Here is a 72,089-nt window from a genome sequence, read left to right on the forward strand (position 1 = left end):
CTGCAATCCTCTTCCTGACCTCTCCGCCCCCACCCCACTCCGGCCTATCACCCTCACCTTGACCTCCTTCCACCTATCCCACCTCCATCGCCCTTCCCCCTAGTCCCTCCTCCCTACCTTTTATCTTAGCCTGCTTGGCTACTCTCTCTTATTCCTGATGAAGGGCTTATGCTCGAAACGTCGAATTCTCTATTCTTGAGATGCTGCCTGGCCTGCTGTGCTTTAACCAGCAACACATTTGCAGCTGTGATCTCCAGCATCTGCAGACCTCATTTTTTACTCCAACACTTTATGGTTAAGTTTCACCACTGCAAGCTGGTACAACGTGGAACTTTGAGGATTGATGAAAAATAACATTTTATTTGAAGTCTTTACTCATCAGGACACTCTCAAAAGTACAAACATAAACGGAGCAAACATTCAAATTGTATGAGCAATGAGTGCTGATTGGTAAAGGCATAGAAAATGGATCAGAACGGCCAAGCCTTGTGGCTTGTTTTGATCCAACAAAATCGGTGATTGACCTCCTCTGATTCATTTGGCAGGGCGGAGTTTATTAAATAATTAGGCAACCTGCCAATTTAAAATTCAGAAAAGTTGAGCTGTCAGCTGTCCATCATCATGTAACTAGTTCATTTTCCATTGGTAAATATCACTATCAATCATAGTACACTTTCTAACCCATCCGAACTCTTTTCTTGTGAAGTGTAAAGTATTGTTTCCCTTTTTGTCAATATTTTTGCAGCTATCCTGATGAATGTAAGACAAAAAAAACTTGAAAAAAGTCCTATTTTACAGCAATACCCAAGTTCTGTATTTGAATATGGGAACCCTTTGCTGAAGGAGTATCCAACACACAGGTGATATGATTAAATTAGAATCTAGATTTATGATTGAAATGGTTTATCCCCTGACAAGACCATTCTATGCTCACATATCCTTTTTGAATATTGTATCAGTCTGGCTGCTGGATGATAACTTTGTAAAATTGATCATTTCTGTTAACTGCTATTTAATAAATTGCTGAAGCTGTGGAACATGCATTCTATTCCATTCATAAAAGTATGATATTTTGTGAAATCAGGAGATATGCACAGTGCAAATAGAAATCCCATTTAATGTTGCCTGGACAAGATTGATAAATTTAAATAAGGACTGAGATCTTAATTGGCTAACTGTTATCGAATATATATTGAATTTAAACTTATTTCTATCTTCAAATTCTTCATGGGCTTGATCCATGTTCCCTTTTGTGCCCTGTATCCATGCATTCTGTTCTTTGCTTCTCTGATTGCTGACTTTTGTCCATGTTTATGATCGAAACCTCTTAATTGGCTGTACTTTATTAATAAGCTTCTTCAGATGCCTTCTGGCACTCATTCTCTCTATTTGAAACCTTGCTTTAAAGCCCTGTTTCATGTTTCTGGCCATCATTCTTAACTCTTCTGATACATGCCAACAACTGTTTCCTGTTTGGCGTTCGTTACATCCTTTCCAGTTAAAGTGCCTCATTAGTATGAGCATTTCATCTCCACTTTGGCAGATTCAATTGATGCGAATTGGAATGATTCTGCCAAACCTCCAGCTAAACGGAATCAGGAAACAGTTTCAAACTGTGCTCACGTCTGACACAAAACCTTGCTGCTTCTCATCAACTTCTCAAACACACTGATCCAATCCAAATAGTGGACCATTCATAGAAATTTGTTTCTGATGGATGAAAGTGGTTGTTTCTGTACTTTTGCTATTTTTATTGAACTTAGCCCAAGTCACAGTTCTGAATTTCACAGTCAGGTCAAGACTGTTTTTGTTGAACTTGATCAATTTTTATCAGTTTGCCACCCCTTCATGTTCTTGTATTTTGGAACCAGATTTATTTTAATGGGACTGGGTTCTATCAAGGTAATTAAATTGGTAATACAGTGTAAGATGACAAGGGAAGGAAAGCTTGTTTTGTATTTTATTGATCTCACAATAGGGAAAGGATGGTCACTCAGGTGGCCAATGTAGAGTCTAATGCTGGCATTTGATTAGCATTGGGAGACCACCTCCTGAATCCTAGAGACATCCCTGCAGACTTACAATGTTCCTCCTAAACAAGTACCACATGGCTCACAGCAGGACATCCCATCTGCTCACTGGAACAGTTTCCTGTCCGCACGAGTGATCATTACTGGAATTGGAAATCCAAGTGAGTGGAAGAGGCCGTGGGAGGTGAAGTGTGCACAATTTTGCCAGAGTCAGATTGGCAGGTCAGACTGAGGCTGTTATTGAGTAACTTAAGAAACCCCAATTGGTGCATGGATCTTCACCTAGTAGGAATATTACGAATATCACTTTTTCAGTGCTATCAAGTAGAAAACGAAGATTGGCCATGTAATTAAATCATTTAAATTCAGTGTTGAACACGAGACTTTTTTTTAGTGAAAAACTGTATAATTTCTCCAGATGGCTTTAATACTCTATTCGTTCCACACAATGGTGATTTTTAAATTCATTTGTGAGACTTAGGCATTGTTGGCTAGCCGACATTGATAGCTCATCCCTATTTACCATTGAGAGAAGGTGGTCCTGAGCTGTCTTCTTGAATCACTGCAGTCTACTTTCTGTAGGGTGACCCACAATGCCAGGTAATTTCCAGGATTTTGACGTTACAACTGTGAAGGAACGGCAGCCCCATGGGAGACTGATTATCAAGCTTAGATCTCATGGAATACAGGGAGAACTAGCCATTTGGATACAGAACTAGCTCAAAGATAGAAGACAGAGGGTGGTGCTGGAGGGTTGTGTTTCAGACTGGAGGCCTGTGACCAGTGGAGTACCACAAGGATCCATGCTGGGTCCTCTACTTTTTGTCATTTACATAACTGATTTGGATGTGAGCATTAAAGGTACAGTTAGTAAGTTTGCAGATGACACCAAAATTGGAGGTGTAGTGGACATCAAAGAAGATTACCTGAGATTACAACAGGATCTGGACCAGATGGGCCAATGGGCTGAGAAGTGGCAGGTGGAGTTTAATTCAGATAAATGTGAGGTGCTGCATTTTGGGAAAGCAAATCTTAGCAGGACTTATACACTTAATGGTGAGGTCCTAGAGAGTGTTGCTGAACAAAGAGACCTTGGAGTGCAAGTTCATAGCTCCTTGAAAGTGGATAGTGAAGAAGGCGTTGGGTATGCTTTCTTTTATTGGAGTATTAAGTTGGCAGATCATGTTTTAGCTGTATAGGACATTGGTTAGGCCACTTTTGGAATTCTGGTCTCCTTCCTATCGGAAAGATTTTGTGAAACCTGAAAGGGTTCAGAAAAGATTTCAAGGCTTTTGCCAGGGTTGGCGGATTTGAGCTACAGGGAGAGGCTGAATAGGTTGGGGCCATTTTCCCTGCAGCGTTGGAGGTTGGGGGGTGACCTTATAGAGGTTTACAAAATCATGAGGGGCATGGATAGGGTAAATAGACAAAGTCTTTTCCCTGAGGTGGGGGAGTCCAGAATGAGAGGGCATAGGTTTAGGTTGAGAGGGGAAAGATATAAAAGAGACCGAAGAGGTAACTTTTTCAAACAGTGGGTGGTACGTGTTTGGAATGAGCTGCCAGGGAAAATGGTGGAGGCTGGTACAATTGCAACATTTAAAAGGCCTCTGAATGGGTATATGAATGGGAAGGGTTTTAAAGGATATGGGCCAAGTGCTGGCAGGTGGGACTAGATTGAGTTGGGATATCTGGTCGGCATGGACGGGTTGGACTGAAGGGTCTGTTTCCATGCTGCACATCTCTATGACTCTAAGTCAGGATGGTGACTGGCTTGGAGATTAAATTGCAGGTGGTGTCATGCCAAAGTATCTGCTGCCCTTATCCTTTGAGATGGAAGTGGCTGTGCGTTTGAAACAGGCTGTCTAAGGATCTTTGGTGATTTTCTGCATTACATCTTATAGATAGTACACCCTGTTGCTACTGAGTGCCAGTGGTGGAGGGATTGAATGTTTGTAGATGTGGTGCCACCAAATGTCTTGCTTTGTTCTGTATGGTGTCAAATTTCTTGAGTGTTGTTGGAGCTGCACCCATCTCGGTAAGTGGGGGACATTCCATCACACTCCTGACTTTTGCCTTTTAGATGGTGGATAGACGTTGGGGTGTCAGGAGGTGAGTTACTAGCTGCAGTATCCCCAGTCTGCTCTTGTAGCCAGTATTTATGCAGTGAGTCCAGCTGAGTTTTTTGTCAATGGTAACCGCAAGGATGTTGACAATGGGTAATTCAGTGATGGTAATACTGTTGAATGTCAAGTGGCAACAGCTTAGAATCTCTTATTGGGGATGGTCGGTGTCTGGCATTTGTGTGGCATGAATGTTACTTATGACTTGTTGGCCCAAGCCTGGATATTGTCCTGTTGCGTTTGAACATGGACTGATTCAGTATATGAGGATTCACGAGTTTCTAGATAGGGTAACAGAGAACATACACAACTGAAACAGACCATTTAGCACAAACAGTTCATGCCAGTGTTTATGTTACACTCAAGCTGGTTCACATCTTCCCTTATCTAAACTGACTATTGTGATTCCCTGCTCCACTCCATTCCATGTGCTTGCCTTGTTTCCTTGAAATATATCAAACTATTCACTTCATCTATTCTGTGTGGTCATATATTCCCTGTTCTTGTCACTCTTTCAGTGAACTGATATCTTGTATATTCCCTTTTGGATTTTTTGTAGGTTGCCCAATATTGACAGCCTCTATGTACACTCTACCCCATAGAGGAAATTCTTCTCTGTACCTGCTCTAACCAACTCTTTCATAATTTTAGAGGGGTCTCAACCTTCTTTTCTTTTCAAAGAGAAATGAACAGCACTACAACGCCTCCCTGATTTACACACCCATAAATTTGTGTTTCATTCTTGAAAATCTCTCTTCAATCTCTCCAGTGCTTCTGTGTCCTTCCCATAACATGGTAAATGGAACTGCAGGAAATACCCTTTATTATAGTCTTACCAATCTTTTTATATCGACTTAGCAAGACAACCAGACTTTCAAATCTATTGATTTCGGGATAAAGCTTAGAGCTTTGTTTGTGTTTTGTTGCCCTACATAACTTGTGGAGAATTTTTTAGTGACTGATGTAACTGTCTGAGATCCCTATGTTTGTCTTCCCCACTTAGATGAGACCTTACAATAAGTAATGTGCATGATATTCCAACCAAGATGTATCACCTTATATCCAGCTGTGTTGAACTTCACTTGCCAATTATTTGGCCAAACTGGAAACTTATTAATGACGTCCTGTAACTTCTTGAAGTCCTCAGATCTGACTAACTTACCACATGCTCCTTACACCTTGATGTCATTAAATTGCTAAATATTTTTATTTTGTAGTAACTAGAGACAACACTTAATTTGCAGTTTCACTTTATTTTGCTTTGAACGTTTGGTTAAGTACCTAGAGAGGTGCAGTAATCCACGTGGTGACTATAACAACCAAATGTAAAATGATGGATGGATGAAAGTTATTACAAATTAAGAACTATTTAATAGTCTTCATTAACTGAAAGATCAAACCAGGAAATTAATCTTTACACGATTCATATGGTGAGATTAATTGTCGTGCAATTACATTGTATCCATTTCTTTTTTGTTGCCGTTTATTTCCCCAGTGTCTGTACAAGTGATATTAAGTTGAAAAGGCACCCATCCTCGATTTCAAACCAACTGATATTAAAATGACGAATGCATTTATATAAAATGCATTCTGATTTATGAAAGCTTCCATCTCAGTTTCTGCATCTTCACAGCCACACTCAGTAATATAAGGAGAGGCTGAATAGGCTGGATCTGTTTTCCCCAGAGCATCGGAAGCTGAGGAGTGACCTTATAGAGTTTTATAAAATCTGGAGGGGGTCCAGAACGAAAGGGTATAGTGTAGTGTGAGAGGAGAAACATTGAAAGGGATCTAACAGGTAACTTTTTACTGCAAAGAATGGGGCCTGGATGGAACGAGTTGCCAAAGAAGTGGTGAAGGCTGGTGCAATTAAAACATTTGAAAGGCACCTGCAGGGGTTTATGAATAGGAAGGGTTCTGAGCGATATGGGCCAAGTGCTGGGAAAAATAGGACTAAATTAGTTTAGAATATCTGATTGGCATGGAGGAGTTGGACCGAAGGGTCTGCTTCTGTGCTGTCTGCTCTATGACGCTATGACTCTCCTTTTTTCTTAATCTTCTAATAGAATTTCTTTGCATTATCCTTAATAATATCTACCAAGGCTATCTCATACCCTTTTTCTCCCTCCTGATTTCTTTCTAAAATAAATTCCCCTCCACCTCTTACACTCTTCAAGAGATTCACTTGATCTCAGTTGTCTATACCTAATATATAACTCCATATTATTAACCAGAGCCTCAATATCTTTATTCCTCCATTGTTCCCTCCTCTTACCAGCCTTACCTTCACTCTAACAGGAACATAATGCTGCTGAACTATCATTATCTCACTTCTGAAAGCTTTCCATGTGTCAGCCGTCCCTTTATGTGCAAACAGTCTATTTCAATCAACTCTTGAAAGTTTTTGTGTCATCCTATCAAAATTTGCCCTACTCCAATTAAGAACTTTAAGTTTTATGTAAAACGTATCCTTTCCATTAGTGTTTTAAAATGAATTGAATTCTGGTCACTGGTCCCAAAGTGCTTCCCAACAAACCCTTCAGTCACTTGCCCTGCCTTCTATCACAAGACAAAGTTAAGTTTAACTCTTTCTGTGGCAGTTACATCTACATATTAATGAAGACAGTTGTCTTGAACATGTGTAACAAATTCCTCACCACTCAGGCCCTTAACATTATGGCTGCCCCAATTAATGTTTAGAAGGTTAAACTTCACTATTATTAAAAGCTTTTTATTCTCTGCCTCTACATTTCAGTAAGATTTGGGAGGGTGGTAAAAAAGGAAGGAGTGCGGCATTGCTAATTAGACTTGATATAATGGCTGCAGAAAGGCAGTTCAAGGGGGATCTGTCTTTGGAAGTAATATGGGTTGAAGTCAGAAATAGGAAAGGAGCAATCACCTTGTTGGGTGTTTACTATAGGTCCTCAATAGCAGCAGAGATATGGAGAAACAGATTGGGAAACAGATTTTGGAAAGGTTCAGAAGCCACAGGGTAGTAGTCATGGGCAATTGCTACTTCCCAAATATTGATTGGAAGCTCTTTAGATCAAGTAGATTGGATGGGGCAGTGTTTGGGCAGTGTGTTCAGGAAGCTTTTCTAACTCAGTATGTAGATTGTCCAACCAGAGGGGAGGCCATATTGGATTTGGTACTTGGTAACGAACCGGGACAAGTGATGGGCTTGTTAGTGGGTGAGCATTTTGGTGATGGTGACCACAATTCTGTGACTTTCACCTAGGTTATGGAGAGAGATAGGTGCGTGCAACAGGGTAGGTTTAACAATTGGGGAAAGGGTAAAAACGATGCTGCAAGACAGGATCTGAGGAGCATAAGTTGGGAGCATAGGCTGTCAGGGAAGGATGTCGTTGAAATGTGGAACTTTTTCAAGGAACAGATACAACATGTCCTTGATATGTATGTACCTGTTAGGCAGGAAAGAGATGGTTGTGTGAGGGAACCTTGGTTGATGAGGGAGGTTGAATGTCTAGTAAAGAGGAAGAAGGAGGCTTAAATAAGGTTGAGGACACAAGGTTCAGACAGAGCGTTGGAGGGATACAGGATAGCCAGGAGGGAGCTGAAGAAAGGTATTAGGGGAGCTATGAGAGGGCATGAAAAGTCTTTGGCTGGTAGGATCAAGGATAACCCCAAGGCCTTTTATGCGTATGTGAGAAACATGAGAATGACGAGAACGAGGGTAGGTCCGATCAAGGACAGTAGTGGGAGACAGTGTGTTGAGTCGGAAGAGATAGGAGAGGTCTTGAATGAGTACTTTTCTTCAGTATTTACAAATGAGAGGGACCATATTGTTGAAGAGGAGAGTATGAAACGGACTGGTAAGCTAGAGGAGATACTTGTTAGGACGGAAGATGTATTGGGCATTTTGAAAAACTTGAGGATAGACAAGTCCCCCGGGCCTAACGGGATATATCCTAGGATTATGTGGGAAGCAAGGGAGGAAATTGCAGAGCCGTTGGCGATGATCTTTTCATCTTCACTGTCAACGGGGGTGGTACCAGGGAACTGGAGAGTGTCGAATGTTGTGTCCCTGTTCAGAAAAGGCAATAGGGATTACCCCGGGAATTACAGACCAGTTAGTCTTAGTGGTATGCAAAGTAAGGGAAAGGGTACTGAGGGATAGGATTTATGAGTATCTGGAAAGACACTGCTTGATTAGGGACAGCCAGCCATTTGTGAGCGGTAAGTCTTGCCTTACAAGTCTTATTGAATTCTTTGAGGAGGTGACCAAGCATGTGGATGAGGGTAGAGCAGTGGATGTAGTGTATATGGATTTTAGAAAGGCATTTGATAAGGTTCCCCATGGTAGGCTTATACGGAAAGTCAGGAGGCATGGGATAGTGGGAAGTTTGGCCAGTTGGATAGAGAACTGGCTAACCGGTCGAAGTCAGAGAGTGGTGGTAGATGGTAAATATTCAGCCTGGAGCCCAGTTACAAGTGGAGTTCCACAGGGATCAGTTCTGGGTCCTCTGTTGTTTGTAATTTTTATTAATGACTTGGAAGAGGAAGTCAAAGGGTGAGTCAGTAAATTTGCAGACGATACGAAGATTGGTGGAGTTGTGGATAGTGAGAAGGGCTGTTGTCGGCTGCAAAGGGACTTAGATATGATGCAGAGCTGGGCTGAGGAATGGCAGATGGAATTCAACCCTGCCAAGTGTAAAGTTGTCCATTTTGGAAGGACAAATAAGAATGCGGAATACGGGGTTAATGGTCGGGTTTTTAGTAAGGTGGAGGAGCAGAGGGATCATGGGGTCTATGTTCATAGATCTTTGAAAGTTGTTACTCAGGTGGATAGAGCTTGTAAGAAGGCCTTTGGTGTATTAGCGTTCATTAGCAGAGGGATTGAATTCAAGAGTCGTGAGGTGATGTTGCAGCTGTACAGGACCTTGGTAAGGCCACATTTGGAGTACTGTGTGCAGTTCTGGTCGCCTCATTTTAGAAATAATGTGGAAGCTTTGGAGAGGGTGCAGAGGAGATTTACCAGGATTTTGCCTGGAATGGAGAGTTGGTCATACGAGGATAGATTGAGAGTGCTAGTCCTTTTCTCATTGGAACGGCGAAGGATGAGGGGTGACTTGATAGAGGTTTATAAGATGATCAGGGGAATAGATAGAGTAGATAGTCAGAGACTTTTTCCCTGGGTACAACAGAGCGTTACAAGGAGACATAAATTTAAGGTGAAGGGTGGAAGGTATGGGGGGATATCAGGGTTAGGTTCTTTACCCAGAGAGTGGTGGGGGCATGGAATGCGCTGCCTGTGGGAGTGGCAGAGTCAGAATCAATGGTGACCTTTAGGTGGCAATTGGATAGGTACATGGATAGGTGTTTAAGCTAGGACAAATGTTCGGCACTACATCGTGGGCCGAAGGGCCTGTTCTGTGCTGCATTGTTCTATGTTCTATGTTCTATCTGTTTCCCAGTTTCACTCTGACTATTATATTACAATTACATCCTCTTCTTATTTCTGAGTTTGATTTACATAGCTTTACTGAAACATCCCTCAGAAATATCCTCTGAGCAGTAGTTATATCTCAAGACAGGAAAAGCTGACTGCAAACACCTTCCTACTTCTGCCTCATCTTTGATGGTGTGAATTGTCCTTAAGGGAGTCTGCGAATAAATTGATCTATTTATCGTTAATAACTTAAAATAAAATACCATGAGTGACTTGGTGATGAGAAATATACATTGTGTGAAAGGCAAGTTCTGGGTATGAGAGATAATAAAAGAAAAACTAGCTCCATTTTCTCTGCTCAGGTCTTGCCTGGGCTGCAGTACTTTCAGCGTATTTTTTTTGATTAATTCAAATTCATCTCACCTGCTGTTTTGCACTAGTCAAACATTTCTTTACAGAAAGTAAGTTGCCTTATCATATACATTCTCGGAGTTTAGTGTTTGGAGTCCTTGTTATAACCGATTCCTCAGTCTATAAGGGATAATTGCAGAAAACATATTAATTAGAAGTTATTAGCATATTGGAAGAACAACGTGGAACCTCTAAATTTTACAGAGGTTGTGGGGAAAGGACATCAAATGGAAAATAGCAGGATTTCCAGTATCGACCTCTGATTTGTAATTTTGTGGGGTTTTATTCATTGATATCCACGTGTCAGATAGACCTCTGTTTCATGGAGGTGTGACGTGCTTCTTTGTTTTGTGATGAGCTCAGAAGAACAAATAATAGAGAGGATCTAAAATCTGGATTTAGGCTTTTGTCTGGAGCAACTATTTAATGCATGCTTTTTGTAACTACAAATTGGCTTCTTAATGTAAGTAACATAAAATAACATAACAACATGGCTTCTAGGAGCAAATTAACAATTTTGTTTATAATGGCATCTAACTCTGCTGAAAACCACATTCCTGAACGACTTGAAAGAGATTAGAAAACAATGCCCTGTTCATTGTATGAATTAACTAAGTAAGATATGACATTATTAAAGTATCCTAAATTGTCCTTGGAAACCAAGTGTCCCGGATATAAAGAAACGCAAAGCCAGTCAGTTCCCAGGAAATATGATGGTTTAATTTGATGTCTATTTGTCATTTTATTACATTTTATTGGATTAATTCCGCAGTTAAGGCTGTTCTGTTTGTTAAGAGACCTATAGAACTTGTCTGAGCTGAAGTGCAGCAGTTTTTCCAGAGTACACAGAGGTGCTTAACCCTTGTGTTGCTGGATATCCTATTCCCAGCGTCGTAATAAATTGTTAAATCTTGCTGAAAACTGACCGAGCTGCTAGCATTTAGTTGACCGATCGTGGAACTGACAGGCCTCACCCACGGTCTAGATCTTCAATAGTAAAGGCGTAAATCCAAAGGGGAGCTGGAGCAGAGGATCATTTATGTATATATGCACAAATCAGGGAATGTACGACTGAAGAGCAAATAAACCCTACTTCATAACCAGCGCTGTGGAGAACAAATACAAAGGAATTATGTTAACCTGAAATAAAATAGTCGCTTGTCTCACCTGGAATATTGCATCCAGTTTCAGGTTTCACATTATTGAAAAAAATTGCAATCATGAAACTTAGACATGGAACAATACAGTGCAGAACAGGCCCTTCAGCCCTCGATGTTGTGCCTACCTGTGAACTAATCTAAGCCCGTCCCCCTGCACCTTGTCCCACCATCATCCATGTGCCTATCCATGGATTGTTTAATCCTCCCTACTGTGGCTGAGTTAACTACATTGGCAGGCATGCCCTTACCACTCTCTGAGTGAAGAACCTGCCTTGGACATCTGTCTTAAATCTATCACCCCTCAACTTGTAGCTATGCTCCCTCGTACAAGCTGACTTCATTATTTGAGGAAAAAGACTTTCACTGTCTACTCTATCTAATCCTATGATCATCTTTTATGTCTCTATCAAATCCCCTCTAAGGCATCTTCTTACCAATGAAAACAGACCCAAGCCTCTTAGCCTTTCCTCCGAAAACCTTCCCTCCAGACCAGGCAACATCCAGGTAAATCTCTTCTGCAACTTTTACAATGCTTCCACATTCTCCCTGTAATGGGGTGAACAGAACTGTACAAAATATTCCAAGTGCAACTGCACTAGTGTTTTGTATAGTTGCAGCATGGCATTATGGCTCTGGAACTCAATCCCTCTGCCATTAAACCTCACACGCTGTATGCCTTTTTAACAGCACTATCAACCTGGGTGGCAACTTTCAGGGATCTATGTACATAGACTCAAAGATCCCATGGCATATCCCTACTATCAAGAATCTTTCCATTGACCTAGTATTCTGCCTTCCTGTCACTCTTCCCGAAGTGAATTATCTCACATTTCTTTGCATTAAACTCCGTTTGCCACCTCTCAGCCAAATTCTGCTGTATATCCAAGTCCCCCTGCAACCCGCAACGTTCTTCCACACTGTACACTACTCCACCGATTTTAGTGTCATCTGCAAACTTACCAACCCATCCACCTATGCCTGCGTCTAAGTCATTCATAAAAATGACAAACAGCAGTGTCCCAAAACAGATCCTTGTGGCACATCACTAGTAAGTGGACGCCAGGCTGAATATCTTCCATCAACCACCACTCGTTGCCTTTTACGTAAAGCCAGTTTCTAATCCAAACTGCTAAATCACCCTCAATCCCATGCCTTTGCATTTTCTCCAACAGCCTACCATGTGGAACTTTATCAAAAGTTTTACTGAAGTCTATGTATACCACGTCAACTGCCCTACCCTCATCCACATGCTTGGTCACCTTCTCAAAAACTCCCTTGATGAAACCATGTTGACTATCTGCAATTAAATTGTTGCTTGCGCAATGACTATAACCCCTATTCCTTATAATCCTTTCCTACAACAGATGTAAGGCTCACTGATCTATAATTCGATTACATTAGATTCACTGCAGTGCAGAAACAAGCCCTTCAGCCCAACCAGTCCACACTGACCCTCTGAAGAGTAATCCTCCAGACCCATTTCCCTCTGATTAATGTACCTAGCAGAGCCAATTCACCTGATCAGCATGTCTTTGGACTATGGGAGGAAACCCACATAGATGCAGAGCGAATATGAAAACTCCACAGAGACAGTCGCCTGAGATTGGAGTCAAACCTGGGATACTAGTGCTGTGAAGCAGCAGTTCTAACCACTGAGCCACCTTGACACCCAGGGCCATGAATACGGCCCTCCTTGTAAAAAGGTCACATTTGTAATCCTCCTGTCCTCTGGTACAAAGCTTGTAGACAATGATGACTCAAAGATCAAAGCCAAAGACCTTCTCCCCAGCTTCCCAGGGAATCCTCGGATAAATCCCAACCGGTCCAGGGGACTTGTCTACTTTCACTCTTTCTAGAATTGACAACATTTTTTTTTACATTACTTACCGTGTGGAAACAAGCCCTTCGGCTCAACAAGTCCACACCGACCCACCACCCACCCCCCTACATTTACCACCTACCTAACACTACAGGCAATTTAGCATTGCCAATTCACCTGACCCGCACATCTTTGGATTGTAGGAGGAAACCGGAGCACCCGGAGGGTGGCTCACACAGACACGGGGAGAATGTGCAAACTCCGCACAGCCAGTCGCCTGAGTCGGGAATTGAACTCGGGTCTCAGGCACTGTGAGGCAGCAGTGCTAACCACTGTGCCACCGTGCCGCCACTCTTCCTTATTAACCTCAATCCTTTATAGCCTAATATCTTGTATCCCATTCTTCTCCTCTACAATACACTCCCTTTCCTATGTGAAAACCAATGAGAAATGTCCGTTTATAACCTCTACAATCTCCACAAGGAGATTGTAGAGGTTATAACTTTCCACTTCTGTCTTTAACTGGCCCTATTCCTACCTTAGTCACCCATTTATTCCTCACATAGCAATAGAAAGCTTTAGGGTCATCCTTTATTCTACCTGCTAAAGACTGCTCATGTCCACTCTTTGCTTTTCTTAACTCTTCTTTAAAACCTTCCCAGCTATACTGTAACTTTCCATGGCCTCATATGAACGATCTCATCTCATCATCACATAAGCGTCCTTCTTCCACTTAATGAGAGATGCAATTTCTATAGTAAACCAAGGTTCCCTTACATTATCACTTCCTTCCTGCCTGACAGGGACATACTTATCAAAGATACACAATATATATTCCTTAAACCAGTTCCACATTTCGATTGTCCCCATCCCCTGCATTTTTTATCCCATTCTATGCCTCCGAAGTCTTGCATAATTGCCCTTTCCCCATCCTGCCCTGTGGCTTGTATCCATCCCTTTCCACCCCTAAACTAAACATAACTGAATTATGGTCACTTCCTCTAAAGTGCTCACCTACCACTAAATTAAACACCTGGCCTGATTTATTACCAAGCACCGGATCCAGTTTCGCCTCCCCTCTTGTCGGCCCTTCCATATGCTGTGTCAGGAAACTCTCCTGTACACATTGGACAAAAAATGATCAATCTGACATACTAGAGTTATAGCATTTCCAGTCAATGTTGGGGAAATTAAAGACCCCATAATGACCATCCTGTTCCTTTCGCTCCTACCCAGAATCGTTTTATCGATCCTCTCCTGCACATCCCTACAAATCTGTGGAAGCCTATAAAAAAAACTCCCAGCAGTGTGACCTCTCCTCTCCTGTTTATAACTTCAGCTCATACTACCTCAGGAGACGAATCCTCGTCAAAAGTTCTTTCAGCCACCGTTGTAAAACCAGACAGGGTATATGACTCCCAACACTGTTCCAGGGATGATGCACCTCACTGTCTTCGAGAAGTTGGAACTGTTCTCCTCTGCTGAACAGTCATTTTCAATTTGATTGAACTCCTTAAATCCATGATGGATTTTAGTACATTCGGTTAGAGAGAAACTGCTTCCACTGAAGATGAATTGAGAGCTTTCAGGCGCTGGCAATCAAAACAACACAAAACTGGATAAAGTGAAACTTACTTTAATGCAGCAAATGTTTCAGATAATTAATGCTCCTGTAAAGTGTGCAGTGGACTCAGGATTCATTGTGGTATTAAAGGCGTATTAGCATTTAGCCTGGCGTGATGCTTTGAAAGAGAAGTTGTGATTGATCAGCAATGATGCCAGTCTAAGTTTTACAGTGACCATAAAAGTCTGTCCAAACATCTCCCAAGTTTACTGGAGCTCCACAATTTCTGTAGTCAGCTTATATTTAATACTTCGCACGCTACCATCAACTTTACCATTTTCACTTCCATTCCTTCAATGCGCCTCTGTGTTTCTTTGAGACATTTTGCATGTTTAACAATGATGTAAATTGTTGTGACTGTAAATATGGGACTGTTGCCCTAATGGTTTTGGGAGAGTCTGTGTGTGTGTGCCTAATTTCATTCATTGGGCAATTTATTGTAATTTTGAGAATGCACACGTGTGTAACTGTTGTCTATATTTCAGTTGATCATTCATCTCTTGTTGAGGTATAACATTCACACTTAAGGATTGAATGGTCAATTAAAATACATGGGAAAGCTTAGTTTTAGCAAGTTTTTATCAGGCATCGAATAATAACTGGACAGTTGGGTGCTCCGGGCTGACCAAGATATCAGATCTGGCCAAGGCAAATCTAAATTGATGGATTATTTGAAGAATCTTCAGTTGTTTTCATAAGGAATTCATTTTACATATGTAGATCTCAGGACAAATAAACTAGGCTTCAGAGTCTCTAGCCTAGATAAGTTCCAGATTCTGTTAACAGTTGTGATGATAGGTGCTGAATTCCGTCTTGCAATGTATAGATCCCAATCGCTGAATATTTCCAGTACATCTGATCTCTGCCTTACCTGATTGACCTCTGATTTATAATTTTTGACTCTTGTTGTTCAGTAATATCCCTGTATCAGATAGATCTCAGTCTCGTTTCCTGGGGTTTGATGGGTTTAGTGTGTCAAATAAATCCCAGAATTTGTGTTCCATGAGACTTATGGTGTAAGAAAAACTCCGGTTCTGAAAATTAGCCATTGGTTTGTCCACGTTTGCCTACATACCTGACTGAACGTTGACATTTTTGGCTGATGAATGTTTAATTGGGCATTTTAGGTGGTGATTCATGCATTATTAATCCAGCCTGTCTCGACATTGGGAGTACTTTTAGTTTAGACAGAGTAGAGTAAACATTCCAACTCCATTGCCTACCTTTTATAGGCTTCCGACGGAGCAAAGTTCTGATTTTTATCATTACATGGCCTGAAGCCTTTGCGCATAAGAGGAAATGTTCTCGAATCATTCTGCCTCTGGAGTATTCCATAGGCTGACCGTGTGAAAGATGCATTTACAATAGTGGGCCGCATGGTGGTGCAACGTTAACGTAAATGACTAGATAAAACACAACCAGGCAGAACAAGTGAAAAGCATTTGATTGGGAAGGAATTGGGACGCGTAAACTTGGGAAAATATATTATTACCGATTGGCCTGGAAGAAAGAATTAAGCAAACTCAAAGTTAGTGCATATTTATTCAAGATTTATTAATCATTTCAGAAGCATTTTTTATCGAAAAGTTTGTTAAAGTTAACAGAGGTGAATATAATGACTGCATGGCACATTCAGATTTGGAGATGCTGGTGTTGGACTGGGGTGTACAAAGTTAAAAATCACACGACACCAGGTTATAGTCCAACAGGTTTAATTGAAAGCATTAGCTTTCGGAGCGCCGCTCCTTCATCAGGTGGTTGTGGAGAGCACAATTGTAAGGCACAGAATTTATAGCAAAAATTTACAGTGTTATGTAACTGAAATTATATATTGAAATATACCTTGATTGTTTGTTGAGTCTTTCATCTGTTCGAATACCATGATAGTTTCACTTCTTTCATATGTAAATCACAAAACTTTTTTAAAAAGTTACATTCTCAGGTTAACTGTAACAATTGGTGTTAGCCAGATAGTATGTTGAAGGTGTTAGCCCCCTGTGTTCTCTGTCTGTGCCCTAATGTTTAGACTGATTCTAATCTAAAAAGTGAGTTAACAGAGTCTTACATGAATTCATGCAGTTTTTGAGTAAAGAACAATGCAACTCTGTAAGTACAAATTGACCCCACACACGTGTATGTATATGTGTGCATGTGGGTTGGACGAATGAGACTCCAGGAACTCTTTCAAGTTGCCAGCAGTGATCCCAACGAGCCCACTGACGGACTGGAACAGTCATCACAGGGATCAATAGAGGAGTGACCCAAGAAGGTGCCAACTTGGACCCCATTGGAGAGCTGCTCTCCTGGGCTTGACATGCATGTTCAAACCATCAGGAAATATATAAATGCCAGATATAAAGGCCAAGGTAAAGCAAAATATCACCCATTCACAATGCAATGCCATCCAGGCTCTCAAAACCAATCACACCATTGTCATCAAACCAGCAGATAAAGGAGGAGCCATTGTCATTCAGAATAGAACAGATTATTGCAAGGAAGTGTACCGACAATTTAACAACCAGGAACCCTACAGACAACTATCAGCTGAACCGACCAAAGAACACACCCATGAATTCAACATATTGATCAGGACTTTGGATCCAGTCCTTTAGCGTTCCCTACACACCCTCACCTCGTGTAGGGGACTTCTACTGCCTTCCAAAGGTACACAAAGCCAATACACCAGGACATCCCATTCTATCAGGCAATGGGACCCTCTGTGAGAATCTCTCCAGCTATGTCGAAGACTTCATGAAACCTATTGTACAGGGGATCTCAAGCTTCTGTCGCGACGCTACGGATTTCTAACAGAAACTCAGCACCCACGGACCGGGAGAATTCCTCGTCACAATGGATGTTTCAGCACTCTGCACCAGCACCCCCCACAATGATGGCATCACAGCAACAGCGTCAGTATTCAACACTAACAACTGCTAATCTCCAAACACTGTCCTACAACTCATCTGCTTTATTCTCGATCACAACATCTTCACCTTTGACAGCCAGTTCTTCATCCAGACACATGGAACAGTCATGGAGACCAAATTTGCACCCACATAGCCAAAATCTTCATGCATAGATTCGACCAAGACGTCTTCTCTATGCAGGACCTCCAACCAACATTATACACCAGATACATTGATGACATTTTCTTCCTCTGGACCCATGACAAGGAGTCACTGATAAAACTACACAATGATATCAACTAACAAGTTTCATTCCACCATCAAACTCACCATGGACTACTCTCGACTATCTGTCTCATTCTTGGACACATACATCTCCATCAAGGACGGACACCTTAGCACCACACTCGACCGCAAACCCACAGACAACCTTACAATGCTACACTTCTCCATCTTTACCCAAAACATACTAAAACAGCCATCCCCTATGGACAAGTACTATGCATACATCAGATCTGCTCAGATGAGGAGGAACGTGACGGGCACCTGGAAGTACTCAGGGATGCCCTCATAAGAATAGGGTATGATGATCAACTCATCGACCACTAGTTCTAACAGGCCATGGCAAGGAACCGTAATGACCTCCTCAGGAGACAGACATGCAGCAACTGACAGAATACCCTTTGTTGTCCAGTACTTCCCAGGAGCTGAAAAATGAAGCCATGTTCTTTGTGACCTGCAACACATTACCAATGAGGATGAGCACCTCGCCAAGACCTTCCCCACACCTCCACTGCTCGCCTTTAAACAACCGGCAAACCTCAAATAGGTAATGGTTTGTAGCAAGCTGCCCAGCTTTCAGGATAACTCCACACAACACTGTCACGGTAGGCGCTGAAAGACGTGTCAGAGTGTGGACATGGATACCACCATTATGCATGGAGACACTTCCCACCATATACGTGGCAGGTGCTCATGTGACTCAGCCAACGTTGTCTATCTTATACATTGCAGGCAAAGATGTCCTGAGGCATGGTACATTGGGGAAATACGGCAACGGATGAATGGGCACCGCACAACAACCAACAGATAGGAATGTTCCGTACTCATAGGGAGGGTCTCAATCGGGATGTTGGGTTCTTGTCACACTGCGGGTGACCACCATTTCACTATACACACACACACACACACACACACACACACACACACACACACACACACACACACACACACACACACACACACACACACACACACACACACACACTCCTACACACCAACACACACACAGACACCCACACACAGCCACTCCTGGACACACACGTATACACAGACACGCACACAGACACTCGCACATATCCCTACAGACACCCACACTCCCACATGCATCCTCCCACAGACAGACCACTCTACACTTACACAATATATACTCTCTCTCACAGACACTCACAACCCACACCCCAGACACACACACACACTCCCACATGCACCGCCTCATGGACGTAGAGACTCTGTTCACATACCCATACATGTATACTCTTTCTCATACTTACAACCCCCCACAGACAGACAGACGCACACCACATACACACAAAACCCCACATGCACACATATACATATACGTTTGTGGAATGAATTTGTTGTTGCAGAGTTACATTGTACTTTACTCAAAAACTGCATGAATTCATGTAAGACTCTTTTAACTCACTTTTTAGATTAGAATCAGTCTAAACATCAGGGCACAGATAGAGAACACAAGGGGCTAACACCTTCAACATACTATCTGCTTACAGTTAACCTGAGAATGTAACCTTTTTAAAAAAAATTGTAATTTACACATGAAAGAAGTGAAACTATCATGATATTCGAACTGATGAAAGACTCAACAAACAATCAAGACATTTTAAAATGTGTCATTTCAGTTACATCACACTGTAAACTTTTGCTGTAAATTCTGTGTTACAATTGTGTCCTCCACAACCACCTGATGAAGGAGCGCTGCTCCGAAAGCTAGTGCTTCCAATTAAACCTGTTGGACTACAATGTGGTGTTGTGTGATTTTTAACATTGAGATGAGAATGCATGCGCTCTGAGCTGTGAATTTTATGTACATCTGTAACAGTCGCCAGAAAGAGAAAACAAGGCCTCATCATAAAGGGTAGGTAACCATTCTGAATAAGGAATTAATAAAAGCAATACAAATGAACTCCAAACAATTGGGGAGCTATAAAGTATTCCAACCATAATCATCTCCAGATATCAAAGCAATAAAGAAAAGCCATCAATCATTTTCTCAGCTACACACTGACAAACTGAAGTGGTCTCCCTGTTAGAGTCAGCAACAGGACAGATTCTAGCTTTGGAATTCTGAGGTCTTGATAAACAGATTAGGAAAATCTATGGAGACCACAACTTATTTGCTTAACCTGGAAAAGAGAGACAAAGTAATAATACAAATGTATATGATCGGGGGCATTCGGGTTTTTTAATATTCAATGACACAATTACAGACTTAATAAAACATATTCGGCTGCTTGACTTGTGAAAGGTTTGATTTTTCTCACCTTCACCAAAGTGACGGCAGCGCTGTCGAAAATACTGAGGAAGAACAGAGTGATGAATGTGGGAGCAGTTGCCCAGATGTTGCCATTATCATTGTCATAACTTTCAATTCAAGTGCGATGTATTGAATCTACAAATATAACGCTGAGAGAACACATTTAGATTGTTTATTGATCCGTCATGGACAACACGCTGCACATGAAGATGGTGGTGTTGTTGCTCTCCACCATCACCTCAGTGTTCTTGTAGTTACTGGGATTCACTGGTTTGTCATTTTTGTCCACATGACAAAGATCTCTTGGGGGAGAAGCCTCTCACTAAACACGTGAGGGAGAGAAACCGCGGAGCGGAGACTTCTGTTGGTGGCATGAGGACAGATTCTGATGGCTCCAGTGGATTTATCACTGCAGAATATTTGATACAAATCAATCAAATATAAATATCCAGAATTAATATTGCGATTTCACTATACATTACAGTGTGTGATTTTTAATTTGGGAATTATTTACTTTCATTTTCTTAAAAGGAACAGAATGGTATCCATTCTATTCATGTAACATAAAACATTACAGCGCAGTACAGGCCCTTCGACCCTCGATGTTGCGCCGCCCTGTTTTACTAATCTGAAGCCCATCCATCTACACTATTCCATTTACATCCATATGCCCGTCCAATGAAGACTTAAATGAACTTAAACGTGGCGAATCTACTAGCATTGCAGGCAATGCATTCCATATCCTTACTGCTCTCTGAGTAAGGAAACTACCTCTGACATCTGTCTTATACCTATCTCCCCTCACTTTAAAGCTGTGTCGCCTCGTGTTTGCCTTCCCCATACTTGGAAAAAGGCTCTCCCTGCCCACCCTATCTAACCCTCTGATTATCTTGTACATCTCTATTAAGTCACCTCTCAACCTTCTTCTCTCTAGTGAGAACAACCTCAAGGCCCTCAGCCTTTCCTCGTAAGACATTCCCTCCATACCAGGCAACATCCTAGTAAATCTCCTCTGCACCCTTTCCAAAGCTTCAACATCCTTCTTGTAATGCAATGACCAGAACTGTCCACAACACTTCAAGTTCAGCCATACCAGAGCTTTGTACAGCTGCAGCATAAGCCCCTGGTTCCGGAACTCAATCCCTCTATTAATAAAGGCCAAAAGATTGTATGCCTTCTTAACAACCTTGTCAATCTGGGTGGCAACTTTCAGGGATCTGTGTACATGGACACCGAGATCCCTCTGCTCATCTTCAGTCCCTAGAATCTGACCATTAGCCCAGTACTCTGCATTCCGATTACTCCATCCAAAGTGTACCACCTCACACTTGTCCACATTAAATTCCATTTTCCACCTCTTAGCCCAGCTCTGCATCCTATCTATGTCTCTTTGCAACCTACCACATCCTTCATTACTATCCACAACTCCACCTACCTTAGTGCCATCCGCAAATTTGCTAACCCACCCTTCTCAGCCCTCATTCAGGTCATTTATAAAAATGATGAACAGCAGTGGACTCAATACTGACCCTTGTGGTATGCTGCTAGTAACTGGACTCCAAGATGAACATATTCCATCAACTACAACCCTCTGTTTTCGTTCAGCAAGCCAATTACTTATCCAAACTGCTATGTCTCCCACAATCCCATAATAGCCTACTGTGGGGAACCTTATAGAAAGCCTTGCTGAAATCCATATACACCACATCAACTGGTTCACTCTCCTCTACCTGTTTGGTCACTTTGTCAAAATATTCAATAAGATTCATTAGGTACGACCTACCCTTCACAAAACCGTGCTGACTGTCCCTGATCAGATTATTCTTTTCTAGATGGTTATAAATCCTATCTCTTATAACCTTTTCCAACACTTTAACAACTGAAGTGAGACTCACTGGTCTGTAATTACCAGCATTGTCTCTACTACCCTTTTTGAACAGGGGAATCACATTTGCTATTCTCCAGTCCTCAGGCACTATTTCTGCAGATAATGATGATTTGAAGATCAATGCCAAAGGTTTGACAATCTCTTCCCTTGCTTCCTAGAGGATGCTGGGAATGATCCCATCTGGCCCAGGGGACTTGTCTATCTTCACATTCGGTAATAATTCCAATACCTCTTCCTTACGAACCTCAATCTCTTGAAATTCTTGAAGAAAGTAGTGAAGAGTTTAATTTGAAAGTGGGCTCCATATTTCCAGCCCACAACTCGAACATTCTGTAGATTTGTCGTTGCTGATGTTTAAGTCACAAACCAGACTTCTTTCCACCTTATCTGACTTCATCAGAATAGAATATCTTTTGCTCTGTTTTTTTTTCTTTTTTTTTAAAGATATTTTTATTAGAAATTTAATATTTTGACAGATTTACAAAAATAAACAGAACTTTCAAGCACAAACATTAATATAAAAATAGATCTTAAATATATAATCATCAAAATTCAAAGGAATGATACTAAAGAAGAAAGAAAAACAATGAAACTCAGTTAACTACTAATCTAATCCACAATTATCCAGAGTGTATAGTTGAGTCACTTACATCCTTCAAACAAGAGAAAATGTTCTCTAATACACTCATAACAGTATAATAAAAAGGAAACTATTTCCAAACAATAAGAACAAAAAAAAACATGTTTGAATGGAGAGCCTCCCCCTTATTCTCAGGGGGCCTTACTTCCTTTCTAAAGGTCCACCATATCCTCTCCCAAACAGTGTCCCACCCTTGACCCTGGCGCTCCTTAATAGGATTTAGATATAATACCGAGCTAGAGTTAACAGTGAGCGCCCCACCCCCACCCCTCCCCACCCATACCTGAGTATATCTGATAGCATCAATGCCACGTACAAACACACATAACTATAAAATTACAACTCCAACAAATTACAGTTAAGTATAATAACATAAAATAGCAAGGGAAGACAACCCTGCTCCCAGAAGCAAAAGTAAAGTAGAGCAAAGTATCCATTTCTCCCCACGGAGTGTGGAAGAGGCAAGCCAACATAAATTGTCTCTTACGATTTATTTAAACGAGTCTAAAAGTTCCTTAGCCTCTTCTGGTGATCTAAAATTATACTCGGATCCTTCGTGGTTAAAGCATAACGTCGCTGGGTAGCGTGAGGTGTATTGAATATTTAAGTTCCTTAGACATTTCTTCACCTCATCAAACGCCTTCCTCCTTCGTGCCAAAGCCGGGGAGAAGTCCTGAAATAACATAATCTTGGATCCTTCATGGATCATAGCTTTAGGATCCTTTCCAAGATTTCTAGAGGCATCCAGGAGTATCTGCCTCTCCCTATAAATCTGCAGCCGGAACAGGACCCGGCGTGGGCGCTGGTTTGGGCCAGATCCGCGTGCTGCGACCCGGTAGGCCCACTCCACCCTTACCCGGTCAGTTTCGGCCCCCAGGTTTAAAAGCTGGGGCAGCCATCGCTCCAGAAATACTACTAACTGTCCCTTCTCTCCTTGTTCAGGGAGGCCCAGAAGACGGATATTCTTTCTCCGATTTCTATTATCCAGGTCATCCATGTAGATTTCAAAGGCCCTGACTCTCTGCTCCAGAGCTCGCACCTGTTCTGCAGCTGTTTGTGCTGCAGCCTCGGAGGTCGTGGCCTTTAGCTCCGCCCCCTTCACTCGGCCCTGTAATTCCTCGAGAGCCTCACTGTACTTTTGTAGCTTTTCTTCGAATGCATTCCATCTCTGTCGGGATTCTGCGATGAAATTGACGAGTGTCGTTTCCAGCCTGGCAATCATCTCTTCAAGGCCTGTTTTTACATCAGCTGCAGCCGGAGGAGGAGAGGAGGGTGGGGGAGGGGTCTTTGTTTTCTGAGAGCTGCGGGATCCCTTTGGTTTACTCGTTATCCACTTAATATTAAACTGCTTAAATATAATAGTAAACAGCTAATTAAGGTTAGAAATTTTTTTTGGGTGGTTTGGTAAGTGTGGTGGGGGTGAGTAACTCACTTTACCCAGGTTTTGGGAAGAGCACTGTAAACTCAGACTTGCTGAGTCGCCGCCATCTTGGATCTCCCTGTTTTTTTTTTCTTAATCAACTACTTAGCTCTCCTGCCATCTGATGCATCATTAATACTCCCAACGCTGTTTGCTCATTACCAATCTAATCATATCATTGATGTACCTGGGTGTAAATTATACATGGCATACTTTGCGTTTTAATCTCACTGCTCACCTTTCTCCTTGTGGATGGAGTCTCTCAAAGGAGTCGATAAATACTGATGGTTTACCACACATTCAAAATTAACACCACTCAGCCAGGCTTCAGTAGAAATGTTTAATTTGCTGATCACGCCATCAGGATTCTCTCCAGACTGGTCAGCAATCTCTAGTTTCAGAGGCTTCTTTTCTTGTATCCCGGTGATATTGACTCCAAAAGGAAGTTTGCACGCAATGCAGGTTAACATCACCACTGCCTCCAGTAAGACCTGTTGTGTTGGCGGTTGGAGGATTTTAACTGTGCAATCATGGCACTTGCTATATCCTATGAAACAGAATTCTTGTTTAGGATCAAAACTCACGGTCTTCAGACTATTTACTCAGAACGTGAAGAAACCACCTTTGAAATGGCAACTTACGGCTATTACTGAAATGGTGTTTATGATTGTTTACATATTTTGATTTGTGAAAACATTCGTGATTACTTATAACATACCCTGTATAATTATATCTAAGATTGGCTTTGTAACAAGTGAAACCTGTGAAAAAAAGTAAAAATGATGAAACCCATGGAGTTACCTTTCTTTCAGAGTTCTTCTCTCACTCAACACCATCTATTGATGCTTGAGATGAGTAATCTGAATATAAAGCCTTCATTTCTAAGTTCATGTTCCTTACATGCAAATGCTGCTGGTCATGCTCGGTGCGAAATCACATCCTGATTTTGGGGGAAACTGACCAATCAGAATTGTTCTTTGTCCTCATGCATTTGAGGTTTTTAAACAAAAAGTGTTACACGAGAGGTGAATGGCCACGGAAATTCTGTCTTATATGTTTAACGTGATCGAAAATAATTTGCATTGTTGATGTGAGATTGTTCTCTAAAATATGTCATGAAATGTTATTCATGTGTCGAATGTGGAGTAGATCTGAAAACAAGACACTGAGTAAACTTTAGAGATAGCGTAGGGCACCCATCATTTGGTTAGTTCATGACTGGTCTCCACTTTCACTTTTTATATTTTTTCATAGAATAAAAAAAGGAATGCCTGAAATTAGTCTACAAACTCGATGGAAATTTCCTTCAGCGTTATTCAGACTACCACTACTCACTGTATGAACATCTCCATCCTGAAACCAGGCTAAAACACTTGGGTTCAGTCTCTAGTTCATTCATCCCTATTGTAGCAACCCCACCAGAATTTATTCTTCTGACTTTGAATGCTCTCTCCATGAGAGACCTAGCAGGTATAGACTGCGTTTTTGGACCATTCACCATAACGGACTGTCAGCCGACTCGTCACCGAGAAGTTGCCGTTCACCTCACACACAGGAGACGTGAAGAAGCCAGAATTCATGGACTGGCCATTTTTTAACCAACTTATTGAGAGTGACTTTTAATGGAAATTGATGATGGAACAAAGGATGTTTGCAAATTTGGTGCTTGCAATTTCTTCACTGATACTCACAGTTAGGCGAAGATTAGGATGGAGAATATCTGATGGACCTTCAGGAAACACATTGTATACATTGTCTATCGAATTTGATAGCAAATGCAACCAGATTTTATATATCAATGTTTATTGTCGTCAATAGATACTAACCTCGATATTAGAAGAATCAGAATTGTTCAGAGTTCTATAAAAGCTGTGATCTGTACAGAAAGATTAGCAGAACCACGTGAAGGGCCATAATTAAAGGGCACAGCAAGGAAGTCAATAAGGTATAGAAATTGTTGGCCATTTAATTCAGCAAGGAGGTAGCAGTGTTGGATGGCATTCGTTTTAATGAAAGAAGTCTGACGAGCAAACCAAAATGAACTAACGGCATAAATGAGGCATTGGTGCAATTGATATCATGGAGGCATGTTGAGAGAGGGACAAGAGTGGCAGTTTAATTTTCCAGGGTATAGTGCCTTCAAGGAAAGACGTAAAAGGATGGGGGAGGGGGGGGGGGGGGCGGTGTAGAGAATATCTGTTCCATCAATTCTGACAACAGTATTTTCAGCTGTAAAGAGAAATGAACTCATGGATACCTCCACAAATGAAGGCAAATGGACAGTATATCAAAACCAAACTAAAGCAAACATAACTTCTGTGAGAGCAGTACAGACCTCACTATAGGTCCAAAAGATGGAGAAGTGCAGATACACAGGCTAATTTCAGAGAATGTAAATTAAATTGGGGGAATGATAAAAGAGCATTTACCTCCCTCAATGTAAGCTTGGGCATTCATCGTGTCAAAAGTTTAGTGGTAGCAGAATTCTGAAAATGCCCCCAGGAGAACATTTTAATCAAGTATGTGTTTAACCCAGACCTTGCAAGAGAGGGGCGAAGCTGGGCTTAACTTTAGGTAATGAAGTCAACCTGGTGGCTAAAACATCAATGGTGGAGCACTTTGCTGACAGCAATCATAAATCTGGTGGATTCCAGATTGTTCTGGAATGAGATAGGAATGGGCCTGAACCAAAGTTATGAAATGGGGGAAGGACAATTTTAATAAGATCAAGTGATGATTTGACCAGAGTGGATTGAAAGCGGACACTTATTGTTAAATTTGAGCCAAAGCAGTAGGACATATTTAAGAAAGAATCAAGAAAAGCACAGGGACGACTGCTCCCATGAAGCCAGTGTGGGACCAAGTGTACAGCAAGCCCTGGATATCAAAGGACATGGAGGGTGAGATAAAGAGGAACAAGGGAGACTTATGGTATATATTGGAGTCTCAAAAGAATAGAAACTCTCATGGAGTACAGAATGTGCAAGAGGGAGTTTCAGAAAACGAGAAAAGGACTATGAAAAATAATGAAAGTCAAGATAAAGGAAATTCTAAAAAAGTTACAAGTTCATTCATAATAAAAGGATAATGCAGGAAACTGTAATTCCCTTTAAGTTCTACATGTTATAATTCGTGTGGAGTCAGAGAATTAGGCTGCATTCGAGAACACAGAGGCTGACGGGTGACATTATAGAGGTTTACAAAATTATGAGAAGCATGGATAGTGTAAATAGGAAAAGTATTTTCCCTGGGGTAGGGGAGTCCAGAACTATAGGGCATAGGTTTAGAGTGAGAGGGGAAGGTATAAAGAGACCTAAGGGGCAATTTTTCACACAGAGGGTGGTACATGTATGGAATGGGCTGCCAGAAGAAATGGTGGAGCATGGTACAATTGCCACATTTAAGAGGTATTTGGATGAGTATATGAATAGGAAGGGTTTGGAGGGAATATGGGCTGGGTGCTGGAGGTGGGACTAGATTGGGTTCGGATAGCTGGTCGGCATGGATGATTTGGACCGAAGGATCTGTTTCCATGCTGCTCATCTCTATGACTCTATGAATGCATTGTATCAGTATTTACAGTTAAGAGGGGCAATATGGGTATAGAAATAATGGAGACGTGTTGTGATATACTTTCAGAAATTAGGGTAGATGATTTGATGTTCTGTGTTGCCTCGCTGAATGAAAAGCAGTTACATTTCCATGTCAAATAAAATGTATACCATGCCGATCAGCGATACAAAGGATGAAATATTTGGATCACTGGCAATAATTTAGAATTCCTGTCTGACCATAAGGGTTGTGCAATGAGTGTGGATCAGCCAATGTGGTAGCAATACAGAGGAAGGGATAAACAATCAAACCACAGGCTTGTCAATCGCGGTTCAATGGTAGGGAAATTATTGGAACTATTGAGAAGTGGAATTAATCTTTATTGAGAAAATCAATCAACAATTCTCAGCATGGTTTTATGGAGGGAACGTCTAAACAATTTAAAAGGTAGTTTTTAAAGAGATAACTTGATATCCAGATGATAGCAAAGATCAGAGCCAATGGGATCAGAGTCAATTTGAAAAATTGGATCCAGAACTGGCTTAGTGGCAGGGAGCAGAGGATAATAGTTTTAGGATGTTGGTGTAACTGGAAATCTGTGTCTAGTGGTGTTCTGCAGCGTTGATTTCCTTGCAATTTCTTTAGCATATAAAATAACTTAGACTGGAATGTAGGAAGGTTGACCAGTAAGTTCGCAGGTGAAACAAAAATTGGTTGGTCATATGAGCTGAGAAGTGGCAAATGGAAATCATTCTTATGCAGAAGAATCTGTGAGGTATTACATTTTGATTGGTGGAACCCTAGAAAGGACTGAGGACCTTTGGTGTACATGCCCACTGATCCATTATAATACTGTAGCAGGTGTGAAGGATATTTGCTTTTATTAGCTGAAACATTGACATTAAGAGTAGGGAGAGGATACTGGAACTTAATAAATGCTGGTAAGGCCATGCTGAAGCATTGCATGCACTGTAGGAATGCATGCTATCAAAGGAATGTGATTACACTGAAGGCAGCATTGATGAGATTTGCCAGGATTTTGCCTAAGTTGGAGGGTTTGAGTTATTAAATCAGCTAGACAGACTGGGGTTTGCCTTGGAGCAGAGGAGAACGAGAGAGAAGATGATTGTGATATCTGGAATTATGGCAGCCATAGACATGGTAAAAAGGATGAAACCTTTCCCCCTGATGGAGGGATAAATACCTCAGGGTTAAGGTGATGCCAGGAGAATGTCAAGAGGAAACAAAATCAAACATAGTGGTGAGAATCTGGAACTCATGTCTGTAAGTCATGTGGAGGCCAAGCCCCTCATAATATGTATGAAGTATTTTAGATGCATATTTGCAATTGCAAATCACACAAGGCAGTGGATAAAATGCTGGCACATTCGCCTGGAATATTTAGGTGGCTGATATTGACTGGACTGAAAGGGCCGAAGGACCTTTTCTGTGCCGTATACATCTATGACTCTGAAATGTGTTATAAATAATACCTTATTCGTATTAATCAAAGATGTTCTGTTTAACTCAGTTCCCACAACACTTACATAGCATTCCTGTGCTCTATTGGGACCCGCTGTGTTGAACCTCACAGTAGAGTTTGTTACAATCTGTCTCTGACTCAGGCAGGGTTTACTGGTTGCTCAGGGTGTAAGTTCCCTTCTGGTTTCTCACTGATGGGTATGTCTTCGATCCAGCCGCGATTGGCTGCCCACGTTTCTTCCAGGTCACCTTGGTGACGTCAGGGGAATAGTCCATCGCTAAACAACCAAAGACTGCCAAACCGTTTGTGTTATGTTTCTGACAGGAGGAGACTAGGCCACAAAGTTTGGGGGTAGAAGGCGTCTCTTAGGTAGAATGATCAATTGAGCAAGTTAGATTCTGTTAATTCAACCTTAACAGTTAGTCATTTGTATCCTCAGCAGTAAATGCATGCCTGTATGTTTCCTGCTAAAATTTACAATGTAACTTGAGTATATTTTTATTTTTTATCAGTTGTTGATCATGATCTATTGGTTCCCTCTTCAGAAACATGCCTTCTACCATGCAATGTAGGAATAAGAATGTCCTGATCCCACCCTCAGTAACTGTTTGAAAATCTTGCCGTTTTACGCTTTCATTGGATTGCAAGCGAAGAGCAGAGAAGTTTCACGAAATGTGGATGTTGGAAATCAAAAACAAAAACAGAAAATGATAGAATCACCCACCAGCTGGCAGCATCTGAGGACAGAGATCGAAGTGAACGCTTCAGGTCTAGTGACCCTTCATCAATTATCAAAGTAAGTCTGATTGTTCCTTTGGAAAGAAGGTCACTGGCAGCAGCACAATCAGGAACTGAGCACTGGGAGTGGAAGGATATCTATCACAACTGATTTCATGCTAGTTGCCTGAAAGTTGAAACTTTAACAATTATCTCAATTCTGGAGACCAAGGAAAATTGACGTTCCTCCATTGAGGTTCAGAAACTTGAGTGTTACAGCTAACTAAACTGAACATTTACATGGATATGATTTGAAAAATTTACAAGTACTCTTTAACTTCAATAACTATCAAATTGGCATTGGCAGTTCACTGCTAAAACTCTAATCTCTTAGACTAACCATCACATTCACTCTCAATCTCAATTTCCACTCGCATTGATAAATCCAACCCAGTACAGCCCATTCACCCTGGAACACACAACCCCCATCACAAGAGAGTAACACATTCCAAGACAATCTGTTTTCTGGATGGACATGTGAACTACATTCCCCTCACTTAATTCCGCTCCTGTCACCATGCACCTGGTCCATTGTAAATTGGGCATAATAATTTTCACAATGTATGACAGGATCCGTCTTCCCAGACATGACCTTAGCACTTGATCACTGATCTCTCAGCTTCCCCAAATCAATCTGTGCACATTGCATCAAAGCTGCCTTCCATCTGTCCTTTACCACCTGCCACTTTGCAAAGACTTCAAGCTTTGCATTTTGACATCATAACCACCGTGACTTCATTACAGTGACTTTCTACCTCGTTACTCCTCCAGCAACCTGCTCTTCTCTCAACTAACCATCTTGGCACAGATAGAACTCCTGCATGACTGCTCAAAACTACCCCATACCAATTAAGCACAACTTAACCATATTTCCTTCTGATCATTATCATTTGCCTTGATGCCACCCTGCCAGACTAGATGCATGGCAGCTTACCCAGCAGCCACCCAACACCTCGCAGCCTGCCAGCTCAAACTCTACCACATTCTCATTCTATCCCACACTAGCTCACCAGCTTCCAACTTCGAGCTGACTCCACTACAGAGTCACAGTGTCAAAGTCATGCAGCACAGAAACAGGGCCTTCAGTGCAGCTTGTCTATGCTTAGCAGGCTTCCCAAATTACACTTATTCCATTTGTCTGCACTTAGCCTATATCCACCCAGATCTATCCAGTTGGTCTACCTGTCCAAGTGTCTACAAAATGTTCTAACTGTATTTGCATTTACCCCTTCCTCTGGCAGTTCATTCCAATATCAGGTACAGCTGCAACATGAAGCCCCAACCCCTATACTCAATGCTCTTAGCAAAGAAGACATACATGTCAAACACCTTCTTCAGCTGAAAATGTGTTGCTGGTTAAAGCACAGCAGGTTAGGCAGCATCCAAGGAATATTCGACATTTCGGGCATAATTCCTGATGAAGGGCTTATACCCAAAACATTGAATTTCCTATTCCTTGGATGCTGCCTAACCTGCTGTGCTTTAACCAGCAACACATTTTCAGCTGTGATCTCCAGCATCTGCAGACCTCATTTTTTACCCAAACACCTTCTTCAACATGCTAGCTACTCGAGACACACTTTCTAAGAATCTAAGTATCTAAAACCACAGGTCCCTTTGTCTGACAACACTAGCCAGTGCCCTACCATTAACTGTACATTGTGACAAGATTTATCTTCCCAAAATGCAATGTCATATTCAGTTAAATTAAACTCCATCTGCCACTCCTCAGCCCAATGGCCTAGCTGATCGAGATCTCATTGTACTTTCAGATAACATTCCTCACTGTCAACTGTGACACCAAAATTGATGCTGTGTGCAAACTGACCAACCAGGCTCCAGTCAGTGGTTTCATGGTTTTCAACCAATACTGTACCCTGTTCACATTTTCAACAATACCCATTTTTTAAAGGTTGAGGGAAACGTCTCCTTCTTGAAAGGCTTTAATATCTTGACTGCAATCACTTTCTGTGACAGAGAAATCCAAACATTGAACAGTAACTAATAGGGATCAACTTTAACGGGTGTTGGAAAAGAGCAGCAAGATTCATGATGATCTCATGAATGGACGAGCATTCTAGAGGGAGCACGGTGTCTCCTTCAGCTTCTAAATTTGCTATGTTCACATGTCCTTTAGGCAGCATGGCCCGAAACTGCATTGGCCTGTTCTTCAGATTATTATTTCAAGCAGAATTGCTAAATAGTCTTTGTCAATGATCTTTTAAAGCCAGAAAACGTGTGTGTTTAGTGTACAGCGGAATTGAAAGGTTATTCGTGATTAATGATATCACAGTCATGGCATTTTCACTCAATAGCAAGAATTAGATTATACTTTCGAAATTCTATTTATATTTCTGTGACTTGTAAACATTTTAAAGACATGATGTGGAGGAGCCAGTGTTGGACTGGGGTGAACAAAATTTTAAAACATCACAACAACAGGTAAAGTCCAACAGGTTTATTTGGAAGCTTTGCAATTTAGGATTATTCAATATATCAGTTCAGTTGCATGACCCTGATCTTTTTCCATAAATTCTGGATCTTATATTCCTGTTCTACAGCTACCTGATGTACCGAAAGCTAGTGCTTCCAAATTAACCTGTTGGACTACAATTTGGTATTGTCTTATTTTTAAACTTTTTCAAAGATAGACCTTGTGTTCAAAGTAGGTAACTGACTTCTGAATTTGGAATGTAAGGCATGAATTAGGTTAAATCTTCAACTATTTGTAAGTAAATATCGTGCCCTAAAGATAACTCCATTTTCCCTTCATTTCCAAAACCTTTGCGATCTGCTTTTCAACATAATATTTGGCTTTATAAAACTTCAATACGCATGCTGTTTGCATTCAATACGAAAACTGCAACGGTTTACTGTCACCAATCATGTAGACAGTGCAAAAACAATGTAGAAAAAAGAAACAACTTCACCAATATAACGAATTTAATGTAGCCCAAGCACATTCTCTCCACAAAAAGAACAAAGATCATCAAGTTACAACACTGAGGAACAACGATGTGTTTGCAGCAGAACTAGCTCTGCAAACATTTTCAACAGAATCAGAACATAAATCTAACCTCAAAACAATCCCAAACTGGAATCCAAAATCACTTACCATCAAACAAGCTAATGATTAAAATTGAATAGAAACAAGGAGTCATAATAGCACCATTGTTTGTGAGTCAACTTATTAAAAAAACACTAAGTTCTAATGTTTTCGGCAACAATTCAATTTATTTCCAACCCGTACACCTTTCCTGATCATTTCAACCTTGTGTAATGCAGTAGAGCAGTTAAAGGCATTTACTGATTAATCACTAAAATCAAAACAAAATGATTTCAATGGACAAACAAACCATTATAATCGTATGATAAGTTTAGTCCCAATTACGAAACCTGATCAGTTCGGCAGTTTAATATTTTAGCCCCAAATTTTATTTGCATGAGGCTACTCAAAACAGACTTTAATTAATTTACAATTAGAACAGAGATTTTTTTTTTAAATGTCAATGCATTAAAAAGTCTTGTTCATTTCGCACACTTCCGTGCTTCTGCCTTAATTTGGTGCTCAGTTACAAACAGATAACATTTTTCAATCAAAATAAAATCGCCCCTACAGTTTAACAAAGCAGAAATGATTCAGGACAAACAAAGAACTTCACAAATATTCGTCATTAAAAGTCATCCAGACACACACACACACGCACACACACACACACACACACACACACACTGCACCAAAAAAAAGCCCGTCAACTGCTGAAAGCATGTAAACGCAGTTCAATTCCTGAAATTGATTAAAAATCCAATCAACTCAATTCAACAAAATCGTATAAAATAAAATCAATTCCAATCAACAAAACAACAGAATTAAATGAAAGAGAATCAGAATCCAATCAACTCAATGTAACAGTATCACATAAAACAAATTCAAAATCCAATCAATTCTGCTAAACAGAATCATATAAACAAACTCTGAATTCAATCAACAGAATGAAATATAACACCGCTATAAAATTTCATGACAGAATCTAATGTGCTTAACATCAACAAAATTAACAAACCGAATGACAAAATACAATCACAGTAAGAAAATTATGTATACGCAGAATATATTCAAGAAATTAATATTGATATTTTAGCATATTTGATCTTGTTTGGTAATATTTCGAACATTTTTAAATTCTTAGCATTTGCTGACAGTGGGTGTCGCTGACATTAAACGTTATTTATACCTTACTGCTTAAGATACTTTTGGCGTTTCAATTAACCCAGCCACACAGATTCACAGAGCAGTTGACTCCCTCACCACCATTTAGTTATTTGCTGAGACTTAAATTAAGTTTACAATCAGTTTCAACAAAAATCAATTACAACCAAATCAAGCTCAGCACAGAACCTGTGTTTCATTTAATTCAGGAATTATTACCATGAATAGAAAGTTAAAAGAAAGTCATTAAGAAAGTTCAAGTTTCTTACTTGCAGTTACTGTCACCATGGTCCCTTGGCCCCAGTCAGGAAGGCAGTCACAGTGTTACATTCTCTGAAGTGGCTCACACAATAACGGGCTCTACAAACAAAAAAAACACTGCCATTATTTTAAATATTTCTTATCACAAACAAATAAATTCAAGATAAATCTTCATCACATTACGATTGTGCTAGTGAATACTGATCACTCTCGATAAATGATATTCACTAGCACACTCTTGATAAATGATTATAATGATTTATACTTCACAGAGTAACACGAGCTGGACCACAAAATCATCAACTGGTGCATCAATAATTATCACCACTTTTACAAATTAAACTGTGATACTTACATCATATCCCACAGAAAGAATGCAAGTTAAGAAGGTTTGCAGAAGTGAACATTGACTGGTTTCAACAGGGAGGGCTGAACGGACTTTTATGTTGATCATAATTGCAGTGATACTCCAATCCCACGTACGTCTCTTGCACAATAATAGCGATGTCTTCGATCTTCAGGCTCTGCATGTTCAACGCGAAGATATTTTTCGAAGTGTCTTTGGATGCAGTAAATTGATCCTTAATCGCTGGGGCGCAGTCATTGCTGGATGAACTGTAATAGTGAAGCAGCCATTCCAGGCTCTATCAGGAACCTGTCTGAGCCAGTACACATAGGAGTTACCAAGATCAATACCACTAGTTTCACAGGTCAGTTTCACAGTACCTCCAGGGCGGCCGCTCTTTGCCTCTGGTTGAGTCAAACTAACCTCCGACTGGATACCTTTACAAAGAAAACAAAATGCTGATGAACTGATACCTGAGTCTTTTACATTCCTGAGGTAGACGAACATTGACTCAGTAACAAAGAGAGATGAACAAAAACACTCACATGAAAAGAAAGTCACTAACAAACTGAGAAAAATTGTTGACATAATCATTCTGCTAACTTGTGGAAAGCGGTTCTGACATGACCTTTCTAAACAAATCAGATTTAGGAGTATCGAATGACGGTCCAGTGACCAGGATTTATATGGCCATCAGACGGGGCAGGCTTACAGGTTCCACCTGTTGGTTTCCTGGTATCACCTTGCACAGCCCTAAACGATGGGCTCATATATTTATACGAGGTATTTTCGTAAACATGGATGTACCCGCATCTTGGGAATAGCTTGTTTGGAAGTGTTTTTTTGGTGATGAAAGTGACATTGAAAAGTTTGAAGTCTGTTTCAGATGATGGTTTAAAATGTTTTGTATGAAACAACAAAATAAATTCAATTGGAAGTTAGCTCTCTTTATTTCAACATTCATTCACAAGCAGATAAAACTAAAATCAAAGATATTATTAGCCAAGAAAATAATTAATTTTTCTTCTGGACCCTCCAAGTCTTCGTCACATGTAACTCATAAGGGACGTATCTAAATTCAATTAAAGCAAGTGAATACAGAGAGTGTCCAAAGTGATTACGTTTAGAGTATTCAATTAGAAATTAACTCCCTTTAATTCTACATTCAACCACAAGCAGATAAAGATAAAAAGGAGTGCAATAAATTTATCAAACAATAAAATTATTGACTTTATGTTTGCTAACATTCCAGGTTTCTCTCACATTACAAAATAACATATAATTTCTGATGGGCGTTTCTAAATTCAATCTTGGCAGCCCAATATGAAGGATATCTAAAGTGGTTGTGTTCACAATGTGGGTGCATGTCTTTAAACAGTTTGGGCCGGGAGATTAGAAGAAATTCTTCACATTGCAGAATGTCTATCTTTGTATCTTTTTCAACCCTAAGATTTGAATATGCATAGTGAAGGAAAACTGTGTGCCTGATCAATAAAAAGTGAATTGATAGTTATACATAACACTCAATAAACTTGTGGAAGAGAATCTAATGAACTGAAGCAGGCTAGTTGATAAGTTAAAAAAAACCTACCAACATCCAAATCTTCGGAAGCAGTTGTATGGATATATCAGGAGTATGTGGCAACTTAGGGAGTATTAAAATGATATGTTCTGTGGACGTAGGTCATAAACTGAACATTTCTTTGCGCTTCGGTGGCTATGACAGGGTTTGTTAATTAATTGAAAGCAGCAAAAAATTAACCATTACACTACAGCAGTATAAAGGACCAACTCAATTGTTATGAGATGCATTAATCAGAGAATGGTGCAACAAGTTATGCAATTTCAATTCAAGCCTATTAATTTACTTTCAGATGATTACAAATGTAACTACAATGTGGGAGTTTGAATCCATTAACTTTATATTCAGGAAGGATGATCAATAAACATGCTTAACTAACTAGAATGACCTTTAGGTGAAAGTAACATAAATTTCTGGCCTGCAATCAATTTCCTGTTTTCTGATAGTCACACAGCCAACGCTGTATTCAGCGACCTTCCCAGTTAAAGAAGAACATAGAACATAGAAACATACAGCGCAGTACAGGCCCTTCGGCCCTCGATGTTGCGCCGACCCAAGCCCACCTAACCTACACTAGCCTACTTTCCTCCATATGCCTATCCAATGCCCGTTTAAATGCCTATAAAGAGGGAGAGTCCACCACTACTACTGGCAGGGCATTCCATGAACTCACGACTCGCTGAGTAAAGAATCTACCCCTAACATCTGTCCTATACCTACCACCCCTTAATTTTAAGCTATGCCCACTCATAATAGCTGACTCCATACGTGGAAAAAGGTTCTCATGGTCAACCCTATCTAAACCCCTAATCATCTTGTACACCTTTATCAAGTCACCCCTAAACCTTCTTTTCTCCAATGAAAACAGCCCCAAGTGCCTCAGCCGTTCCTCATACGATCTTCCTACCATACCAGGCAACATCCTGGCAAACCTCCTGTGCACCCGTTCCAGTGCCCTCACACCCTTCCTATAGTATGGCAACCAAAACTGCACACAATACCCCAGATGCGGCTGCACCAGAGTCTTATACAACTGCAACATGACCTCAGGACTCCGGAACTCAATTCCTCTACCAATAAAAGCCAGTACGCCATATGCCTTCTTCACAGCACTATACACCTGAGATCTGTGTACATGGACACCATGATCCCTCTGCTCATCCACACTACCAAGTATCCGACCATTAACCCAGTACTCCATCTTCTTGTTACTCTTATCAAAGTGAATCACTTCACACTTACCTACATTGAACTCCATTTGCCACCTTTCTGCCCAGCTCTGCAGCTTATCTATATCCCGCTGTAACCTGCCACATCCTTCCTCACTGTCAACAACTCCACTGACTTTTGTATCATCCGCAAACTTGCTCACCCAACCTTCTAGCACCTCCTCCAGGTCATTTATAAAAATGACAAACAGCAATGGTCCCAAAACAGATCCTTGCGGAACACCGCTAGTAACTGCACTCCAAGATGAACCTTTACCATCAACTACTACCCTGAAATGCCAAGCGAAATGTGTCCATTGTGAGTAAATGGGAAAAATATAGTTTGCTTGCTTAGATTTTATTTAAGTTGATTCATGCTCCCTTTTAATCTGCCAGATACAATAGTTGGCAATAATTAAGCTGACTGCAGAAATGGTCCTCGAGTTTTCGGTTCCATTCACTGGAAGCATCTGAAGTTTTTTGCAGTAGATCAAAGATATTGCCTATGTCAATACTAGTTTGAAAATATCTGATCTTGGAAGCTAAGCAGTATTTGGGTGGGAAACCACCTGGGAACACCAGGTACTATAGGCTCGAGAGCTGGTACGGTGGAGTCAGCGGTTAGCACTGCTGCCTCACAGCGCCAGGGACCCAGTTTCAATTCTGGCTTCGGGGGACTGTCTGTGTGGAGTTTGTACATTCTCCCCTCATCTGAGTGGATTTCCTCCAGGGTTCTCATTGCTTCCTCCCATGATCCAGCGATGTGGAGCTTAGGTGAATTGCCCATGATAAATTGTCCATAATGTTCAAAGATGTGGAGGTTAGGTACAATAATCGGGGGAACTGTAGGGTAATGGGTCTGGGCGGGCATGGATTTGACAGGCCTTTTCTGCACTGTAGGAATTCTAATTCTAATATCTTGTCTCCTATTGACCATTTGCCAGAAAGCCAACATCAAACCATAATCAAACCACTGCCTCCGGTTAAACAGATCCACTCAGCAACAATGTTAACTGAAATATTATTCTTCAGTTGTATAACTTGGACAGGTAGTCCCTTCTCTTATTAATGGGAATATTTGTAGAATCTCTGACACACTCGAAACATTAACAGTTCACTGGAGAATCGCTTTGCGCTTTATCATATTGAGAAAAATAAGCAGATAGTTAGTCATGGAGTGAACAGCGGGAAAATAGTCCCTTCGGTCCAACCAGGCCATGCAGACCATAACCCAAATCAATCTAATCCCGACTGTATGCGCTGGGCCCATATCCTCCCAAACATGCCTTTTAAAAGATGTATCTGTACCCACACTCAACTCTTTCTCTGAAAGTTCATTCCACGCATGAACTATTCTCTGTGAAAAAATGTTGCGTTCGATATCTTTTTAACTTTTTTCTCCTCTCACCTTAAAATATGTCCCCTACTCTTGAAATCCCGCCCCCACCACCACCACCACTCTAGGGAAAAGACATTTGCTGTTCATCTTACCACTTATGACTTTACAAACTCATGTAAGTTCATCTCTCCAACTCTTACATTCCAGTGAAAAAAAAGTTCCAGTGTATCTGGATTTCCAAAAGTGACCCAGTTCCCCCACATTCTCCATGTTGTTAAACTAAAGATCGTCCTGCCACCCCGGGTCCACATATAATATTCAAAGCATTAAAAGAGAGTTGTCCTTTCTGTATTGTTCAATTTTATTTTGCTTCAAACACCATCAAACAAAAATAGATCCCCATGTCATTGCTGATTTATGGAATCGACTGAAATACCTATAGTACCATCCTGAACGGACTTTGCAGGTTCACCTCTTGCTCAAAAACGTAATGAGACGCCAGAGAAGAGTGAACACCCTCCCCGTTGCATCCCCCATCCCCCCTTAGACTTTGATCCTTGTGAAAACCATGTTGTCAACAACGGTCAAAGGAAAGTTTTTTTTAAACTTGCTTAATTCATGTCTCTGATGATGGCCGAATAAAGAAGCGTTGCTGCCAGCATTTCTGGGGATAATGTGTGCTTAATTTTTCATGTTAGCTTACTTTGATCAGTAAGTCAAGAATAGCTAAATAACTCGAGAAACAAATATGGGAACAGGTCATTAAATTCCTTAGGGCTGCACTAGCTGTTTGAGTAATGATATAGTTCTGCCTCTACGTTTTCCCCACAAGCCAGCATTTACAGGATTGGAGATCATACCTGTTTTGATAATGGATTAGATCTTACAAAGTGTTCCTTAATGTATTAGCATCTCATTGTTTTTGCACTATTTTCATCATATTTAGATGTGAATACTCGGTAACGACAAGTGATTTCCACAGTTGCTGGAGGAATACTGTAGTTAATGTGATATTAGTTAACGTTAAGGAAACAAAAAATAAGAACAACTACAATTTGTAATAAATGAAGACATCCACACAGACATACTCATGGTCACACACACACACTCAGTCTCATCTACTCGCAGAATAATTGGTCACCTCATTACAGTCAAATTGTAAGTATTTTAGAATGATTATCGGTGGATCCTGCTAAGGCTGAAAGAAAACAGCACTAGCAAGATTCTAGTTGTCTGGAATTGTTCATGTTGGAGCAGAGGAGGTTGAGGATTTTTTTTCTTGAGAAGCACACCAGCGTCATATCCGGATGAAGTAGATGGGAAAAAACTCTTTAGATTGGTGGGAAAGTTCAGTGAGTGAGGTGCTTACATATAAGTGTTTGGCTGCAAAATGACATGGAAGATTCAGGAAACTCAGTCCATGAGAGGTAGTAGATGCAGGAACACTGAAATCATTGAAAGTGTGCTAGACTACAGTATATACTTCAAATGCGAGAACCTACAGGTTCCCGAATGATATGCTTGGCCGGGAGGCTCTGTTTTCTGTAGGCAAGCCCGATGGGCAAAGTGATCTCTCTCTGTCATGAAAACTTTTCACTGCATGATACGCTAAATCCATCCTTCCTACTTTGTTTAAGTTAGAGGCTCTAATTCACATGATTTATATCATACATGATCCAAACTTTCGTTTCAATGGTATTCCATATCAATAAACTCCACCCGACACTCTGGTGATGTGGAAATTAATGATCTGATTAATGGTCCCAGACAATGTTTGGGGCAATATCTCTTTGTTCAACTAAGGTCAGTAAAACAAATTAACAAAGTGAAAGGCACATACCGTACTTTTATAGAAACCATCCAGTTTCATCTCCAACCAGACGGATCTTAAATTCAGAATATTACGCAGAAGATAGATGAGCCCTCACAACAACGCGTGTTAACCACCTTGCTTGTTTTTTGTGTGTGGAATACCACACGAAATGTTAATTTAATCTGACTGATGTGAACCATTTGCACTTCACAAGTTATTTGAAAACATCTCTCAACAGACATGCAAGCAACTTTTAGAACTCATGGATCAAGGGGGCAGCTGTTTTTGTCGGAGCCAAGAAAGATCCACGGTGATATTTTGCAGTTGCAACTGTTTAGACTTGAGACTGCTTTCATTAGATTCCTGATGAAGGGCTTATGCTCGAAATGTCGATTCTCCTGCCCCTCGGATGCTGCCTGACCTGCTGTGTTTTTCCAGCACCACACTCGAGACAGATATAGGTACAGAAAAGGAGATCTCTCCAAGTATTGATTCTTTTACTCTGACACACGGACATACCTGTCGGTACCTAAAGAGTGTATCCATTGCCTTTGTTTTGTTTATGAAATCGAGGAAATAACTCAAACACTGTGTTAGAGTGAGGAGGTGATGGATTCAGAAAAAAAATCTAAAACTGGGAACATTAAATATGAAGAGAGAATAACAAAATGCACAAGATCAAATACAGTAAAAGGGGCAGTCGATGTGTTCCAGACTTCAGAGAATCGAATGAGCTTGTTACGTGGTCCAGAGGCTGGCCCAACGACGTCCTGGAACCGGACCATGAAACAAATAGGTCGATTTGGTAAATGTCACTTCAATGTGATCATATCAGGCCCCACGTATTCTGTATTCTGACACAGGCCACACTGGCAGATGTTTCCTCCTGATTGTGTCCCCTGGGTTTATTTTCTGATCAGAAGTGAGATATGCAGCTTGTTGCTGGCGCACACAAGCAGGAAGTTGTGCGTCAGCTGAGAATGATAAACTAGGCGCCACTTTCCTGTTATCAGCACAGTCTTCCTGCCTGTGAGGGTGAACACACACTGACAGCATCGAGAGCAAACGGCCAGATTACTGTTGGTCCTAACATTATGTTCAATTCCATTCCCAATTTCGAGAATGAAACATGAGACACACAAGATTATTTAAACTATAGTACATTAACTGTCAGAGAGATAAGGTGAGCGCTATCGCCAGGCAAAAGGAGTTAAATGACAATAAGTATTTTCTCTCATTCACCTCTGTTTAAAAGTAGAACGCTTTAGGCAAGTTGGGCGCTATCTCAGATAAAATGCAAAAAGACGTTGCATCAGAAAGAACAGGTCTTTCTGCCTTTGAATGTTCCTTTGTTGAATAGTTTACTATTGCCTTCTTGTCTTCCATTCATATCAAAAAGAAAGTTAAGATCTGAGAATGTGTGTGAGACAAATTTCTGAGAGAAAGAGAAGAGAATACATGTTTTAATAGATGTGGTGTTACATTTGATTAAATAATGATCTCGTGTAATCCTCTTATGAATTCCTTCTGAGGTCACAAGCAGAGGGCATAAGACTTATGTTATTAAATTAAATAAGGACAATTCTGAACATATGAAAACAGAACTACTTAAACTGAGCGAGTACATCATTTAAAGGAATAGTTAATAACGTTGCAGTAACGGACATTAGATTAGATATTCCAGAATATACCGCAGAGCTAATTTCTGTCGAGTGAGAAAACAAAACTCAAGGAAAACAGTCACAATCCATGGTTTAAAATTAAATAATAACACCAAATAAATGTACATTTATATTATTGCACACTGATAGGTATTAAGGCAGAAATTGGATATATTTGGACAAGTTGAAGAATAAAAGTTTAAGAAGGAAACAAGTATCTGACTAAAAATGAAACTTAGCTAGCCTCACAGGTAGGAAGAGGGGTGAGGATGTCAGACAGGCTTTTAGGGAGCTAGGTTGGAAGCTCAGAGTTAGGACAAACAGAGTTGTAGTCTCTGGTTTGTTACCCGTGCCACGTGATAGAGAGTCGACGAATAGGGAGAGAGAGCAGTTAAATGCGTGGCTACAGGGATGGTGCAGGAGGGAGGGATTCCGGTTTCTGGACAACTGGGGTTCTTTCTGGGGAAGGTGGGACCTCTATAAAAAGGATGGTCTACACCTGAACCTGAGGGGCACCAGTATCCTTGAGGGGAGGTTTGCTAGTGCTCTTTGGGAGGGTTTAAACTAACTCCGCCGGGGCATGGGAACCTGGACTGTAGCTTTAGGGTACAGGACCTTGAGTGTAGGGAGGTTATGAATAATGCAGCGATCTCGAAGGAGGGTGCCTGTAAACAGAAGGGTGGATTGAAGTGTGTATACTTCAATGCCAGAAGTATAAGAAATAAGGTAGGTGAACTTGCAGCGTGGGTTGGTACCTGGGACTTCGATGTTGTGGCCATTACAGAGACGTGGGTAGAACAGGGACAAGAATGGCTGTTGCAGGTTCCAGGGTTTAAATGTTTTAGTAGGATCAGAGATGGGGGTAAAAAAGGGGGAGGTGTGGCATTACTTGTCAAAGATAGTATTACAGCAGTGGAATGGACGATGGAAGAGGACTTGCCATCTGAGGTAGTTTGGGCTGAGGTTAGAAATAGGAAAAGTGAGGTCACCCTGTTAGGTGTTTTCTACAGGCCTCCTAATAGTCCTAGAGAAGTAGAGGATAATATTGCGAGGATGATTCAGGAAAAGAGTGAAGGTAGCAGGGTGGTTGTTATGGAGGACTTTAACTTCCCAGATATTGACTGGGAGAGCTGTAGCTCGAGTTCATTAGATGGGTCGGTGTTTGTCCAATGTGTGCAGGAGGGTTTCCTGACACAATATGTAGACAGGCCAACAAGAGGTGAGGCTATACTGGATTTGGTTCTAGGTAATGAAACAGGCCAGGTGTTAGACTTGGAGGTGGGTGAGCACTTCGGGGACAGTGACCACAACTCGGTGACTTTTACTTTAGTGATGGAGAGGGATAAGTGTGCGCCGCAGGGCAAGAGTTATAGCTGGGGGCAGGGAAATTATGATGCAGTGAGGCATGACTTAGGATGTGTGGATTGGAAAAACAGGCTTCAAGAGAAGAACACTAATGAGATGTGGGGATTGTTCAAGGAGCAGCTACTACGTGTCCTCGATAAGTATGTACCAGTCAGGCATGGTGTAAAGGGCCTTGTGAGGCAGCCGTGGTTTAGTAAGGAATTGGAATCCCTTGTGAAAGTGAAGAAGGCGGCATATGTAAAGATGAGGCGTGAAGGTTCAGTTGGGGCGATTGAGAGTTATAAGGTAGCCAGGAAGGAGCTAAAGAGGGAGCTAAGAGAAGCGAGAAGGGGACATGAAAAGTCTTTAGCTGGTAGGATTAGGGAAAACCCAAAGGCTTTCTATAGGTATGTCAGGAATAAAAGGATGACTAGGGTAGGTATCGGTCCAGTCAAGGATAGTAGTGGGAAGTTGTGTGTGGAGGTGGAGGAGATTGGAGAGACACTAAATCAATACTTTTCATCAGTATTCACTCAGGAACAGGACACTGTTGCTGATGTGAATATGGAGTCACAAATGATTAGAATGGATGGCCTGGAAATATGCAGGGAAGAGGTTCTGGGAATATTGGAGAGGATGAAAATAGATAAGTCTCCTGGGCCTGATGGCATTTACCCTAGGATCCTATGGGAAGCTAGGGAGGAGATAGCAGAGCCATTGGCCTGGATTTTTATGTCGTCATTGTCAACGGGAATAGTACCAGAGGACTGGAGGATAGCGAATGTGGTCCCCTTGTTCAAGAAAGGGAGTAGGGATAGCCCTAGTAACTATAGGCCAGTGAGTCTGGCTTCAGTGGTGGGCAAAGTCTTAGAATGGTAAGGGATAAGATTTATGAACATCTGGATAGGAATAACGTGATCAAGGATAGCCAGCATGGTTTTGTGAAGGGCAGGTCGTGCCTCACAAACCTTATTGAGTTCTTTGAGAAGGTGACTAAGGAAGTGGGCGAGGGTAGAGCAGTAGATGTTGTGTATATGGATTTTAGTAAGGCGTTCGATAAGGTTCCCCATGGTAGGCTAATGCTAAAACTACGGAGGTATGGCATTGAGGATACATTAGAGGTTTGGATTAGGAATTGGCTGGCTGGAAGGAGACAGAGGGTAGTAGTTGATGGACTATGTTCATCTTGGAGTGCAGTTACTAGCGGTGTACCACAAGGATCTGTTTTGGGACCATTGCTTTTTGTTATCTTTATAAATGATCTAGAGGAAGGGCTTGAAAGCTGGGTAAGCAAGTTTGCGGATGACACAAAAGTCGGTGGAGTTGTGGATAGTGAGGAAGGAAGTGGTAGGTTACAGCGGGATATAGATAAGTTGCAGAGCTGGGCAGAAATGTGGCAAATGGAATTCAATGTAGCTAAGTGTGAAGTCATTCACTTTGGTAGGAGTAACAAGAAGATGGATTACTGGGCTAATGGTAGGCTACTTGGTAGTGTGGATGAGCAGAGGGATCTTGGTGTCCATGTACACAGATCTCTGAAAGTTGCCACCCAGGTAAATAGTGCTGTGAGGAAAGCATATGGTGTACTGGGCTTTATTGGTAGAGGAATTGAGTTCCGGAGTCCTGAGGTCATGTTGCAACTGTATAAGACTCTGGTGCGGCCTCATCTGGAGTATTGTGTGCAGTTTTGGTCGCCATACTATAGGAAGGAAGTGGAGGCATTGGAACGAGTGCAGAGGAGGTTTACCAGGATGTTGCCTGGAATGGTAGGAAAATCTTATGAGGAAAGGCTGAGGCACTTGGGGCTGTTCTCATTGGAGAAGAGAAGGTTTAGGGGAGGTTTGATTGAGGTGTATAAGATGATTAGGGATTTAGATAGGGTCGACACTGAGAACCTTTTACCGCTAATGGAGTCAGGTGTTACTAGGGGACACAGCTTTAAATTAAGGGGTGGTAGGTATAGGACAGATGTTAGGGGTAGATTCTTTACACAGCGGGTTGTGAGTTCATGGAATGCCCTGCCAGTAGCAGTGGTGAACTCTCCTTCTTTATGGTCATTTAAGCGGGCATTGGATAGGCATTTGGAAGTTATTGGGCTAGTGTAGGTTAGGTAGGATTCGGTCGGCGCAACATCGACGGCCGAAGGGCCTGTACTGCGCTGTATCTTTCTATGTTCTATGTTCTATGTACGATTAAATAGACAATTAGAGCTAGTACTGACATGCTTTGAAAAATAGAGTTAACAACAATGATGTTGGTCCTGTCGAAATTGAGTCAGTGAAACCAGTAGCCATAAGTAGAGGGACAATTAATTGTGCAGGTATGCTCCAGGCCTGTCGATACAGGATATGTGTGACACATCAGAAATAGGTGGGAAATCAGGAAAACAAAAGGGGGTTAAGATATAAACAAAATGACAATCGTCAGTGAAGTGTTTTAGATTCGATTACTTACAGTGTGGAAACAGGCCCTTCGGCCCAACAAGTCCACACCGACCCGCCGAAGCGAAACCCACCCATACCCCTACATTTGTCCCTTACCTAACACGAGGGGCAATTTAGCATGGCCAATTCACCTGACCTGCATCCTGAACAAATAGCTGGAGCTCCTTGTTGACAACCCGGGATCGTGGTCAACTTCATGCACGGATATTAAGAGATAAGCAACTCGAGAAATATTTCATACATTAGTTTTTCGCTTCCAAAATTTCCGAGATTCAAGGAATGTTCCAGTAGATTGGAATATTGTGAATTAAAATTCATTATTAAAAAGGGAAGATATAGAAAGCAGAAAACTGCTTGTGAGTTAACTTAGCTTCGGGCATAGGGAATATATTAGAAGCTATTTTTCGGAAATATCAAGCCAATCAGGTGAAATTAATATTACTTTGTAATGGGAAAATCATACCTCCAGTTCATTGTAGGTTTTTGATGAATTGTCGCAGTTGATAAAGGAGGAGCAATGCATGCATTGTACTTATTTACAGGAATCATAGAAACATAGGAAAATAGTGACCAGGAGTAGGCTATACACATCACTGAGTTTGTGACTCAATACAATCTTGGCTGATGACAGTCTGAAAATGTGTTGCTGGTTAAAGCGCAGCAGGTCAGGCAGCATCTAAGGAGCAGGAAACTCGATGTTTCGGGCATAAGCCCTTCATCAGGAATGAGGAAAGTGTGTCCAGCAGGCTAAGATAAAAGGTAGGGAGGAGGGACTTGGGGGAGGTGCTATGGAAATGTGATAGGTCTGTGCAGAGGAGATGACCTGGGGGGTGCAGTGAGAGAGAGACTCACTGAAATCCTTGCGCTTTAACCAGCAACCCATTTTCAGCTCTGATCTCCAGCATCTGCAGACCTCACTTTTTACTCGAAGATTTTAACCTACTGCAAATCCTCTTGCAAGGATGCCTTCCTTGAAGAAGCTCTCTTCCTCCCTCTACAAGGATTTCAGTGAGTCTCTCTCTCACTGCACCCCCCAGGTCATCTCCTCTGCACAGATCTATCACATCTCCATTGCCCCTCCCCCAAGTCCCTCCTCCCTACCTTTTGTCTTAGCCTGCTGGACACACTTTCCTCATTCCTGATGAAGGGCTTATGCCCGAAACGTCGAATTTCCTGTTACTTGGATGCTGCCTGACCTGCTGCGCTGTAACCAGCAACACGTTTTCAGCTCTGATCTCCAGCATCTGCAGTCCTCACTTTTTACTTGATGACAGTCTGCTGAACTTTCGCACCACTCCCTCTCTGGTTGCCAAGGGAATTATGGGAAAAATAAATCTAAGAGACAGCATTCATTAAAAATAAATCTAAGAGACAGCATTCATTAAAAGTCAGTTTTAAACATTAAAATTCAGCGTGGCTTTGGTGGAAGTGATATCATGTCGGATATGGTTGATACTGTTTTCCGAGGAGGCAATGAGATGTGTGGTTGAGTGTAAAAAAAATGGATGTAATCCTTCCTAACTTCAATCAGATTTTTGACAAGATTTTGCACCTTCAATAAATTAAGAGCACAGGGGATCCGATGCAATTTGGGAAATGCATCTGAACTTTATTTGGTACCAGAAGGCAGAGGGAAATGGTGGAAAGTCCAGTTTGTGAAGAAATCTTGTGTCTGGTGGTGTATTAAAATACTTTGGTACTGGATCCTTTGCTGATTGCAGTTAGATTAATGGTTTGGCCACGAAATAGCACTTTTGATCAGTAAGTTCAAAGATGAGGCGAAAAATCTATGGCTTTGTAATTAATCAGGAAGAAAGCCTTAGAATACAGCATTATATCGATGGCTTTGCTTGTGAGGCAGAAGAATTGAAAGTAGAATATTATCCTGAAGCCTGTGAAGTGAAGCGTTTTTAAGGACCATCACTTCAAGAGAATGTATGAGGTATGGTTGGAATCTATAAAATTCAAAGGATAAGCGGTCTTTTGCTGTGCATATTCACATCACTGGGGGTGGGGTATGGTGGGGGAGGCGATGGTCTCGAGGTTTTGTTGCTAGACTAGTAATGCAGGAAACTCAGATCTAACTTTAATTCAAGACACTTGGGTCTAAGTTCTGCAGTGCTACTACATCAAGCTGTGAATTGTGGTGGATAATTAAACAACGCATCGAAAAACTAGGCTGCACAGATCTTACCATCCTCCAAGGTGGAGAGCACAACACATCAGTGCAAAAGTTAGGAATGAAGCATTTGCAGCAATCTTCAGTTAGAAGTGCCAATTGTGTAATCCATCTCCACATCGTGGGGTTACTAATATGACAGATACCTGTCTTAAGCCAATCTGCTTCTCTCTCTACATGATATCAAGACATGCTGTGGGGCACTGGTTAAGGCAAATATTATGGTGCCTGACAAAATTCTGGCAACAATATTGATGACCAGTGCTAACCAAGTATTTCCAGTACAGATACAACACTGGCATCGACCCAACAATGTGAAAAATAGGCCATAAATTCCCTGTGCACTGAAAATAGTTCAGACCAACCTGGAAAATGAATGCCCTATCAGTCCATGCTCAGTCATGATTTAGGTGTGGGAATATGCTATCAACAAAATGATCAAGCAGCACTCGCTCAGCAATAACCTGCTCAGTGACGCATAATGTGGGTTATGCAATGCCCATTCAACTCCTGACCGAATTACAGACTTGATTTAAACAAGGAAAAAGAACCAAGTTCCAGAAATGAGGGGATAGTAAAACCCTTGACATTTAGGTCACATTAAGCCAGGTGTGATATGATGACCCCTAGAAATTTTGGAATCAATGGGTATGGGGTGACAAACTCTCCGCTGCCTGGAATCAAACCTCACACATTGGAAGATAGTTCTGGTTGCTGGAGGTCAGTCTTCTCAGCCAAAGCACATCTCTGTTGGAGTTCGTAAAGGTAGTGTCTGATGTCCAATCGTCTTCAGCTGCTTCATCAATGACCTTCCCTCCATCATAAAATCAGAAGAGAGATCTGCACTGATGATAGCATAGTTTGTGATTTTTCACACACAAAAGTAATCTATTTTACAACAAGATCTGGAAAATGTCCAGTCTAGGCTGATAAGTAGCAAGGGGCATTCACATGCCAAAAATGCCAGACAATGACCATTGTAAATAAGAGACAATATAATCAGAACACCTTAACAGTGTTATCATCACTGAATACTTCACTATCAACATGCTGGTTCTTATTGTCAACTAGAAACTGAACTGGACACTCCATATAAACACAGTTTTCACAAGAGCAGACCAGATGCTAGGAAAACTGCAGCGAGTAACTCACCCTCCTGAATTCCAAAGCTAATCGACTCTCAAAAGGCAGAAGTCAGGAGTGTAATGGTATACTTCACCACTTGACTGGATGGATGCATCTTCAACTACACTCAAGGAGCTTGACATAGAGTCACAGAGTCATAGAGATGTACAACACAGAAACAGACCCTTCATTCCAACCCGTCCATGCCGACCAAATATCCCAACCCAATCAGGTCCCACCTGCCAGCACCCGACCCATATCCCTCCAAACCCTTCTGATTCAACTGCCCATCCAAATGCCTCTTTAATGTTGCAATTGTACCAGCCTCCACCACTTCCTCTGGCAGGTCATTCCTAACACTTACCACCCACCGTATGATAAAATCGCCCCTTAGGTCTCCTTTATATCTTTCCCCGCTCATCCTAAACCTATGCCCTCTAGTTCTGGACTCCTGGAGCCGAGGGAAAAGACTTTGCCTATTTATCCTATCCATGCCCCTCATAATTTTGTAAATCTCTATAAGGTCACCCCTCAGCCTCAGAAAGTTAGAGGCAATGAGGAAAGGAAAGATAAGACAGGTAGGCAGTTAGTGCAGGAGTCTTCTACAGCTATCCTCACTTCAAACAAGCAAGCGGTTTTTGAAATTGTAGAGGGTGATGGATTCTCAGGGGAATGTAGCACAAATAGCCAATTTTCCGGTATCGAGACTGGCTCTAATGCGTTGAGGGTACTTTGGATTCCAAGAGATCAATTGTGTTTGGGGACTCTCTATTCCAAAGCACAGACAGATGTTTCTGTGGCCAGCAACAAAAATCAGAATAGTGTGTTGCCTCCCTGGTGCCAGGATCAAGAATATCTCTGAGAGGGTGCAAAATGTTCTCAAGGGGCATAAGGCCCAGCAGGAGGTCATAGTACACATTTGAACCAATGGCATAGGGAGGGAAAAGGATAAGATTCTGAAGGGAGACAATAGAAAGTCAGACAAGAATTTAAAAAGGAGGTCATTGAGAGTAGTAATATCTGGAATACTCCTAGTGCTATGAGCTAGTGAGGGTAGGAATAGGAGGGTAGAGCAGATAAATGCATGAATGAGGAGCTGGCGTATAGGAGAAGGAATCACATTGTTGGAACATTGGAATCTCTTCTGGAGTAGAAGTGACTTGTATGAGAAGGATACATTGCACCTAAGTTGGATGGGCATTAATGTACTGGCAGGGAGATTTGTGGGAGCTGCTCTGGAGAATTTAAACTAGTAAGGTGGGGAGGGGGTGGGGGATGGGGTTGGAGTGGTTGGACTCGGGGAGATAGTGAGGAAAGAAATCAATCTTAGACTGGTACAGTTGAGAACAGAAGTAAGTCAAGCAGTCAGGGTAGGCATGGAAAAAGCAAAGAACAAGGTAGAACTGATAAATTAAACTGCATTAATTTCAATGCAAGAGGCCAAACAGGGAAGGCAAATGAACCCAAGCTATGGTTAGGAACATGGGACTGGAATATCACAGCAATTACAGAAACATGGCTCAGGGATGGACTGGACTGGACTGGCAGTTTAATGTTCCAGGATACAAATGCTACAGGAAGGAAAGAAAGGGAGTCAAGAGAGGAGGGGGAGTGGCGTTTTTGATAATGGATAGCATTACAGTGGTACTGAGGGAGAATATTCCCAGAAATGCATCCAGGGAAGTTATTTTGGTCGAACTGAGGAATAAGAAAGGGGTGATCGCCTATAGACTACCTGATAGTCAGTGTGAAATTGAGAAACAACTATGTAAGGAGACTTCAGTTACCTGAAAGAATAATGGGGTGGTTATGGTAGGGGATTTTAACTTTCCAAACATAGACTGGGACTGCCATAGTGTTAAGAGTTTAGATGGAGATGAATTTGTTAAGTGTGTACAAGAAAATTCAGTATATGAATGCACCAAATGTAGAAGGTGCAAAACTTGACCTACTCTTCGGAAATAAGGCAGGGCAGGTGACAGAGGTGTCAATGGGGGAGATCTTTGGGGCCAGTGACCATAAATTTATTAGTTTTGAAAGAGACGTGGAAAAGGATAGACCAGACCTAAAAGTTGAAGTTCTAAGTTGGAGGAAGGATAATTTTGACGGTATTAGGCAAGAACTTTCAAAAGCTGACTGGGGCAGATGTTCGCAGGTAAAGGGATGGCCAGAAAATGGGAAGCATTCAGAAATGGGATAATGAGAATCCAGGGACAGTTTATTCCTGTTAGGGCGAAAGGAAAGGCTGGTAGGTACAGGGAATGCTGGATGATTCAAGAAATTGAGGGTTTGGCTCAGAAAAAAGAAGAAAGGTATAAACAGGATAGATTGAGTGAATACTTAGAAGAGAATAAAGGCAGTAGGAGTATACTTAAGAGCATTTTGCATCAGTGTTTACTGTTGAAAAGGACATGGAAGGTACAGAATGTAGAGAAATAGATAGTGTCATCTTGAAAAATGTCCACATTACAGAACAAGATGTCCTGGATGTCAGAGAGTCATAGAGATGTACAACACAGAAACAGACCCTTCGGTCCAACCTGTCCATGCTTACCAGATATCCCACCCAATCTAGTCCCACCTGCCAGCACCCGACCCATATTCCTCCAAACCCTTCCTATTCATATACCTATCCAAATGCCTCTTAAATGTTGCAGTTGTACCAGCCTCCACCACTTTCTCTGGCAGCTTATTCCATACATGCACCACCCTCTGCGTGAAAATGTTGCCCCTTCATCTCTTTTATATCTTTCCCCTCTCAGCCTTAACCTATGCCTTCTAGTTCTGGACTCCCTTACCCCAGGGAAAAGACTTAGCCTATTTATCCTATCCATGCCCCTCATAATTTTGTGAACTTATATAAGGTCACCCCTCAGCCTCCGACACTCCAGGGAAAACAGCCCCAGCCTCTTCAGCCTCTTCCTGTAGCTCAGATCCTCCAACTCTGGCAATATTCTTGTAATTTTTTTTAAACTGTCAAGTTTCACAACATCTTTCTGATAGGGAGGAGACCAGAATTGCATGCAATATTCCAATAGTGGCCTAACCAATGTCCTGCACAGCCGCAACATGACCTCCCAACTCCTGTACTCAATACTCTGACCAATAAAGGAAAGCATACCGACCACCTACTACACTAGCCTATCTACCTGCGACTCCACTTTCAAGGAGCTATGAACCTGCACTCTAAGGTCTCTTTGTTCAGCAACACTCCCTATGAGCTTACCATTAAGTGTACAATTCCTGGTAAAATTTACTTTCCCAAAATTCAGCGCCTCACATTTATCTGAATTATACTCCATCTGCCACATCTCAGCCCATGTCTTGAAATGCATAAAAGTATACAAATTCCCAGGACCTGATCAGCTGTGCCCTGGAACTCTGTGGGAAGCTAGAGAAGTGACTGCTGAGCCTCTTGTGTCATCGATAGTCACAGGTGAGGTGCTGAAAAAGTTGAGTTTGGTAATGTGGTAAGGACAAGACAGCGACTATAGACCAGTGAGCCTGACGTAGGTGGTGGGCAAGTTGTTGGAGGGACTCCTGAGGGGTAAGATGTACATGTATTTGGAAAGGCATGGACTGATTATCCATAGTCAACATGGCTTTGTGCGTTGGAAATCATGTCTCACAATCTTGATTGAGGTTTTTGAAGAAATAACAAAAAGAATTGGTGAGGGCAGAGTGGTGAACATGATCTATATGGACTTCAGTAAGGTGTTCGACAAGGTTCCCCATGAAAGACTGGTTAGCAAGATTAGAGCTCATGGAATACAGGGAGAACTAGCCATTTGGATACAGAACTGGCTCCAAGGTAGTAGGCAGACGGTGGTGGAGGAGGGTTGTTTTTCAGACTGGAGGCCAGTGGCCAGTGGAGTACCACTGGGATTGGTGATGGGTCCACTATGTTTCGTCATTTATATAAATGATTTGGATGTGAGCATAAGAGGAATAGTTAGTAAGTTTGCAGATGACACCAACATTGGAGGTGTCGTGGACAGTGAAGAAGGTTACCTCAGATTACAACAGTATCTTGATCAGATGGGCCAATGGGCTGAGGACTGTCAGATGGAGTTTACTTTAGATAAATGCGAAGTGCTACATTTTGGGAAAGCAAATCTTACCTGTGCTTATACACTTAATGGTAAGATTCTAGGGAGTGTTACTGAACAAAGAGACATTGGAGTGCAGGTTCATAGCTGCTTGAAAGTAGAGTCACAAGTAGATAGGATAGTGAAGAAGGCATTTGGTATGCTTTCCTTTATTGGTCAGAGTACTGAGTATAGGGGTTAGGATATCATATTGTCACTGTACAGGACATTGGTTAGGCCACTATTGGAATATTGCATGCAATTCTGGTCTCCTTTCCCTCAGAAGAATGGTTTGAAACTCGAGAGGGTTCAGAAAAGATTTACAAGGATGTTGCCAGGATTGTAGGATTTGAGCTATTGGGAGAGGCTGAACAGGATGGGGCTGTTTTCCCTGGAGCATTGGAGTCTGAGGGGTGATCTTGTAGAAATTTATAAAATCATGAGGGGCATGGATAGAGTAAATGGACAACATCTTTTCCCTGGCGTGGGTGAGTGCAGAACCACAGGGCATAGTTTTAGGTGAGAGTGGAAAGATATAAAAGATAACTAAGGGGCAACGCTTTCACACAGAGGGTGGTGCATATGTAGAATGAGCTGTCAGAAGAAGTGGTGGAGGCTGGTACAATTGCAACATTGAAAAAGCATCTGGATGGATACATAAATAGGAAGGGTTTGAAGGGATATGGATCAGGTGCTGGCAGGTGGGCCTAGATTGGATTGGGTTATCTGGTCTGTATGGATATGGATTTTGACCGAAGGGTCTGTTTCTGTGCTGTACATCCCTATCACTCTTTGACTCTATAACTCTTCTTTAAAACCCATGAAGCATTTATGTAAATAAACAGGAATAGACGTCTCAAAAATGATTATAGGACAAGAAAATCCTAGTTTGTATTTACCCACAAGCACAGCACGCGAATAATGGCAAATTGCAAATAACTCATTTTTCTACATAACATGAAGTCAACAACGTATCCTCTCAGCCAAATCCATTCAATTCTTTCCCGAGAGATTTGAATCCTTAGAGCAATATTTTCTCAAACACTTGTCTGACTATTAAGTGAACTGGAAGTGCTTGATGGGAACACACGGAAGTTCTCTGCTCAGCATCTCAGCTGTAATGTATCAAAGCTGCGAGGCTTTAGTCTGTTATTGTTAAAATGACTTTTCATTGTATCTCACCAGTATTATTCTTAGCTGAAGAATGTTTGATGGCTCAGTGTGATGCATATTTAGTTTATAGTTAACTCCTGCTAAAAAATCTCTGGGAATGTTTAATATTAAAGTGAAGAGGGAGGTTAATTCTGTATCGAGTGTATTGTACATACGCTGAGGGTGTTTTCCCTGTGGATTCAACTCTACTGTGCAGCTTAACTAAATGTGTTTGACAAGATTGCACAGCACAACGTAGTGAAAGATTTACCCGTCGCATACGTGAGCTGTACAATCATGGAAAACATTAGGTGTAACAGTGTAAAGGGATTTGAACCATTACCATTATCTTCTTGATTTCGGAATGTTGATACAAGAATGAACATGGAACATAGCTGTGCATTGAACTTTGCTATACACTTAGACAATAATCTATGGGCACTGACACAAATAGACACATAAACACACACACATGCAAAATGTCTTTTAACAAGTCTTGCAGTATTTAATAAATGAGCACTGAGACAGCTTTTATATGTGATGTGTGTAATATGTGCGTATTCCATGCCCCAGAAGCCTACAGTGTGTGAGATAGGGTGGTTTACATATAGTTTTAATCTCCTCTACAGTAGCCTTCGTGGTATTTGACTAATATTCAACAGAACTGAAGGGTTATAAGTGAAGTCTCTGCATTAGGGAAATAATGCAACGCCACAAAAGAGGGAGAAAGGTGATCTGTCGAGACTTGTCTTCATTCATGAGGAAGAGGAATTGAAGCACTGGGCTGTTCTTGTAAAAGATGAAATTGAGGAAAATTTAAGTAAGAGCTATCATAATTCTGAAAAGACTAACTTAGAGCTAAAGTCAATTGTAAGGAACCAGACGAAGGTGAACATGAGGACAGCAGATGCTGGAGATCAGAGTCAAGATTCGAGTGGTGCTGGAAAAGCACAGTAGGTCAGGCAGCATCCGAGGAGCAGGAAAATTGATGTTTCAGGCAAAAGTCCTTCATCAGGAATGAGACAGGGAGTCTCCAGGGTGGGAGGGGGCTGTGGCTGGGGAGAGAGTAGCTAAGAGTGATGCAGATCATTCAGCAAATGAAGTTGGGTCTTTCATTTAATGACATCATGGATGAACTAATAATTCTCACCTCCACTTTTCAGCCTTTTCCCCAGAAGCATACCGTATCAAAATTTGTCCATTCCACCCTTGAAAATACTGAATGACTCAACCTCAACAGTCTGCTGTGGTAAAAACTCCCAGAGATTCACTGCACTCTGGGAGAGGACATTCTCTTCTGCCTTAAGTTTGTAACATCTAGTTCATACAGCCAGTCCTAGACTTTCCCACAAGACATAGGGACTGAAATTAAGCATTTCAGTCCGTTAGTCTGCTCTGCCATTCAATGATGGCTGATAAATTTTTCAACGCCATGCCCTCCCATAACCCTTGATCCCTTTGATACTCAAGAACCTATCGATGTTAATTTTAAATATACTCAATGACCTGGTCTCCCACAAGGGGAAACAACCTTTCTGCATACAACCCATCAAGTTTTCTGAAAACAACAGATATTTCAGAATGTCAGTACTGAATCTTCTTTGTTCCAATTAGTGCAGGCCCAAACTACTCAAGCTCTGCTCTCAAGGCAGTCCCTCCATCCTCAGGATCAGTCCACTGAACCTCATGTGGATTGTCTCACATTCCAGTCTATCTTGCCTTTGATCTGTGTCTCAGAACAGTTCACAGTATTTCAGTGTAGTACAGAGTCATAGAGGTGTACAGCATGGAAACAGACCCTTTGGTCCAACCCATCCATGCCAACCAGATATCCCAACCAAATCTAGTCCCACCTGCCAGCACTTGGCCCATATCCCTCCAAACCCTTCCTATTCATATACCCATCCAAATGCCTCTTAAATGCTGCAAATGTAGCAGCCTCCACCACATCCTCTGGCAGCTCATTCCATATACATACCACCCTCTGCACGAAAAACTTGCCCCTTAGGTCTCTTTTATATCTTTCCCCTCTCACCCTAAATCTATGCCCTCTAGTTCTGGACACCCTGATCCCAGGGAAAGGACTTTGTCTATTTATCCTAGCCATGCCCCTCATAATTTTGTGAACCTCTATAAGGTCACCCCTCAGCATCCGACACTCCAGGGAAAACAGCCCCAGCCTCTTCAGCGTTTCAGATCCTCCAACCCTGGCAACATAACATCCTTGTAAATCTTTCCTGAACCCTTTCAAGTTTCACAACATCTTTCCGATAGGAAGGAGACCAGAATTGCATGCAATATTCCAACAGTGGCCTGACCAATGCCCTGTACAGCCGCAACATGACCTCCCACCTCTTCTACTCAATAATCTGACTAATAAAGGAATGCATACCAAACGCCTTCTTCACTATCCTATCTACCTGTGACTTCCACCTTTAAGGAGCTCTGAACCTGCACTCCAAGGTCTCTTCGTTCAGCAACACTTCCTAGGACCCTACCATGAAGCGTATAAGTCCTGCTAAGATTTATTTTCCCAAAATGCAGCACCTCACTTTTATCTGAATTAAACTCCATCTGCCACTTCTCAGCCTATTGGCCCATCTGGTCCAGATCCTGTTGTAATTGAGGTAACCCTCTTCGTGTCCAGTACACCTTCAATTTTGGTGTCATTTGCAAACTTACTAACTGTACCTCTTATGTTCGCATCCAAATCATTGATGTAAATGACAAAAAGTAGAGGGCCCAGCACCGATCCTTGTGGCACTCCACTGGTCACAGGCCTCCAGTGTGAAAAACAACCCTCCACCACCACCCTCTGTCTTTTATCTTTGATTCAGTTCTATATCCATTTGGCTAGTTCTCCCGGTATTCCATGAGATCTAACCTTGCTCATCAGTCTCCATGGGGAACCTTGGCGAACGCCTTACTGAAATCCATATAGATCACATCTACTGCTCTGCCCTCATCAATCTTCTTTGTTACTTCATCAAAAGACTCGATCAAGTTTGTGAGACATGATTTCCCAAGCACAAAGCCATGTTGACTATCCCAAACCAGTCCTTGCCTTTCCAAATACATCTACATCCTGTCCCTCAGGATTCCCTCCAACAACTTGCTCACAACTGAGGTCAGGCTCACCGGTCTATAGTTCCCTGGCTTGTCTTTACTACCCTTCTCAAACAGTGGCACCACGTTTGCCAACCTCCAGTCTTCCGGCGCCTCACCTGTGACTATCGATGATAGAAACATCTCAGCAAGAGGCCCAGCAATCACTTCTCTAGTTTCCCACAGAATCTCGGGTACATCTGATCAGGTCCTGGGGCTTTATCCACTTTTAACCGTTTCAAGACATCCAGCACTTCCTCCTCTGTAATCTGGACATTTTGCAAGATGTCACCATCTATTTCCTGACAGTCTATATCTTCCATAGCCTTTTCCACAGTAAATACTGATGCAAAATAAATATGTTGAGAGCTTTGTGAGAGATTTGGTATAACGCAACTGGCCATTTTGTCACATATTAAAAGCCTCGAATCCATTTTATTTTTCATATAAGCGTCTGTTTGTACCTTCCCAGGCTAGTTAAGTGGTGGACCTTGTAGCTGTGCTCGCACATGGTAGTGAGCTCTTTCCCACTATAGGAACGTTCGTCTTTCACAAGAATCTACTGTAATAATAACAGCTGCATATCAGCTCCTAACTAACACTGTCCAGACAGCTACGTGACTGGGGCTAGTGACTGGGTCAATTGCCCACTTATTCATTATGATTCAATTAACAGTTTGCTAATTGTTAAATGATTGGAACCTATATAACCATGCAACTAGCCTGGACGGAATTTCACATTGGCCCCAAGGTCCCGTACTTCCCGCGGGAGCCTGTGCCCCACAACCTGAGCCATCTCCGAAATTTTAATTTTGTCCCCTTCAAGGACGTAAAAAGGCATGCCCTGTATCGACTGCTGCTGCACACCGTCCACCTCTTCTCCCTCATCCACCGTCCGGACATGCCTTGGCGTGCCCATTTGCCACCGGGCGGTGTGGATCCCCAGTGGAGGGCTCTCTACGTGGGAGTCCTCCCCCTTTCCATCGGCAATCTGGGGTGGTGGGTGCTGCACGCAGCAGTCCCCTGCAACCGCAGATTGCGGTGGTTCACGGACTCCCAGCCCAACTGCTTGTTCTGTGGTGCTGTGGAGTCTGTGGACCATGTGTATATTGGGTGTGGGAGTTTGCACTCCCTCTTTGATTTCCTCAAAAACCTTCTCCTCTGTTTTTGGTTGCACTTCAGTCCCACGCTCCTGATCTTTGGGCACCCGGTGCGGGGGAGGGAGGGCAGGTCTGAAGACCGCCTCGTGGGTCTGCTCCTGGGCCTGGCCAAACTGGCCATAAACAGGTCCAGGCAGCGGGCTGTGGAGGGGGTTGTTAGGGCCAACTGCCTGCCCCTCTTCCGTGGTTACGTTAGGGCCCGGGTGTCCTTGGAGAAGGAGCACGCGGTGTCCACCAACACCCTGGAGTTGTTCAGGGAGAGATGGGCGCCGCAGGGAGTGGAGTGCATCATTTCCCCCTCCAACTCTATTTTGATTTAATCCCTGCCCTCCCCTTCACTGTTTGATCACACAGCATTGCCCTTTGATGTGAAGGGCACTGCTTGTCACAGGCCACTCGGGTGTTTCCTATCTTCCTGTTGGTGGAAATTGAATAAAGATTTGTGCACTTTGTGTCTCTCACTGCGTCTCACACCGACACACACACACACACACCATGGCTACTCGGGGAAAAATAAGCACTACCACAGTTAGGCGGTAGTGTGGGGTTAAAAAAAAAGGGCCCTGCTTGTCACAGGCCACTCGGGTGTTTCCTTTCTTCCTGGTGGTGGAAACTGAATAAAGATTCGTGCACATGGTTAAAAAAAAATTAAAATGCTGGCCTAAGTTAGGGCCTGGGTAAAAAAAAACCAAGAAATTCACACAGCATTGCCCTTTGATGTGAAGGGCACTGCTTGTCACTGGCCACCCGGGTATTTTCCTATCTTCCTGGTGTCGGAAATTGAATAAAAGATTTGTGCACTTTGTGTATCTCACTGTATCTCTCACACACACACACACACACACACCATGGGTGCTGGGGGAAAAATAAGCACTACTGCAGCCAGGCGGTAGTGCAGGGGTTAATTAAAAAAAAGAAAAAGAAAATTTAAATAAAGGGAATAAAAAACCACGCCACTCTGTCACCAGTAGGTCGGCTTGTCTCTCCCCGTGAGCTCGCGGAATAAACAGTCAATAACTCAAGGCATGTGCGGTGTGAGTCATTCTCTTTAATTCGAGTGAGTCTCAGGCTGAATATTTTCATCCCATCCCCCACAGTTTGGCGGAGACAGCAGGACCTCTATTGTGCAAGGTTCCCAGAACATTCCCTTAATTTCCTTTTCCTTTTGATTTATTATTCAGCTTGTTTGAGTCGGCGCGATTTATTTGCGACTAGTCGATAGGAGTTTTGCGGGTAGTCGGTGGATTTATTTGTGAGTCGTCAACGGGTTCATTTTGCGATTCCTGGCCGGGTATGCTATTGCGATAAAACGGGACAAGCTGTGTTCACTGGGGGCGACTGTTTCTCTCTATTCTGCCACTGGCGGAAATCAGTCCAATGGGCCGTGTAGAGGCCAGTGTTTTAGTTCTGATGTTTCTGTGTCTGTGTTAAAAGGTTAAAACGCTGGGAAACGCTACCTAAACAAATGTTGCTTTCTAAGACTCCTGTAAACATTCTCCCTTGTCAGTTTCTGGCTGCTCGGTAAAACAAGGACTGCAGATGCTGGAAACCAGGTTCGCGATTAGAGTGGTGCTGGAAAAGCACAGCAGTTCAGGCAGCATCCGGGGAACAGGAAAATCGACGTTTTGGGCAAAAACCCTTCATCAGGAATAGGCCAGTATTCCTGAATAGGCTAGTATTCCTGATGAAGGGCTTTTGACAGAAACGTCGATTTTCCTGCTCCTCGGTGCTGCCTGACCTGCTGTGCTTTTCCAGCCCCTCTCTGATCTAGTTTCTGGCTCCTCCTTCTTTGAGCCAAAAGTCGAGAGTTGGAAACTGTCTGAACATTAAAACTTATTAAACTAACAGCGTTTGCCTAGTGCTGTTGGCTGGGATCCTGAGATCTGGTGTCTGTCTCTGCTTCTCTGTGGTATGCCTTTTTTTTGCTTTGCTGTCTGTCTTGTCTGTTTGCTTTGACTGACAAGTTTAAGATGGAATCGCAACCTTCTAAAATCGATGGTGACAAGCTTCCACTGGGGATGAGGTTTCCTCGTCCTGCTGTGAAGGACGGTCTGCAGCATCTGAAACTTCCAAAAAGGGATCTGCAGTGTCACGGTAAATACATGACGGGCAAAGGTGCGGTCAGAGAACTCCTGGGGCCCCGGGAGTAACCAGCCAACTTCACTTACAGGGAGACAGTTGATAGGCGTTAAATTATTCCCTTTGCCCCTGATTTATAGGGATGGTCCCATGGAAACTGGCCTCATGCAGGATCATTTAAGATTGACTATTGGGTGGTTAACATTCAGGGAGGGTGTGAAGACTCTGCCTGGGATCATAATTATAAAGCTTTAAGATTGGTAAAGGACACCAGCCTCCCAGAACAAGAGATCCTCACCGCTCCCCTGGGTGTTCTCCTTCTCCTCCACCCTCGGCTACCTCTGCCTTACTCTCCTCAGTACCCCAAAATTCCTGTTTCGTCTTCCGAATCGGAGCCTCTTATGGCGGAGGTTGGTGCCTTTGTTCCCACTGGCAATGGGGAGCAGGGGGGTGATGTGCCCAGTGCTGCTCCAGTAACATGTTGTGACTCCCGCCCCCAGGGGAGTGGTCCTGCGATGTCCCAGGCACCGTCTGGTGTTTCATGGCCACAGCCACCTGTTTCCACACACTCTGACCATCGCTCCCGTCCTCTATTAAACCAGCAGCAATCACGCCTTGAATCAGAAGGAGGCGGCTCCTCAGATTTTGAGAGTTGCCTTGCCCCGCAGTTGCCGAGAATAATGATAGGGCACACTCCACTTGATAAACGATGGACACACACGGAAGTCCGTGGAATGTTACAAGACACCCCTGACCCAATAAAGTGACCTGTACCCTTTTTTATTGTCTTTTACAAATTTGTGACATTTATGACTGCCTTCCCCAGAAGGTGCAGACTTTATTGCAATTGGCTCACGCTTCCCACTGGGGTTCAGTTCGAGGCTCTATTGGTTTTCCATCACAACACGGGGAGATGCTTGAGGAGTGCTCTTTTTGGTCTGGTACATGTGTTACAGATGCCATTGAGTGTTGCCAGGCAACAGAGTGAATTTAGTGAAGTTACACGCTGCCTGCAGAGGTTCCCTGAGAATGTCCCTGATTCCCTTGCTCCATTGAGAGATACATGGGAAAGTTCAGCAAGAATTCTCATGGAGGATAATAAAAAAAACTAGCCGTTCAGATGCTTATCAACTGACTCCTGCCTCATCATGCCCTGGTTTATATGGCTCAGAACCTCACTTGGAAAAATGCCTCAACTCTTACTGCACTAAACACCGTGGATCGGCAGGTTCTGTTTTGCAAAAACGTTGATTAGGTCACTCAGCCATGATGAGATGCTGTTCCCTCTCATTCCCAGGGTCAGCACTGCATTGACAAATGACTTCAGTATTGACAGATGACTTGTGGTCGGTATGGGCACTGGGAGCAGAACTGCCGGGTGGTCTCTGCATGGCGTGGTGCGCCCACATGTACCGCTTTTAATTCGCAATGCCAACACCAGCCCTTTGAAGATTCTTCCCGACGCCCTAGTGCTTGGGGGAGTGCAATAGGTATCTCGGTATGCCTCGCCGTTCCCCATCTGAAAAGCCTATGATTGCAGTGGGAATGGGAGAGCGTTCTGTTCCAGTCTCGGTGGATTCAGGGCCACTCATCTTTCCTCAATATCTCTAAATTGAGCAAGAAAATCAGGGACAGTCTCAGTGGATTTTTGCAGCAGCGTGCAACTTCACCCAAGTCCTTCTGTTGCCTGGCCGCACTCATAATGGCATTTACCCCTTAGTTCCAATTCAGTCCGCACTGTCGGTGCCTCTGGTATTACTTTGGTTGAACTCCTCTCTGATATTATCCCTATTACTGTTGGACCTGTTATGGTTCCAGATTCAGCCATTATTTTACCTTCCTGCCTGTGCACTTTGCTAGGTTGTGAGACTCCGTGTAAACTTAATGTCTCTCGTCATTGTTCCCCTGAAGGCTTTGCTTTAGAGATTCGCGAGTCACACTACGCTATGTTATGTGTGGCCTTGACTGAAACCTCACCATCGCCCCCTGTGGCATCGCCGGGTATGGCTGGCACTGTGCCACTGAGCTGCTTCACTCATTTTCATCTTCCCTCATTGCGCAGGTAAAGTTCCTCTTTGTCCCCTCTGTGTTTCTTTTCTGCGCTGGATCCTTTTAATGGGTCGTCTCTTTAAGGATTTTCATTGTGCTGTGGCCCACCTCTCTGTCCCTGATCTGCCATACTCGACGCTTGCTGATCTTCACTTGAATACAGTTTCAGATATGACCCTGACGGCCCCCTGTTATGTTGGGCTGCAGGGTTTTGCAGCTGAGGTTTCTCTTTCCACCTCACTCTCCCAGGTTCCTCACTCTGCGGTGTCTCCTTTTATTCCCGTTGTCCTGAAAAAACCTGTTCTGTTGATGATTTGGCTTCCATGCACAGCGTTCTCATTTGTTTCCATCTTCATTTAAGCCCCTTGTTCCTGGTAATTCGCCTTCCCTACACATTGCAGGACTTGGTCAGAACTGTTTCTGCCTGCGTCTGCCTGCTTTTACAGCTAGTGCAATCTATCCTCTGCTAAACCCCTTGGATGCTCTTTCCTTTGATCGTCCGCGGCTTTTAAATGATTTACCTCCCGCGCTGTGGGCCCTCCATCCTAACCATGTGGGGTTAGTCCTTTCTGCTCCTCCACACACTGTTAGTTTAAAACCTGGAGCTCAATTACCATCGGTCTGGCAGGATCTACTCACACCTACTGCTACTGCAGGCATTAGACCTGTGATTGCTTTCGTTTGGCTGCAAGTTGAAAAATGTCCATATTCCAGAGGAGGAAGTGCTGGATGTCTTGAAACGCATGAAGGCGGATAAATCCCGAGGACTTGATCAGACGTACCCTAGAAGTCTGTGGGAAGCTAGGGAAGTGATTGCTGGGCCTCTTGCTGAGATAGTTGTATCATCGATAGTTACAGTTGAGGTGCTGGAAGACTGGAGGTTGGCTCACTGTGGTGCCACTGTTTAACAAAGGTAGGAAGGATAGCCAAGTAACAATAGACCAGTGAGCCTGACGTCGGTGGTGGGCAAGTTGTTGGATGGAATCCTGAGGGACAGGATGTATATGTATTTGGAAAGGCAAGGGCTGATTAAGGATAGTCACATGGCTTTGTGCGTGGGAATCATGGCTCACAAACTTGATTGAGTTTTTTGAAGAAGTAACAAAGAGGATTAATGAGGGCAGAGTGGCAGATGTGTTCTACAAATGCATGGATAGGAAAGGTTTAGAGGGATATAGGCCAAATGCAGGGAAATGGAATTAGTGTTGGTGGACATCGTGGTCAGCATGGACCAGTTTGGGCCAAAGGACCTTTCTCTGTGCTGCAGGATTCCATGACTCTGTTGTTGACCTATTAACATAAGATTTTCCACGTTAAGGAATCAATGTTGGGGATTTCTATGGTAACTCCTTTCCTTACTGTATCCCACAAAATCCCCACCACTGATGGGTCTGTCCTTCATGAAACATGACCCATCAGATATGAAATCAAATGATCAAGATATTTACTTCATTTTATTGCTTTTGTTATGCAAAGTGCGAGTTGTGCTGAATTTGGGGAGTGATTTCCAACATAAGGTTGACTGGATTTTACCAAACTCCCCACATTACATGGCATTCAAGCCCTCGCAGTGAGAATCACATTGGGTTTCCCTCACTTTTTTTCTGCACGACGTTCCCAGAAAAATTTATCACTCACTGAAGATCCTGGAATTAACCAGTATCCTGGGAACCAGTGCCATCTTTGAAAGCCCACAGTGCACCTGGACAAGTACAATATGTGCAGAGCTACCCTGCATGGTGCCTGATATTGAGCCTGCTTGGGGCAGGCATGCTACCTTCCTCAAAATCTACGTTATAGGCATGGGCATGGAGATTTTCATGGGTGGGGAGGTGCACAAGCAGGACTTCCTTCTCTCCCCCACCCCCTCATCAGGATTGGAGGGAATGACACCAGAGAATGCCTATCTGCTCTGATGTTTTCCTCAGGTTAGAGCAGTCTCAGACCCCTGGAGGAATGTACAACATTGTTGGGACATCACTGTCCTTCTCCACTCTAGGGGAAAGTGAGGACTGCAGCCCTTCCTGAAGAAGGGCTCATGCCCAAAACATCAATTCTCCTGCTCCTTGGTTGCTGCCTGACCTGCTGCACTTTTCCAGCAACACATTTTCAGCTTCCTTCTCCACTCTGCCACGGTAAGGCAAGACCCAGTGAGAATCTCACCATTCCTCCTGACAAGAATGAACAACAGACTGGAAGCTTATTATGTCCCAACTGGGAGAAGAAGAAAGCATATACCAGGCATAAACAGGATAGATCGAGTGAATCCTCAGAGTATAAAGGCAGTAGGAGTATACTTAAGAACATTTTGCATCAGTGTTAACTGTGGAAAAGGATGTGGAAGGTATAGAATGTAGAGAAATAGATAGTGACATCTTGCAAAATTTCCATATTACAGCGGAAGTAGTCCTGGATGTCTTGAAATGCATAAGTGGATAAAAAGGACCTGATTCACTGTACCATGGAACTATATGGGAAGCTAGGGAAGTGATTGCTGGGCCTCTTGCTGAGACATCTGCATGTCCAGCAGTCGCTTAAATATCCCCAATGACACTTCTTCCACCACCACAGCTGGCACCACATTCCATGCATTCGCAACTCTCTGCGTTAAGAACCTACCTCTGGCGTCTTCTTTATACCTTCCTCCTAATATCTTCAAACTATGACTCCTCATAACAGTCATTCCTCCCCTGGGGAAAGGTCTCTGGCTATTGACTCTATCTCTTCCACTCATTATCTTGTACACCACGATCAGGTCTCCTCTCTTCCTCCTTCTCTCCAGAGAGAAAATCCGAGCTTTTTCAATCTGTTTTCATAAGGCAAGCCCTCCAATCCAGGCAGCATCCTGGTAAACCTTCTTTGCACCATCTCTAATGCCTCTGTATTTTTCCTATAGTAGGGCGACCAGAACTGGACACAACATTCGAAGTGTGGTCTCACCAGGGACTTGTAGAGCTGTAACAAAACCTCACGGCTCTTAACCCCGATCCCCCTGATAATGAAAGCCAAAACACCAAATGCTTTCTTATGCTTGTCACACAAGGTTCTGTCAAATGACCATCCCTTCCTTGCCTCAGTGAAACAAACCTATCCAGCACTAACAGCAGGTGTTTCTTAAAAAAAACCTCCAGGTTTCTGTTGTGCAATTCCCTGAGAACATCTGTTCCCAATTTAGGCACTCCAGTTCCTGCCTAATAGCATTGAAATTCACCCTCCCACAATTAAACACTTTCCCATACCATCTGCTCCTATCCCTCTGCACAACTACAGTAATGGTCATGGAGTAATGATCACTATCAACGAAAGTCTCTTGCACCAAGGGATCTGACACTTGGCCAGATTCATTGCCAAGCAGCAAATCAAATATGGCCTCCCCTCTAGTTGGCCCATCCACGTATTGAGTAAGGAATCCTTCCTGGACACACCTGACAAAACCTGCTCCATTCAAAATATTTGAACTAAGTACGTTCCAATCAATATTAAGGAAGTTAAAGTCACCCATGACAACAGCCGTTACTTCTGCACATTTCCAAAATCTGCCTCCCAATCTGCTGCTCTGTATTTCTGCTGCTATTGGGGGAGGGGGTGGGGTCTGTAGAAAACTGGAAAAAATCACTGCTACTTTCCTGTTTCTAACTTCTACCCATACTGACTACATAGACATACCGTCCTCGACAATCTCCCTCTCTGCAGTGGTGATGCTATCCTTGATTAGCAATGCCACTCCCTCACCTCTTTTACCTTCACCTCGATTCCTTTTGAAACGTCTAAACCCTGGAACATCTAAAAGCCATTCCTGCCCATGTAATATCTAACCTCCGCAATGACCATAATATCATAGTTCCAAGTACTGATCCATGCTCTTGAGTTTGTCTCTCTTATTTCTTATACTTCTTGCATTAAAATACACACATTTCAACCCATCACACTGGATGCACCTTTGATTTATCAAGTCCCTAGCCTTCCTCTGCATGTTCTAACTGGCTGTTGACAATCTACTCCATCATCTGAACCCTAGCTCAAGTGCCCACCATCCTGCCAATCTCATTTAAACCCTCCCGAAGAGCTCAAGTAATCCTCCCTCCTAGGATTGAACTGGTGCCCTTCCAGTTCAGGTGCAACTCGTCCTTCTTGTCCAAGTCCCACCTTCACAAGAAAGTAACGCAACAATCCAGATGTTGAAGCCCTCCCTCTTATACCAGCCCCGAGGCCACGTGTTCATCCCTACTCGCTCTCTATTTCCAGCCTCAGTAGACCGTGCTGTTTGCAGCAATTCTGAGATTATTACTCTGCTCGTCCTGCCTTCCAGCTTTCAACCTAACTCACTACATTCCTTCTTTAAGTCCTCCTCCCTTTCCCGACCTATGTCATTAGTACCAATGTCTACCAAGACTTCTGGCTGGTCTCCCTTCCCCTTAAGAATCGTGTTGAATCAATCTGAGAAACCCTGACCTTGGAACTTGGGAGGAAACACACCATCCGGGAGTCTCACTCGCAATCACGCAATCTCCTTTCTGTCCCTCACATGATTGAATCCCCTATCACTATTGCTCTCCTATTCTCCCCACATCCTGCGTGAGCTCAGGGTCAGAAACCTGGCCACTGTGGCTTTCCCCGAGAGATCCCGTCACATAACAGCATCCAAAATGGTATAGTTATTATTGAGGGGAACGACCACAATGTCAACAATTCCTCAACTTCATCAGAAATGCCACAATAGAGGAGGACAAAATAATGATTTCATAGATATAACAGCGCTGGATATATCTATAGACATTGACCAATACGACTGTATCATTGCCACATTATTGGACAAACTGGTTACTGGGACACCCGATGACACCAGTAACATCAACTCCACTACTCCACTAGGTACCTGATGAAGGAGCAGTGCTCGGAAAGCTAATAGTTCCAACTAAATCTGTTAGAGTGTAACTTGGTGTCATGTGATTTTTAACTTTGCCTACCCCAGTGCAAAACTGGCACCTCCAGATCATGTCTTCCACATAAGAACAGCATGCTAATAGAACATACAACATAGAACAGTACAGCACAGAACAGGCACTTCAGCCCACGATGTTGTGCCGACCACTGATCCTCATGTATGTACCCTCAAATTTCTGTGACCAGATGCATGTCCAGTAGTCTCTTAAATATCCCCAATGACCTTGCTTCCACAACTGCTGCTGGCAACGCATTCCATGCTCTCACAACTCTCTATGTAAAGAACGCACCTCTGACATCCCCTCTGTACTTTCCTCCAACTAGCTTAAAACTATGACCCCTCGTGTTAGTCATTTCTGCCCTGAGAAATAGTCTCTGGCTATCGACTCTATCTATGCCTCTCATTATCTTCTATACCTCAATTAGGTCCCCTCTCCTCCTCCTTTTCTCCAATGAAAAAGTCCGAGCTCTGCCAACCTCTCTTTGTAAGATAAGCCCTCCAGTCCAGACAGCATCCTGGTAAACCTCCTCTGAACCCTCTCCAAAGCATCCACATCTTTCCTATAATAGGGCGACCAGAACTGGACACAGTATTCCAAGTGCGGTCTAATCAAAGTTTAATAGAGCTGCAACAAGATCTCACGATGCTTAAACTCAATCCCCCTGTTAATGAAACCCAAAACACCATATGCTTTCTGAACAACCCTGTCCACTTGGGTTACAATCCAGTTAACATTCAATGGACAAGTATACAGACAAATCAACAGCACCCCAATGGAGTCCCGATATCAGGACTGATCGCAGAAGCAATAGTGCAACATGTAGAATGGACAGCTCTGTCCACCATCCAACCCTCACTCTGGATTTGGTATGTAGATGACACCTCTGTCATCACTAAACAGACACAACTGGAAGAAAGCCACCACCACATCAATAACATCCTGACCAGAATAAAGGTCACTGAAGAAGAGGAGAAGAACAGCAAACTCTCCTTCCTGGACACCTACTAGAGAACTTCAGATCAGTGTGAACAGGAAGAACACACATACAGACCAAATACTGAACGAGAACAGCAACAACACAACACCTATAAACGAAGCTGCATTACAATATTATTTAAACAGGCAAGGACACACTGCAGCTACCCAGAATTCCCGAAGGCAGAGCAGGAACACCTATTCAACAGATTTAAATAGACCAGGGACCCCAAAAGCACTAGCCTCCAGTACTTTCGCAACAAACTCAAGAAGAAAACACTACACGACCAGAAGCGATAGTGCCCGTATCATATATCAAGGTCATATCCGAAATGACTACCTGACTACTCAGACCCCTCGAAATCACAAACCAGCAAACACCTCTCGCCAGCTCCTTGCACACCTACATCCAACAGGACGAATATTATCGACAGGATACCATGCAAGGACTGTGAAAAACACTACAGAGATCAAGCAGGAAGATAACTGATCATACGAGCACATGAACACCAACTCACCACTGCCAGACATGACCAGTGCACTCTCTTTTCTAATCACAGAGACAATGAAGGACACAAATTCACCTGGGACAATGTAACCATCCTCACACAGATAAAACAGAGACTGCCTTGAGCATGGTACTCCAACTAGAAATCAATCACTAAACACATTGAACATATACAAATCATTCAGATACAGAACCGGAAATACGAGATAACAGAGGCACATAACTACCAGGTGGGATGGTACACAAATGCTTCACCAGAGGCACATTGATCATGTCACCTAGCGAGATGATAAAACACATCAGCTCAGCGAGCACATCTACAATCACAACATCAAATCTAACACCAAACTCTTGGTATACAGAACTGTGGTGGTTCCTGCCTTCCTATAACGCTCTGGGACATGGACAGTCCACAAGGGGGTCTCAAGGTGCTGGAGCAGACCCATCAATGTTGCCTGCCCAAGATCCCGTCAATCCGCTGGGAAGACAGATGCACCATTACCAGCGCCCTCAACAAGGCCAAAATCCCCAGTATTGAAGCACTCACTACCCTTGATCAGCTGCAATGGTCTGGGTACTTCCTCTGTATGACCTACATGAAACTACCCAACCAGGTTCTCTACTCCGTGCTCCGAAATGGCAGGTCAACCCCAGGTGGACAGAGGAAGTGCTTCAGGGATGCCCTTAAGGCCTCACTGGTGAAGTACAGCATTCCCATCCACACCTGGGAGTCACGCGCCCAAGACCATTCAAAGTTCAGGAGAAGCATTTGGGAAGGCATCAAGCTCCTCAAGACTTGCTGTTGGGAAGAAACGGAATCCAGGTGAAAACAGCACAAGGAGCATGCTGTCACACTAACACCTCACCTACCCCCTACCCACAGTTATCCTTTGACCCAAGTGTTGCAGAATCTGTGGAAACTGCATCAGACTTTACAGGGACCTACCGACTCACCCTGAGAGTGGAAGAGAGTCATCCTCCTCTGCTACCTATTGCCAATGTCGTAAGAATTCCCTCACTCCTGTCACTGTGCCTTTGTTACAAATTTCAACAATTCCCTGTCTCATACAGTGTCCAACAATTAATGCTGTTGTGGAAACTGAAACCTGTCCTTCCACTTCGGTTTTCTGACACTTGTTACCCAGAATTAGTATTCATACTGATTCATAATCTGAGGCCAATATTTTTCTTGGTAATCCTGTTGTTACCTCTAACTCTGAGAGGTCCCCACCTTGCTTCTCTTTCTGCCTGACTTAACACAATGGTGTGTAGCTGTGAATATTGAAACCTCACCTTTTTTTCACCATGTGACCACATCTCCCAAATCGTGATTAGATAGAAATTATTTCCCTCTATGTCTCAAGTGTAAATACCTTTTTGCAGACATTTGCACATTCAAATAAAGAATATGTCATTTATTTTTTTTTAACCACAAACCCAGTCGTCAGTCCTGGCCCATGAGGTCTTTGTGATCCCTATTTAGACTGCAGGAGGCTCTGTGCTCAGATGGCAGGGTGCTGTCTTTTCAGATGTCAGGGTACTCTCCATTCAGATGGCAGGAGGCCCTGTGCTCAGATGGCAGGGCTTCTCTCCCAATTTTCAGAAAAAACCTTTTTAAGTCCACTGACGATGAAACAAATTCTCCTAAAATGACTGGTTTCAGGCTGCCAACACCATCAGTTTTAAAATTCAATTGACTTTCCATGACTGTCGTGTTTAAATTAATTGGCCAACTCCCCCACTGTCATGCTCACTGTCCTGTTCACGCCATTAGATTCACAATCACTGTCACACTCACTCCCCGCACACTCCACCACTGTCACACTCACTCCCCGCACACTGCACTACCGTCAATCTCACTCCCCCGCACACTCCCCCATTGTCACACTCACTGCCCCACACACTCCCCCACCAACACTCCCAAAGTCCTGTGGAACAGAACATGGGGCTGAGTCTGTCTCTCTCCAGCTCAGCTCCTTCAACACAAAGACAAACAACTCTGCATCTTGGCACTTCATAATGAACATTTTTATTGTTTACAAATTGACCAACGTCGTCAAAGCCACCCTAAGGTATCCATTAACAAAGTTAATTGTTCATATTTCAGAAGACATAGAACAGTACATCACTATATAGGTCCTTCAGCCCTTGATGTCGTGCCAACATTTTATCCAGTCCAAGATCAAACTACCTACCCTTACAGTTGAGCACTCTCTGTACTATTCCTTGTCTCTCACAGACCCTTTCTCTGATTAACTGTAAGCTGAGAATGCAATTTAACTCTTATAGGAATGTTGTAAAGCTTTCCCCCATTTTTACACACCAATTCCATAACACCACCGTCACTCTCCCTTCCGCCACCATAACCCATGTATATCATCTCCCTCGTCCCGAGTCTGATTCCTTCCCTCACTGTTATACTCACTCACTCAGTGATAGTCAGTCCTCCAATATTACACTTATTCTCCCGCACACTCCCCTACTGTCATGCTCACTCCCCCACATACTACCCCACCATCATGCTCACTCCCCCGCACAGTTCTCCACTTTCGCACTCCACTACCAGCGTGCTCACTCCCCCGTACACTCTCCCACTGTCACACTCACTGGCCTGTGCACTCCTGCACTGTAATACTCACTGCTCCACGCACACCCCCACCGTCACTCTCACTGCCCCGTACACTCCCCCACCGTCACTCTCACTGTCCCGTACACTCC

Source organism: Hemiscyllium ocellatum, chromosome 26 (genome assembly GCF_020745735.1).
Source record: "Hemiscyllium ocellatum isolate sHemOce1 chromosome 26, sHemOce1.pat.X.cur, whole genome shotgun sequence".
Taxonomy (NCBI): domain Eukaryota; kingdom Metazoa; phylum Chordata; class Chondrichthyes; order Orectolobiformes; family Hemiscylliidae; genus Hemiscyllium; species Hemiscyllium ocellatum.